At 37.2% G+C, this 72089-nt stretch overlaps 1 protein-coding gene and 2 long non-coding RNA genes across 15 annotated transcripts; 1 reads left to right on the top strand and 2 right to left on the bottom strand.

Annotated features, from left to right (window-relative positions):
* Window positions 1–9798: 9798 nt before the first annotated feature.
* Window positions 9799–14416, bottom strand: LOC110899006 (protein YELLOW LEAF 1, choloroplastic). 3 transcript variants are annotated; one of them, XM_022145868.2, is made up of 5 exons: window positions 14260–14416; window positions 12645–12707; window positions 12389–12540; window positions 10408–10483; window positions 9799–10150 (listed from the first exon to the last, which is right to left on the bottom strand). In XM_022145868.2, exons 2-5 carry the CDS (start codon window positions 12691–12693, stop codon window positions 9966–9968), a joined length of 462 nt encoding a protein of 153 aa, XP_022001560.1. In that variant the 5' UTR covers window positions 12694–12707; window positions 14260–14416; the 3' UTR covers window positions 9799–9965. The 3 variants fall into 3 exon arrangements, with proteins under 3 accessions (XP_022001560.1, XP_022001561.1, XP_022001562.1); XM_022145869.2 differs by having other exon boundaries at window positions 12645–12714; window positions 14260–14414; XM_022145870.2 differs by having other exon boundaries at window positions 12645–12717; window positions 14260–14412.
* Window positions 14417–20151: 5735 nt separating this feature from the next.
* Window positions 20152–45362, top strand: LOC110899007. Of its 10 annotated transcripts, none has more exons than XR_004875905.1 (14): window positions 20157–20629; window positions 21031–21059; window positions 21161–21333; window positions 21562–21622; window positions 21698–21930; window positions 22008–22090; window positions 22189–22240; window positions 22371–22688; window positions 43589–43795; window positions 43896–44198; window positions 44337–44411; window positions 44508–44593; window positions 44744–44831; window positions 44902–45362. It is a non-coding gene; the product is annotated as an uncharacterized LOC110899007 (long non-coding RNA). The 10 variants fall into 10 exon arrangements; XR_004875908.1 differs by having other exon boundaries at window positions 20158–20629; window positions 44137–44198; XR_004875907.1 differs by having other exon boundaries at window positions 20158–20629; window positions 44117–44198.
* A 4360-nt stretch (window positions 45363–49722) lies between these two features.
* On the bottom strand, window positions 49723–51447 carry LOC110903120. 2 transcript variants are annotated; one of them, XR_002571684.2, is made up of 4 exons: window positions 51146–51447; window positions 50370–50474; window positions 50140–50260; window positions 49723–50055 (listed from the first exon to the last, which is right to left on the bottom strand). It is a non-coding gene; the product is annotated as an uncharacterized LOC110903120 (long non-coding RNA). The 2 variants fall into 2 exon arrangements; XR_002571683.2 differs by having other exon boundaries at window positions 50140–50474.
* Window positions 51448–72089: the final 20642 nt, after the last annotated feature.

Genomic DNA, 72089 nt, shown 5'->3' with positions numbered 1-72089 from the left:
ATAAACTATGAACTTGAATGAATGAATGTTTTCTTGAAAAATAAAGATCAAAGTAGGTTATAATCTTGTAGATCTAAAGATCCATGAGTGGTTTTTCAAAAGAACCAAGTGAAAAGTATGAGTTTCGTAAAAACTTGGATCTTACATAAACTAACCTCATTTTTGGTGGATAAACAAGTGTAGAAACACTTGTGTAATAAGAAAATTTCACATTTCACAAAGAAATATTTTTAGAAAATATGATTGGAAGTTGTGAACATTCAAACTCTTTGAAAATGAAGTTTTTAAGGAACTAATCACATTTTTAAAGGTAACAAGACTTACTAAGTATGCTAGTAAGTTACTACATACTTTTATAAATTTTCAAGTTCATGAGTTTATAGTTTATGCTTGTTTTTGACAAGTTTGGTAAATAGAGATTGTATGTTGTTGATTGAGAATTGTTTGAATGAATTTTTGAAAAGAAAATGATATGCTAGTAAGCATGGACACCTCCATTTACAAAGGAAACTCTGGCGAAATTTTTCTAAAATTTCAACACTTAGAAAATATTTTTCTGGCAAGTGTTACAGTTATATTTTTAACCTTGTTTTCAAAATAAACTTCGCCATGATTTTTATTACAAAAATACTAAGTGCCGGAGGTTGATTTTCGTAAATAAAAGTTGATAAATATATATTTAGAATATATATTTTATACTAAAACTCTTGTGTGCTTATTTGTTTATTTTGTGAACTAGTCATATTATTTTTAGGGTAAAATAATATAACTTATGCATACCATGAAATTACGACTCCAAAATAATACCAAAACTCTCACGAAATGAATATTTAAGTTACGCATTTGTTATTGCAATACGAAACGCTAAAACGTAACTTATGTGATATTTCAGAAAATACACTTACACATACATTTTTGGTGAAATATTATTTTGGAAATTAATAAAGTAAAATATATTATTTTTGGGAAAAATACATATATTTTGGGAATATGTTATTTTTAGACAAATAATTTAAATATATTTTTCTAAGTGGGACTTAAAATATATTTTTCGGAATTACAAATGTACATGTATAAATACCCCCATCCTTGGGAAGGAAATACACATATAAAATACTTGAGAAGTGTGGATACGAAATAGTTGCCTAACTATTTTTCCTAAAAACAAAAGTTAAGTTAAAATAATTATTATTATTTTAACAAGAAGTCACAAACTTGATATAATATCAAGGTAACGCAACTCAAAACATTAAACCCTAAGCCAAGGCATGGCCCGTTCGTCTAATAGACATTAGTACGTTGTAGGTCGCCGGGTAGCTGATCAAGTTTGAGATTGACGTTACGATACAGGAGACGCACTTCAGTGAGTTCATGTCCCCCTTTTCTCTTTACTGTTTTCAGTTTTATACTTTGGGGGTGAAATACATGCCACAATTATTACAGACATTTATTTACATGGTATGGCTAGCTTAGGGAGGGTTTTTACTACTAGGTCATATGAAGGGTGGGTACAACACTTAAGGCCATCAATCCTCGTTGTTAGGACCGAGGGACATGAGTGATAGATCTATTTGGGTGTAGCGAGCCCACACCCATGAGGCCGGGGCGGCCCATAGAGGTGACTGTGTCTTACAGCCGAAGCCCGGTAACAAATTTGCTAGATTTGAGTCTTCCTGCACCTTTTCACACATACCAATGGCTTTGCAACCCATTGGTGATCTCTTTTTCCTTATTGCTACATACCAGGGACTTTTATTCATACTTTGAAGGTTTATACTCACTTTTACATGAACTCGCTCAACTTTTGTTGATTTTTCAAACTACATGTATTTCAGGAAATTAATGGATCTGGCGAAGTGTGCAATTGTGTCAAGCTGCGTAGTGAATAACGATGTCATCCAGGTTTAGGAGGTGTAACCCTTACCTGGACGGGTTACATGTCTTTAAACCACGTTTTTATTTAAGTCTTTTGTTGTGTCATGTGAACACGCTTTAATCTTGTCATGGTTGTAACTCGTTTTATGTGTCGACATTTTAGACAATGATGTTGTGGTAACTTTAAACTTAATGAATGGATGATCATCATGTGTTTTATTTTCATATAGCATTGTTATGATTGTTGCTATGGTATTAAGAAGTCACACCAAAATAATCCACGCTTCCGCAAAAGCCAGGGTGTGACATTCAAACTGTTGAAGCAAGTCCAAAGATCCAAACTGCCTTCAGTGCAGAAAATTCATCAGGATCAGTCATCCAGAGTTCACTCAAGTCCAGTGGATTTTCTTCATTTCCGACTGTTAATCCGAGTGTTCAAAGTTCAGGAAATGGTAACGACCAGGTGCTACATTGCAACATTGCGTTGCATCTTTAGAAAGGTCAAAATTTCTCTGAAGAAGTTGCAACGGGTCACATGGCATTACTTGTTACAGTGTTGGAATCTTATGAGAGTTTGGTTGCGGGGAGGATCGGAAATCCTATGCTGACAAAAGAGGATTACGATCAAATCGATGGTGAAGAAATGGAATTGATGGATATTAAATGGTGTTTGGCTAGTGTCCTGAGGAGAGCTGAGAAATTTAAGCAGATCACTGGAAGAGATGATTTCCGTGATGCTAATGTTTCTACTTTGGGTTTTGATAAATCTAAAGTTAATTGTTTTCGATGCAGGGAAAAAGGACATTTCAAGAGGGAATGTACCAATCGAGAGGCAGGTGGAGCTCTGAATCCATTTGGCAACAATGATTACTATCGAAAGTCAATTTATCACCAAGTTGCTCAACAGCTGCATCAACAACAACCGCAAACTGCTCATGCTAAACAGATTGTAGAGGCAAACAAGAAAGCCTATATAGTAAATCAAGATGATGAAAGAATGGCAGAAGGCTTTAGTTGGGATAAGTATGTGGATGAGAATATGGAGTTTAAGGCTTTTATCGCACAAATTATTCAAAAGCCAGAATTGATGAAAGAATGGATAGCTGTGTTGGCAGAAGAAGAGAAAAGTCAAGATGAAGAATCTGTTTCTTCAGAAAACAGTTCAACAGATACTAGTGATGATGATGAAGAAATTGAACAGATAAACATTGTAAAAACTCATTTATCTTCTGATAGTTTCGAATTCTATTTTGCAGATAAATTGAAGAAACTTAAAGAGAGAAAAGCTGCAAAAGAAATGAAAGAAGTTAAGGTTGTTGAGAAGATAGTTGAAGTTGAGAAGATAGTTGAAGTGGAGAAGGTAGTTGAAGTCGAGAAGATTGTGGAGATTGAAAAGATTGTTGAAGTCACAAAACCTTGTCTTACATGTTTGGAACCTTGCAAACAATGTGAAGATAAAGATGAAAGGTTTAGTGAGCTTGAAAAGTTAAAAGAGAAGTTACTGTTTGATGTCAAGAATATAAAAGAATCATACGATGTGTTGAACAGAACTGTGAATAGTTTGCAGAAGACAAACTCGGAAAGAGAAGATGCTTTGACAATGATGAATGCAACAATGATGTCTAAGCAAAAAGAGATAAATTTTTACATTGAAGAATGTGCGAAATTGAAGCAAGAGTTGGAAATTGAAAAAGTTGAAAACGAAAGAATCAGACAATTATTGAAAAGTTATTCAAGTTCTGATTACTTAATTGACAAAATTTATCCAACTGTTGCAGGTTTTGAAGCGTTTCAGGAGAAGAAGACTGAGAAGAAGGATAATGGTAAGAAACAGAGTGTCAGTTATAATAAGTGTCCGCCTCCGATTTGGGAAGGGTATTCGCCTAGAAAACCAAATGAGGAACAAGTAAAAAAGGCAATCAATATAAAGTTAGAGTCCGAGATAACTGACATGTTACCAGACAGTATTGACATCACGTTCACAGCGTCTGACACAGATCATGAGTCTGAGTTAATAAAAAAGATGGTCGATCAGGTGTTGGATAAGGATGAGGAGTCTGAGTCAATGTCCGAGTCTGGAAGTTCGAGTTCGTCTGTCAAGATTTCAAAGTCGTCGGGAAAACGGGTTTATAGTAAAGAATTTTTGTTGTCAAAATCCAATTTGAATGACAAAACATTTGAAGTTGCATATACTTTGAATGATTCTGACAAATTATATTTTGATGAAAAGTTTCCAATAAGAGGTGTTAAAACAGAAATGATTAAAAAGGTTTTCAAATTAACAGAAATTAATATTTCTGAAATAAAAGATGAAAATCTTTCTGTAAAACCTAGACCTTACACCTCAAGAATTAAACAAAGATTAAATAAGAAAATGAGTTACAATTTTGGTTCTGGTTTTCAAAAGAAGCCAAACCATAATGGTAATTTCAAAAAGAAAGGATTGGGTTTTACTCCACCAGAAAATCATAAAACTGAGAAAATTTTTAAAACAAATACAAAATTTGTTTCAGGTACTTCAGCTGAGGATGAAAAGAAGAGCTCTTTCTGGGGACAAACAAATAAAGAGTTCTTAGCTGAAAAATAGAAGATTGCAAAGTATGAAGCTCATCAGAGAAAAGAGACAAGAATCTGTTACAGGTGTCAAGAAGTTGGTCATATCGCCTGGAACTGTCCAAAGGCAACCAACACAAAACAGGGAGTCTCAGAAAAACTCAAAGAAATAGTTGTTGATAAAACCGAACCACCAACTGAGAAATTTAAAGTGTTTAAAAATTCAACATATGAAGTTGGTGAGTGTTCAAAAAGGTTTTACAAACGAAGGGGAAATCTTGACAATCAAGCTTGGGTTGTTAAGAAATCAGATGTAAAACTTGGCGATAAATCTGATTCCACAAAATCAGAGGAGCCACAATTTGAGGTAAGTGAAGAGAAATCAGTTCCTCCAATGGATGATGAGAACTTTCCACCATTGAGGACTGAGAATTTTAAACAAAAGATTGGTAAAGTGGAAATCTCAAATCAATTTTATTCTGAAAAGAATGAATTTACCAACCCTAAATCTTTACCTCGTTCTAGATCTTATGATCACAGGATAGTCCTTAAAGATGAAAACATGATCATTAACCAAAAGCCTTGTAGGTACCCTGCGGCACAGAAATATATTATTGAGAAGATGACCAAAGAACTGCTAGATACAAGGGTAATTCAAGGGAGTTCTAGTCCTTTTGCAGCTCATGTGGTTTTAGTTAAAAAAAAAGGATGGTTCATGGAGAATGTGTATTGACTATAGGAAACTTAATGATGCTATAGTCAAGAATGGGTACCCTATTCCTTTCATAGAGGAGTTATTAGATGAGTTGGGGAAAGCTGTTATATTTTCTAAACTAAATCTAAGGTTAGGATATCATCAAATCAAGATGTTCTCTCAAGATGTCCACAAAACTCATGAGGGCCGTTTCGAGTTTATGCCATCAGCCACTTTCCACTTTCTAGTCTTTAATGAATCATACTTTTAAATAGTTTTTGAGGAAATCAGTATTGGTGTTCTTTGATGATATATTGGTTTATAGCAATCCCCTTGAACAACACCTAGTCCATTTAATAGAAGTTTTAAGTGTGTTAAGAGCTAACCAATTGTTTGCTAGAATATCTAAATGTGTATTTGGTGGATCTAGTGTGGAATACTTGGGGCATATCATTTCCAAAGAGGGAGTAGCTACTGATCCTAGGAAGATAGAAGCAATTAAAAAACTGGCCTTTACATTCTAATGTGAAACAGTTAAGGGGTTTCTTAGGCCTTTCTGGTTATTATAGAAGATTTATTAAATCATATGGAATTCTAACTAAGCTCCTTACTTCTCTTCTCAAGAAAGATAATTTCAGCTGGACTGAAGAATCCATAACAACTTTTGAAAGTTTGAAGGTGTTGAGGACTCAGTTGGATTTGCAACGGAATTAAGTGGGGCATTTGGTTTCATGTTCATGATTCACGATAACAAGTATGTGCAGGAAACAAGAGAAGAAAAAATGGACAAATTGAATGATATTCAGAATGTCTTGGTACCGGCAAACGTTGTCGGCAAGAGTGAATATATACATGAGTTATGACGGTTACATGGTGGTTTATTTTGGAGGGAACAACCGCCACTTTGAAACGGTGTCACTAACCAACATAACCATCCGCTAATTATTGACATATACACACACATAAACATAAGTTTAATCATCCTGATTATACATAATACATATATAATTAAGTTTATATACTAATACACACCCCTAAACTTGATTATATTTGTGAGAGTGCATCAGGATGCTTTGGTTTGCTTCATCCACTGCCTTTTCTACTTATTTGAAATCAGATCTCCAGCCTTTTCTGTAGTCTTTTCAGTCCATGACAATCATTACCTGCAAAGAATGCATAGTGTTCACCTTCTTTTCCAGCAATGCAATTTCCACTTGAGTTCCCTTCCATCCGACCAGCAACATTTCCTTGTTGACATCTTGACTCCGGCTTTATCTCACATCCACTACGTTCTTCACCGTCTCTTTCTCAACACATTCTGCTGTGTCGATTTAAACTTGTAGTAATAAACTAGAACGTCAAGGTACATTGCATACATTAACCTCATAAACTCACCATCTTGATACTCGAACCCCATATCCTTTGCAACCACAGCCCATAAGTTGTTTTCTGTAAAATTTATGTGTCCTCATTCTCTTTTCACTACTAAGTATAATTCAAGTAGATTGATTTTTCGATTATCAGAAGTATAAGCCGGAATTGGTCTGGTTGATATTTCAAACTTCTTCGTTAAGAACCAGTCTACCATTTCATCGAATTTAGTTTCCAGATTGAACTTGTATTTTCGAACATAATCAACATCTTCTAACATTTCAAGCAAATCTTTACAATCTTGAAATTCTTTAAACTTCATTGCTTGAAGGATCATGATGTTCCAATCGGGTTCATTAGAAGACAAATTCAGATTTTTGAAATAATTATTCAAATAATTTGTTTTGTACTCATCATGTTCCGATTCCCTATTGATTATTGACTGTTTTTCTTTCATACTGATCTCATCTTCTTTCGTTAAACCGGAAATTTCATTCCTTTTGTTTATGATAGGAACACTAAAGGTGGGGAAAATTCTGCATTTTTCTCCAATGATCTTAACCGTATAACCTTTAATTACTAATTGATCCAGACTTAGAATGTTCCGATCTAATTCAGGAGTGTAGAACACACTCTGAATTTGAAACTTATCGTTTCCTGACATTACATCTACAGCCCCAATCCCTTTTATAAAGAAAAAACTGTTGTCACCGGTTTAGTGTCTACACCGAACGTGTTTTTAATTCTCTTAAAAACGTCTAAATTACCCGAGTAATGATGTTTGAAATTGGTACTAACATACCAGATTTCAGACCACAAACCCCCTTCTGTTCCGGTGACTATGAATTCCATACCATGATCTTCGTCGACTTCTTGTTGTTGAATGCCGGTATTGATGGCTTGACGGATCAATTGGATTGCTTCATCATTCTCCTTTGTCTTACATGAAATGATTTGATGACCGGGCTCATTACAATAATAACATCTTTTGTGAAGGGGATTCGTCTTCCGCCGTTCCTTCTTTTCATTAGAACAATGCTTGCAGGGCATCACAGATGATGTCGGATAGAGAACATCATCATGTTCAACCGTGGCTCTGATACCACATGTTGAGGACTTAGTTGGATTTGCAGCGGAATTAAGTGGGGCATTTGGTTTCATGTTCATGATTCACGATAACAAGTATGTGCAGGAAACAAGAGAAGAAAAAATGGACAAATTGAATGATATTCAGAATGTCTTGGTACCGGCCAACGTTGCCGGCAAGAGTGAATATATACATGAGTTATGACGGTTACATGGTGGTTTATTATGGAGGGAAAACCGCCACTTTGAAACGGTGTCACTAACCAACATAACCATCCGCTAATTATTGACATATACAAACATAAACATAAGTTTAATCATCCTGATTATACATAATACATATATAATTAAGTTTATATACTAATAGAAGGAAGTTGTGTGCTCTCCTCCTGTTCTAGCTTTACCTAGCTTTGATAAACCATTTGTTTTAGAGACAGATGACTTAGCCTTGGGTATTGGGTTATTCTAATGCAAGACAATCATCCATCAGCTTTTATCAGTAAAGCTTTGTCTCCTAGGCAACAGGCTTATTCAGTTTATGAGAAAAAGTTGTTGGCAATCATCTATGTTGTTAAATAATGACATCATTACTAGTCAATAAATCACTTTATTATTAAAACATATTATTGGAACAGAAACTAACTACTCCTTTGCAACATGTCTGGCTTTCCAAGTTATTGGGGCATGACTATGAGATCTTATATAAAAACGGGGTAGAGATTCAAGTGGCATACGCTCTGTCTAGAGTTCAGGGTCCTTCATTGTTTGCTATGTCCTTATCTACTTTGTGTGATACTTTGTGGAAAAGAATCAAGAAGTCTTGGCAACAGATCCTTTGTTAATTGAGAAGATGGAAAGGCTATCAAGGGGTGAGGTGATTTCTGATTTCAAATGACAAGGTAACTTATTGATGAAAAAGGACATGGTAGTAATAGGGAAAGATGAGGAGTTACAGTTGGACATTATTGGGTTGTGTCATAAGCATGAGAATGTAGCATATCCAGGGCTTTTGCAACCTCTCCCTATTCTCAGAATAATCCATTTCATAGGGGGTTTTCCTAAAGCTGGTGGTAAAGACTCTTATCATGGTGACTGTTGACATATTGACAAAGTATAGTCATTTATACCTTTGAGGCACCCTTATTCTGTAACTACAGCGGCTCAGTTGTTTCTAGATCATGTGTTGAAGTTACATGGATGGCCACAGACTATTGTGAGTGATAGAGACCCTTTGTTTTTAAGCGATTTTTGGAAGAAGTTTACAAAAATGCAGGGTATACAGCTGGCCATGTCAACAACCTATCATCCTTAGTCTGATGGCCAGACTGAGGTAGTAAACAGGTGTATTGAAGCCTATCACAGAAGTATGACTTTGACTAATAACACACCTTGGCTCGGGTGACTTTGACTAACTTCCATTCAACCATTAAAACAACACCTTTTCAAGCTCTATATGGATATCCCTATCCCCCTCCATTGTTTGTTCCATATATTCCTAAGGATTGTTTAGTAGAGGCAGTTGATCAAATATGCAGAGAAAGGGAACAACCAATCAAACAGTCAAGACAAGCACTTTCAGTAGCACAAAATCAAATGAAACAAACAACAGATGGTAAACGCAGTGAAAGGGCATTTATAGTGGGTCAGTGGGTGTATTACAACAAATTGAGCCCTAAAAGTGGCTTACAAGCTAGATTTACCTGAGTAAGCTCAGCTACATCCAACATTTCATGTCTCGTTGAAATTAGCTCATGGGGACCATTCGGTTGTGTTGCCGCTTCCTGTTCAACTTAGGTTCAAGTATACGCCAGCTGCGGTAATCGATCGAAGGATGTGTAAGAAGGGTAGCGTGGATGTTTTGGTTCACTTGAATGATCTACTAGTATCAGAAGCTTCGTGGGAGAACATTGAAGAGATGAAAGCGCGGTTTCAAAATTTAAAGGAAGGGGCATTGTTATGTAGTACAAGTCGAAGGGTCAACTGTGTAATTGTTGTTTGGTTCAGGGACTGTTTGTGCTTAGTATTAGAATATGGTTAGTTGTTAGTTTGTACTTAACGAAGTCGGTAATGTCGGTTAGCATTTGTTAAGCTAATTCTGTTATTCTCTCTACCCTCTCACTAGAATTCTCGTAACATAAAATCAGTCTGAATTTGTAATCATTCATTAGTTTTCAAACTATTATAACTATAATTATTTGTACTGCATTCTCTTAATATTATTTAAACCAATGCCAATGTAAAAATATTATTTAAATTTTAATGTAATGTCATATATCTCAAAATTCACAGCAGAATTACTAGGTTTCAATCTATAATCATCTGTTTTTAATCATCATGGGAGCTACCTTATAGATTATTCTGATTTCTGAAAGAATCTAGTTCCCCTCTAATCCCTGTAAGTCCCCTCCTTCTCTTGATCTTTCAGAAACCCTAGAAATGCAAGAAACCCAAAAAAGAAGAATCCGCCAGACGACCACCCACCTCCTCCACCGCCTCCGCCACCACCGCCATCATCGTCACGTGGTGGTAGTCCAGTCCCTCCATCGTCAAGGTCCGGAGACTTCTCCTTCCCTGTTTTCCAGTTGGTCGTCACAAAAGGTTAGGTTGTTAACCGACAAGAATTCAAAAAATAACAGACAAGAATAAACAACAAATGTTCTAATTTATTATTAAAAAAGACGCAATTTCGTGTAGTTTTTGTATGAAGGTAGGTGAATATCTTTTGCCTATGAATATCCAAGATAACGGTTGGACTAACAAGGTTATGATGAACGTATCCTTTTTTATAATTTCTCAAGTCAAAGAAGCAAAAAAACTTTTATATTTACCTTGAATAGGAGCAATGGTGATTGTTGATGACTGGCGTGTGACAGTTTGAGTCTGCTCGGCAGCCATCGTAGCATTCTGCATAGAAGAAAATGCAAGAATCAATAAGTTTCTCAGATTCAGCTCTATATGCTACTATGCTATATTATTATTATTATACATATTAATATATATAGAGGCATTTATTTCATCATCATCTTTAGTCCAGAAGAAGGGGCATCATCTTTTGAGTATTGTTCAGTCCCGAAAAAAACCTGACGAGGGCTCATGTTGTTGCTTTAGTCCTTGATGGTCAAGAGGTTGGTCAAACATGTTTTCTTTTTTATAGATAATTATGAATGAACGCCCCGCTTGCAGTATGCACATATAATGTATATATTGTGGGCGCTCAGAGGGCAAAAGTGAAAGTGCGCTAATTTTTAACGTTATTTTACTAATTTCCATAATTATCAAATGCGCTAGGCGCACTCAAGGCGCATAGGCCTCGCCTTGGGTCTAGGCGCAAAGTGCAAAAAAAGCAAGGGCGTGAGAAAAGAGTGCACTTAAATGAAAAAATAAAAATAAATTATGTATTAGAAAAATAATAGTATTTTCAAATAAAATAAATAAAAGCTATTATATAACATTTATAAGGGTTTAGACATGATTTAGGTTGTATAAACAATAGTTTCTAACCAATAATTCTTATCTACAACAAAACAAGATTAATGTATAACTAATCATCATCATCATCATACTCAGTATATCCCACCAATAGCAAAGCTAAGGTAGGGTCTGAGGAGGGTGAGATGTAGACAGCCTTACCTCTACCCCGTAGGAATAGAGGCTGCTTCCAATGAGACCCCTGGCTCGAATTAATGTATAACTAAAGAAAAGTTAAAAACATGAGAGTAGTAAACAACCTGTAAAAAAGAACATTATACATTAATGTATAACCCGTAGGAATAGAGGCTGCTTCCAATGAGACCCCGTAGGATTTTTACCGAAATTTGGCCAAAAACTTGCCTTGGTGCGCCTCGACTGCCAAGAGGCGTTTTGTTTGCGTCTCGCCTCGCCTCGCCTGAGCGCCTAGGTGCACGCCTAGGTCGCTTTTGATAACCATGCTAATTTCGTGAAAATAACGTTAAAGGAGGGGGTGGTTAATCATGCATCATGTGCGTTGATAGCCGAAGACAAGGGGTACATGCACTAATCGGCCTTTGCCTCAATTGCCGAGTGTTATGTGCCTTATGTCCAAGGCTTGATGCAAAACTACTATCGAGTCGGGGGTCTCAGCGGAAGCAGCCTCTCAGACCCTAGTCCCTACCTTAGCTTTGCTATTGGTGAGATTTACTGAGTATGATGATGATGAGAGGCTTTTATTTCAAAACCAATAATATGTTGAGATTTACAAAGAAGGCATGTACTCTTATACTATTTATTACATAAATTGACTAGAATGCATGTGGATTTCAATATCATTTAAAACTTATTTTTAAAAAGTAAAATACTATAGAATTTTGCCTTAAATGCAAGATGCATATACACTATATGCACATTGTTATACTTCAAGAAAAAATTAGTAGAGATTCGATAAAATCAAAAAATAGTATGGGGAGAGCAATAAACCATTTTTATTTTACAATTTTTATTAAAGTGCTTGCAATTCATGTAAATCGTAATTTTCAACATTATATTAGTTCTGAATAAACGCATCCCTATACATATATAATATATATTTGCTTGCACTTCCTGATAGCATTGATCTTGATATACCACAGATATTGGTACTAGTGTAATGAGAGGTGTTTTAGAACAACATTATGATAATATTCATGCCAGTAAAGTAAGAGGATAAAGAAGACAGTTCTTTCAAATTTTCTGCACCTATTCTTCAACAGCCATAAGACTGAACTTAGATACACAGTCCATGGTAACGTAATGAACAGCACAAAAAAAATTTAGAAATGAATAGTATGCGACGAGTAACGAAACTGAACTCACCAAAGCTGCAGCGCAAATAAAAGCAGCAGACTTCCTCGATAAAATTTGATTATTTCCTCCAAATGTTGCATGCTGTGTGGTAAGCGGTCTGAGTGGCAAAGAGCAAAAGCTACTAGACTTTATTTGCCCAACTTTTGGTAGTTCGGACCTTGCTGTAAAAAAAATACCAACATCGTCCACCCAAAAGTCAGTCATTTATATGCAACAAAACAAGTTCCAACAATTATGGAATGTTAATACAGTAAAGTAATTGTACCTAGTTGGGAGGTGGAGCTAGGAACCACGCTTGCACTCAACGAAAACATCTTGAGATCGCAACCTGAAATCTTCTTCATATCAAGCCATAAACTTTTTATAAACTAGAATCATATGGGATCCATATAGAATTTTGTGAAATGAGAGACAAAAAAGATGAAAATAAAAACAAAAAGGTAACGAATGATACTGAATTTATATAACTATGCTCTTAATTATATGGTAATATCAAAAGCTACAAGGTGGGTTTTTCCTTTAGTAGGTCTTGGCATGAAGCAATCTGTTCGCGGAAACTTTCCCTTTCAGTTCAATTACTATACAAAGACAGATAATGAGGTTTTTAATCCAGATAGAGGCACTGCTGAGATACAAATAAACATTACAGCCTAATCGTAAAAAGTTTTCACCATTTTACTGCTCTGAATGTGTTTGACGAAAACCTAAAAAAATGTCACCCTGGAAGTGGTAGCCATCAAATAAACTTCTAGCTTGTCTAATTTCAACCTATCTAACATAATTTCATCAAAAAACACTAATAGTACCAGAACAGGTTTACTACACTAAACGAACTTCCACATTTTAGTAATATGCTTTGAACCTTTAGATATAACGGAACAGTTTTTTTAGGTTTACAGCATAGTTGTTACTTGTCAATAGCGATCGTTATAGCGTGCTACGTAGCGTATAGGTCTAGTGTCGCTATTAGGGTTGTAAAATAGCATATATACCAGGGTATTTTGATATAATATACATACAAAATTTATAAAAAAAATCTGATGTATCGCTATTTATATAATAGCCGCCCATTATTTGTCATGTGGCATATAGGTACTTTGTTGCTATTCGCCATTAACAACTATGGTTTACAGCAAGTCAAAAAAAAGGTGCCACGTCACCTTTTGCTGGTTAAAAGTTTCTTACATCAAATGCTGAGAAAAAAAGTTTCTTGAGACTTAAGAGCAGAGCCGTCTACTCGTCTCAACCTATTCCGGGGCCTAAATGAATTTTATAAAATCCTGACCTTTTTGTAACTAAAGTAACAATTTTGCATACAATCCTAAATCCTAATACTAACTTCCCATTGACCATTGTTATTAGAATTTACAAGAGCAGAAACCGCAAACAACATACTAGTCACATCGGAATCCTAACTAAACATGTATCAAAATATGCAATCTTGAAACCCTGAATCAAGACTACCCCATTCAGTTGTAATTAGGGCTGGCAAAATTGGTCTTATCGTGTTTAACAGGTCAGCGACGCGATTAACACAAGTATCAAGCGTGAATACGACTCGTTTAGCTACATAGTATACTTTTTTCTATAAACAGAGTCCTTATCGTGTCGTAAACAGGTTAGTAATAGATATCAACCTTCTTTCTCTTTCCACAACCAACATAACTAATTCCATTTCTTCAAACCCTAAAAACCACATAAAGCCTCTATCTAACTTCACCTAACCTGATTTCATTTCTTCAATTCAACAACAAATCAACACACAAATCATTACATTTCAACAAAACCAGCAACAATCAGATAACAATCACAACAAGTGTCTCCATATTACAGTCATACGATAACAATATTATGAAACCCTAAATCAATACCAATCGTACCTTTTATTGAACCGAATATATTCCGGTCAAGCAACGAACTTTCCGGCGGTATTATTAACAACGGAAACACTCCGGCCACCGGCTAACAGTCAGGTTTCCGGTCGATGTGAAATTGATTGAAGAAACTTGTAGAAGATATTGGTGGCTGTTATATGTAATTGTAGTTTTTATTTTGCAGTTTGGTCCCTGTAGTAGTTGGTATCTTTTAATGAGTCCTCATTTAACCGCCTAAGGCCCAATACACTTGAGGCCCGGCCCGTATTAACCCGTCCGGTTCAATGTGAGGTTAGTTTGTGTCTTTGTGACCTTGGGTTGGCCATTTCTATAGGATTTTTGTATATATAAATAGTGAGGATTGGGCTACAAAAAACCGGTCTGGAACCGATTGAAGATGTATGTTGAGAACAGTTTGGAATCGAATCGTTGAAACTAGTTTGGAATCGGTTTAAACCAAACCGAACATAACTGGCCAAAAATTGGAAGTGGTTTGGTACTGAAGTGATCGACTTTTGTTGATGGAAATCAGTTTGGGAAAAAACTGGTTTTGACTTTTGTTGATGGAATCTGGAACCGGTTATAAGGATCCGTGAACCTTTAGTGGGGTACGTTCATTTCAGAACCGGTAATTGTATTGAGAAGCATGAGAAGCTCATGATAAATTTGCATATTTTGCTTTAAGTGTGATAGACAAGGCGGTTACATAACTGTCTGCCACACTTTCTCTCTCTCTCCATTTAGTTATCAATGTGACTACGCACAAATAATTTATGCAGTTCTTGCGGTTCTCAATATAATACTAGTTTTGGAAAGAATGTGCCACTATAAATAATATACTATGTATTATGTTTTAAACGGTTTTTAAAGTTGTTATTGCTACTACTATTATTAATGTTGTTGTCGTCGTCGTCATCATCATCACTGGTATCTAGGAAACTCATTTTTGAATCTTATGTGGTTTAACATAATTCATTTATAATTTCATTCTCATAACTTGCTTTTAAACTAAGATGAGAGGATATTTCAAACTTGACAAAAAAAGCCAACTCTCAAAACTCAAAACATTATGCATAGGTAATGTGACGGGTATTTAAGTATGTAATTAGTTATAAAAAATTCACAGGTTTAAAATGAATACGGTATTAAGTGATACATGTATCGTTATTTGAAGTCAATCTCATACTCTTTTACCAACATCTATAATGAATATAGTGATACATTAATATAATTTCAAATGTTTTTCAAGTTGATTTTTGGACCGACCTTTTTTCATTATCATTATTAAAAAGTTTAATAAAAACATATGATATTTTGAAGTTTCTAGAATTTAGAAGCTACAAAATATTTTTTAAAAAATATAAGATTGTTAGAAATGTTATTAAATATTCGATACTTCGAGTTGGTTTTCGGACCAAGCTTAAAATCAGGTTTCGTGTTACGAGTATCTTAAAGGATAATTTTTTAACCATATAAGACCACAAACTGGTATATCAATACACGCAAGGAAGCCCACGAACCAAGCAGGTATGGATCCATAATTACTAAAAATCTCCTATTATCAACCATATTTTAAACTAACCCTAAAAATTGGTTCAAATATCATATATTCATCTATATTTCTAACGATCTTTTTAATAGCTTTAATTTCTAACTCGAAAATACTATTCATTACATTTGTTTTCAATACAGCTACACGGATATTGTATCGTTTACAATAATTAAACAAGTATTACATAATTTCATACTCATCCCAAACCTATAATCTTATAACTAAATATATTATATCCCAGGGGCGCAGCTATTAAGGGATTGGGAGCGTCCGACCCCGAACTTTTCGCTCAGTAGTGTAATATATGTGGTTTTCGTATAGAAATTTTTGGGTATATACGTTTTCGACACACCCCTCCCCCCATCGAAAATCTCAAGCTTCACTACTGTTATATCCGGTTATACCCCAGACCGCAGTGAGTATTTCACCTTAAATCCTGGACGATTTTGGTTTTGTTGAATTGCTGTCGTTCCTATATTAATAACGATAATATTTTTTTTTTTTTTTGAAAAAGGGCGGAATTATATAAAAACCTTAAGCAAGGCGCTCAAGCATAGTACAAACAAGGAAAAAGATAAACGAAAAAAGAAGGAAAGAGATACAATTACATTAGATACTAAAATTCCTCCATTTCTCCCATGTTATATCCGAAAGTCCTGCCCGATTTCTTACCCAGGTGTATGAGATAGCTTTAATATCACTGAGCAATTTTTCGATTTCAAAAGATTTACTTCTGAAGATGACTGCATTCCGCATCAGCCAGATGTTCCAGCATGTTCCTGCCGCCACCGTATACATCGCACGTTTAAATTTCTTTGCACATTTGTAAGAACCGATAACCTCCAGCATTTGTACCACACTCAGAATATAACGCGGTAGGGGAACTTTCATCCATTGAAAGATTAAACTCCAAATTAGTTGAGCGGTGTCGCAGGTAATGAAAAGATGGTTTACCGATTCCAGCGCTTCATTGCATACAACACAGGTCGAGGAGTTGATCTGCAGACGCCGAATCTGAAGTGCTTCTTTTGTTGCTATCCGATCCAATACCACCCTCCAAAGGAAACAGTTGACTTCTTTAGGGATCCAATGCAACCAATTTAGCACCTTTGTTTCATTTATTGTGCTGATTTCATCCAGTTCTGTCCGAACCATACTAACATGGAACTCCACATTTTTTTCACCCATTCTCCAAAGCCACACATCTGATTTGGCTCTAATCGGAACACTATTCACGACAGCTAAACAAGCAGCCCATTCGTTTTTCAGTGCATCATTTGACAGGTCATTCCTACTACCCCAGAGCCATTCGATCCTCCCTTGCGTTATTTTATAGCGGTCCGAGACACTGCAGGATTTATTACTCTCAATGTCGAACAGATTTGGAAATACCTCCCGAAGCGGTCTACTTCCCACCCACGAATCTAGCCAAAAAAGAGTTTTTTCCCCACTACCAAGGTCAACAACTAGTTTTTCACCTACAATAATCGGTTGATTTTCATTGCTTCGACCCATTTTTACTATCGACTTCCAGACACCTCCTAAAGAATGTTTTATCGGAATGGAGGATTTGCATCTTGGACCACCGTGTATGGCCGTAATCACCCTTGCCCACAACGAAGATAATTCATTTTTATATCTTACGCACCATTTGATCATGAGAGCTTTGTTTGTTGAAGCAAGACTACCAATACCCAACCCACCATTATTTTTTGGAGCTACAACTTTAAACCAAGGGACCCAACTCACTTTGTTTTTATCCATGCACCCACCCCACAAGAATTTACGTCGAATTTTTTCCAATTGCTTTAAAACTTGAATCGGAGCACAAAAGAGTGAAAGAAAATATGTTGGTAGGTTACTTAAAACCGCTTCAATTAATGTCACCCTCCCACCAAAAGATAAGGTCCGAGCCTTCCATAACGTAAGCTTCTCCTCGAATCTTTCAATAATAGGTCTCCAATTTTTTACCAAACTCATATTTGCACCTACCGGTAGCCCTAAGTAATTGAAGGGAAACGTACCAGTTTTGCATTGTAAGATTTCCGCCTTTTGCATGATGACATCGTTTGTTACACCCACCCCGAACAATTGACTTTTTGAGAAATTCACCTTTAAACCTGAGGACAAATGAAAACATCTTAATAGTCTCGAAAGGTTTTGAATATTTGAGTTTGACCACTCCACAACAAATAATACATCATCCGCGTATAGAAGGTGTGAAATGATTGGACCGTCATTCGGTGTTTTATAACATTTGAATAAACCAATTGTGTTAGCCGAGACTGTAGCAACATGAAGTGCTTCCATAGCGAGAATGAACAATAGAGGTGATAAAGGATCACCCTGACGAACCCCACGCTCAATATTAAATTCTTTTGAAGGAGAACCATTCACCAAAATTGAGGATCTTGAGGAAGACAGAATACCCGATACCCATTTACGCCATAGAGCGGGAAATCCCATTTGTGAAAGCGTAGAGTCCAGAAATTCCCAACTAATAGAGTCAAAAGCTTTTTCGAAATCAACTTTGAACAACAACATTTTGTTTTTTGACTTCTTGCACCACGAGATTAATTCATTTATTATGAGAGGCCCTTCCAAAATGCTTCTCCCTTCAATATAAGCAGTCTGAGTATCGCTAACCAAATAATCCATCACTTTTTTCAATCTTTTAGCTAGTAACTTAGATACCAGTTTCGAGATGCACCCGATGAGGTTTATCGGCCGAAATTCGTTAATGAGCTAGGGGTTGGACGTCTTAGGCACAAGAGTGATAAAACTTGAATTGCAACCTCCACTTAATTTACCGTGAACGTAAAAATGATCCAGTAGCTTGACAAAATCCGCCTCCATGATGTCCCAGAAGTGCCTGATAAAGCTGAAAGTAAAGCCATCTGGACCCGGAGTCTTGTCACCCCCACAATCCCATACTGCCTCCTTTATTTCTTCTCTAGAAAATCTTTTTACTAACATTGCAGATTGATCTAGGGATAGTACCTTGAAACCGTTGTTTATGAAACTTGGCCGCCCGTGATTTTCTTCCTTAAACAATTGTTCAAAATGATTCTTAATTTCTTTTTTTAGTGAATCTGGCTGCGAGATCCATACGTTGTTAAAATTGAGGCCATTGATCCTATTATTCTTCTGGTGACTTTTGATCATGCCGTGAAAAAATGAGGAATTCTCATCACCTTCGATTAACCATTTTACTTTGGCTCTTTGCTTCAGATCTTCCAAATTGTTCTCCTCCAATTCCGCCACCGTTTTCGACCATAATTCTCTATTTTGAATTTCTTCCTCCGAAAGAGTCGAAGATTCCGCTTTCATATCAAGTGCTTCAATTTTCTTTGATAAATCACATACCTTTTCCCGATCCCGGATTTTTAGCTTCCTACACCATGGTTTGATTGCCAGTTTAACAGCTTTCAACCGCAGACTTAGCATTTTGTCCGGCGGATTAGGTTGTTGAAACCCACTGTACGAGTCTATCACAATGTTCTTTAAACTCTCTTCATTCAGCCAAGAGTTAAAGAAACGAAAAGGTGGAGTACCAGATCGTTCTTCGGCACATTTTAGGAGTAGAGGACGGTGATCTGACCTGTATCTGGGCAAACCGGTTAATTTTGCTGACGGCCAGTTGGATAGAAATGATTGACAGACTAACATTCTATCAATTTTGCTAAGGCGTGAGCCATCATCAGATCTATGAGTATACGAACATCCGAGCATGGTATACTCGGACAAGCCAGCTAAACGATAATATATGTTTTCACATTATTTAAAGTCATATGGTAAAGTAAAATGTTTTTACATTATTTAAAGTCTATGTTTTCACAATTTCAGTTCTGATTATATATATCGTCAAGTAAAATGTTTTTATATTATTTAAAGTCTAAGTCTATGTTTTCACAATTTCAGTTCTGATTTAAACCGACACATTTCTCTTTTGTGGTATAATTTTTCTTTAATTCCCACGCAAAAGACAAAGAGCCCAATAAAGCAAAAGACCTTAAATGGTTCTTTTAGCATGATTGGTAATGATTTGGTTAGGGCCTTAATTTCTAATTAAAAAATAATCAACTTTTTTTTTATTCGTAATAAAACCATCGAGAAGATTTTTATATATTAATTATAACTAGTATTTAGCCCCTGTGTTGCGGGGCGAGGGGCGTAAATCCGCGCTACAATTATATATATATATGGAAACCATTAAGTCTCCCCAACTTTTAGAACAATCTCAGTCGTATAAACTCATCTACTTTTAATCCTGTCCGTCTAAACTAGGAAAAAAACTGCCTTTTTAGCAGTTGAGAGAGGTTACACACACTCTCTCCAAAAATAAGATAGTTGAAACACGCTACCTACTTTTTCTCCTAAAATCATGGTAAAAACCACCCACTATCTACAATCTACAAAAATTGCTTCTAGGTTTTCCTTATAACCCACTCTGTAATCCCCTTTGGAACGCAACGTTGATCTCTCGCAACATTGATCTCTCTCCACCGATAACCACCCTCTACCCCTAAATTCTAGCAATGGTGCTTTGTATTTAAACCCACATCCAACGAAAACCTTCAAAATCAATCCTCACTGGAGTACTAATGTCGGTTCTCTAGGTCTACAAGAAACCCCAGAACCCTTATGTTGTTTCACATCCGTTTCTCCCTCTCTCTTCTCTTCCTCTCACGTCAATGCATACGATCTGCTGTCCCCGGCCACCTTCAGATGGTTTTGAAGAATCAGTTGATTTAAAAAGGTTCGCCAATTCGATTGCTGAATTGTCCAATCTCCTTTGTTCCGCTTTTACATCTCATCTATCAGGTAACATCTCAATTTTACTTCAATTGTTGTTTCTGATTTCAATTTAGTTGCTCATATTGAAGAACAAAGTAGTATATATATTTGATTTTGAATGTCATATATGTCATTTTTTGAATTTTGTTGTTAATCGATTTGGTTGATCTGAATTAGTCTTTACTGATTCCAGTCTTCTTTAAGTACGGTGATCTTTGAGCCCTTTTGCAGAAACATGTTGTTGTTATTTGTTCTTTGATTTCTTCTTAATGAATCAGATTCAGTTTTGGTTTTAAGTTTTTGTTTTGTTTCAAATTTCTTGTAAAAATTTTAGTAATTTATCGAAAGATTTATCTAATTGGTGATTTCTTATGTTTTTTTTTTCATATATACATTATATCGACAAATAATTTTGGACGAATGGGAAGCCTCTTTGAGCAACAGTGTCAACATCCAGGTTTATGATCTACATTGCTCTTGGGTTAAAGTAGGTTCAATTCTTGTGATCGATCAATAAAACACCCCTAACGACCTAAATGGTTCGACCTCAAAACCCAGGTTGAATCTAAATTCTGAGGTTTATAATGTCGGACGATGCCGAAAGAGAATGAACTTGGGAAAAAAGGCTTCTTGAAGATCAATTGGAGCTCCAATTACAGGAACAAAGTGAATCAATCACCGCCCTTGATGAAGTGCTAGCGTCTGACCCCAAAAATTCCGAAATCCTCGAGGTACATAATAGCCCTGTTTTTAACTTTTTTTTATATTTCTTTTCTGAAGTTGATTTAGGGTGAGTTTCTGATAATTTTTTGAATTCGAGTTGTATTTGATTTTTTTAGCCCATAGAGAGATAATTGATTGATTGTTTTGATTTAGAGAATTGTCGTTTGCTATTAATGTTTAGTTACAGAAATTACATCGGTTGGTTTTTTTTAACAATTAGCTACACCTGAATGCAGATTTGCAAGTTCTTATTACAACAACGGTGTCGATTTGGTACGAAGTGTCATTCATTACAATGTAAAACTTTTTCTCATATGTTATTCTAATGTTATATAGCAAATATTTCAATGTGGTTGGTTTATTTTGAATCAGGCATTGTCACATTGATCTTCCATTATCATCACTGAGAAAATATAATCCCACAGTGATGACTCATTGGTTCGTCGGGTCCAATGCGAGGGCTTTCTTTGGTAGGAAAACCGGAGTTTGGCGGGAAGCTGAGCTCGAGTTGTGGGATGAGGAACTCAGATCAGGCCGAGTTGTTTTATGAGATGATGGTATCTTCTTAAATGTTGGACATGAGCCTATTTCTTTCTGCCTTAAAGGTGGAAAAAAATAATATAATATTTTTTCATTCCTATGGTTGAGATGGCATATGTTTGACACTCCATTGTCTGAACAGATTAGCAAGCGCACCTTGTATCATACAAGCTAAGTTCTATGATATATGGGGTGAAAAGAAGCGAGATAAACTCTATTATTCAGGTCCACATTTATTCAAAATTGTTCTTTTTTAAAGTTTCTCATAATTAATTGGAATATTGTATATGATATCATGTTTCCATATGTTTTCTTACATGCAGGGAATGCTCCTTGGCCTTCTTCTTTCATCAATGTTATCCATCTCTTTTTAGGGTATTGCTCGGCTCTAAGTCTTAAAATTTCAATTTGAACAACTATTATCTAATATTATATGGCTATATTAAGGAAAAATGAGCTATTTGGTTAATCTGACTATCTAATGATAACTATTTTCTCTTAGCAGGGTGTAAAAGTTTTTTTTCTTTAAACCACACAAAACGCTATCCCTATGTGCATACTTGGTGGCTATTATATATGTAGCTTTGTTGTGGTTTTACAACATTTCCAAGAACCGTAAGGTTGAGCGAATTCTTCTCGGAATACATAACTATCTTGTGGCAGTTTTAGTGTTTGTACCTTCACTTATCTTCCAAGTGATATGGAATCCCAAGCTAAGCTCAATTACCCTACTTTTTCTAGAGGTGGCAATGTGGGTGGGTTAGGTAATGGGTCAAAACGAAAAGTCTTCCGTTCAAAAGAAAAATAGCTCTTGCATCAGTTTGTAAGTTTGTTAATTTAAGTCAGTTCATAAGGTTTTTTGGGTAACCATTTTGGTTAAGTTTGAATTTCATTATAACATGTCAATGTGAACTCATTTGATGAGTTTATATTAAAAATGTGTGTATATATATATATATATATAATGTGACAACCCTCAAAATCCCATGTATTCCGTACAAATTATTAATGATAATTAAAGTGTCTGACGACTGTGTGAAATTACTTAACTGCTTTCTGATATCTATGTTATGCTTACACGTATTTGTTAATATGCTAAGGAATATGCTAAGGAATATGCTAAGGAATATGCTAAGGAATATGCTAGGAATATGCTAGGAATATGCTAGGAATATGCTAGGAATATGCTTGGAATATGCTAGGAATATGCTAGGAATATGCTATATGGAAGATCTTATAAATACCACCATTCCACCAAAACTCTCTTTCTCTCCTCTCCTCCCTAGCTCACGGCCGAGACCCCCCTTGAACACACCACCATTTTCGGCTCTTGATCTCCTCATTCCAAAGTTATACAAGTGTTACGGGTCACGCATAAGGAGTCTTGGAGCTAACGGAAGGCGAAGGACCTCTCTATCTTGCTTTTATCCACCTCTTTTTCGCATAGTTTCTTCCCTAGCCTTGTGCTAGTTGTAAGTGCTTCTAATCAACTTCTTGTTCATGTTTGATGTGGTTAATAAGAGATTAGTCGGTTAAAAATTGTGAACATACAAGATCAAAATCTAAAAGTCTACTAAGATGATGAACAAGGTGGTTAATGGATGAATATTAGTGTAAAGCATGTAGATCTTGTGTAATTATGATTATTGGTTGATTATCTGATGTGTTGCTGGATAATATTAATGTTTGATGTTGTTGTGAATACTAAACTTGTTAACGGTAACGATCGAACACGATTTAGAAGGTTAAACACTAAAAATCAGAATCTGTCCAAGTTTTACAGCCAACTTCAGTTGGCTGTAAACGGGTCATAAATCTAACGAAAAACTGATATTCTGACTCTAAAATGTGATATTAGGAAATACGGTTCTAATGGCACCGGAATCGTAATTTTTGGACTCCGTTTACTATTTTTAAAGTATTTATTTGTAACAGCAACTTAACCTGGATTTTGACAGCAATAAATGGGTGTCGTACTTTCAGTCATAACCTGAGTTTTGTGATGAATCGGACCATGAAATTTGTACAGTAGATGACAACCGATGCATGTGTAATTACCCCACTGGAATTTCGTAAATCGGACACTCGATGAATTTTTAATAAATTGTTCCGTGGACTGTGGTCAGAAATTCATAAATCTGAGTTCAGTCCGGAATATGATTTTTTATAAAATATTGGTAGTGAACCGGACCCCGATATTTTTACACAATAAAATATGGAACGTTTAAGACATCTTGTAAAAATTTGGGAATTTTTGGAATAATCTAACTATTTTATTAAAACGACCGAAAACTGCCGGTTTTGAATATTAATGCTGAATTGATATAAGTTGTGACCTTACGTGTCTAAATGTCGAGTATGCTATCCGTGAATGATCTAACATGGTATATATGTTATGTGCATTATCGTATGTTTGATTTTGAGTGGGGAATGGATGGGAAACTTAGAGGGGCATAAACCGTTAAAACGATGCATGTTGTGTGATAGATACGTGTAGGAACTTTGTGTTCTATTTGAAAGCCACTAAATGACTAACTGGTAAATTATATTAGGACGTGATTGACCGACCTTGACTGTTAGCTATATTGAGAATCTAACCGAGCAAACCGAGGTGAGTTCACACTCTTCCTAAGGCATGGGATTCCCAGGGGTTTGGGAATGGGATTGATTAACTACTTGTACTATCATTACTGTTAAACTACTTTTTACTGTCCTCGGATTGAAGGGCACGTACGTAAAACCTACGTACACGATCATAAGACCATCAACTCTATCACTTTAAGTCCCTCATTTATCGACTTAATCGCCGAGGCCTATGGCGAGCGGGTCATTAGTTAATAGCGCTATTAGGTTTAACAAACCTCACACCGTGCCAGTCGGACGGGCGTGTACTAATGGACTATGGGCAAAGGGTCAATGCTGATAGACATTGACTTAGGGCACCTCTTATATTTTCGTAGCAGTCGATACGCGTGGTCTAGTAACACATGGGAAACCCCCACTAATCTTCGCAAACATGTCAGAAAGACCGCGATGCAAACTTATACGATACATGGTTTTCAAAACGAACAAATGATTTACGAAACGAATGCTATAACTAAACAACCAACTGTGAATTCACTCAACTTTGTTGTTGACTCGTTGTTACATGCCTTACAGGTCGCTAAATGCATGGAGCTTGCACGAGGAAGGAGTCGTTGTGGTGTGCGGACTGTTATATTCCGTGCGTAATATTTAAATCCTTATGAACTTATTAAACTTGCGTTTTGAACTCTAACTTATAAACTATGGACTTATATTTTGGACTTTACGTTTATGCTTTCGCTGTTTAAATTAAAACTTGGTTAACTAGCTTTTGGTCACCAATCGTATTGTGGTTGGCTTTAATTTCTTAAATACGCAGTTTAGTATGATTGGTGGCTCGATCCTGGTCACGTCACGCCTCCAAGCGGTGGTACTCCGCATGGTGGATTTTGGGGGTGTGACAGATTGGTATCAGAGCCATTGGTTATAGTGAACTTGGTTTTAAAAGGGGAAAAGATTTTTGATAAAACCAGACTATAACCTGTACAGTGCTCAACGATCCACAACGATGCTTCGCTCCACGTGCAAGACTCGACACTATAGGTGGTATGATTTATGTTATATTGTCGGTTAGATAGTTCACACTGTGCATTAGTTAACGTGATAATTGCTATTTGAACCTTGTGTGCTTACTCTCTTCTGTCGCCCCACACTTACGCACGTTGCGATACCTTTCTTACTTGTGTTCCCCTCGATGTGAAGATCATGAGTGGGCGTCTCAACATGACCCAGGGTCAGCTGACGACCTTGATTAACGAACGGATTGCTGAAGCCTTAGCAACCCAATCAGGGAGTCAACCCATGCACACCCAATCCCGCATGGGCACCTTCAGGGCGTTCTTGGAGTGTAAACCTCCCACTTTCAATGGCACTGGAGGGACAATCGACCTTCTACACTGGATCCGAAGAATCGAATATACGTTCGAAGAAAGTGAAAGTCCTGCTGGCAAACGAGTAGAGTACGCTACTGTCATGTTGCAAGGGAAAGCGTATTCTTGGTGGAACGCACAAGTTCAGATGCTCGGGTTGGCAGACGCGAATGCCACCCTCTGGAGCGACTTCAAGGATTTGATTAAGGAAGAGTTCTGCCACCTGGACGACATTCTGAAACTTGAAATAGAGTATTATGGTTTGAAGATGGAAGGATCAGAGATTGAGGCGTACACAAAGAGGTCCAACGACTTGGCTGCCTTATGTCCTAACATGTCACAACCCATATCCAGGCGAATCAAGCTATACCTCAGAGGCTTAGTCCCGGAAATCCAAGGGTCTGTGAGTGCGGCCAACCTTCCCACAATCCAGCAAGTCGTTCGTTTGGCGCACCAACTCACCGATCAGGCGGTGGAAGAGGGCAAGTTGCCCAAGCGTAGCTCTTCCAATGCAAATGCTCTTGTTAGTAACACGTATATTTGGGGTGAGCACCAAGGTGAGGGTCCTAGCTCTATACAACGGGAACCGCACAGGAAACTCGGGCTGAACTACCAAAATCAGGGGGGATACCTAGGGAATAAACCGAGATGCCGCAAGTGCCAACGGCACCACAGCGGGTCATGTGCGGAATCGTGTTGTCATCGGTGCAAGAAGTTGGGACATATGGCTAGAGACTGTAGGAGCCCATATCTTGCAAACCGGAACCAACGGCAACACCAGCAGGGTAATGAGAGATGTTACCAGTGCGGTGCTGAGAGTCACTTCAAGAGGAACTGTCCGCAGATGAGACAGAATCGTGACAACAGCGGCAACCAGGGCAACGGGAACAATAACGGAGACAATAAGGATAACCGCAGGACTGGTAAGCATGAACTTCTGGATGGACAAGAGGAAGAAGGAAACAACCTCAACATTGTGGCGGGTAAGTTCCTACCAGACAATTTCTTTGTTTCTGTTTTAGTTAATTCGGGTACAGATATGTGTTCCTAAGAGTTAGTCAGGTGCTTAAGCGTACCCCATTACCCTTAAAACACCAAACATGTTGTAGAACTAGCTAATGGTGAAAGTCTTAAGGGCACACACGCATTTTCAGGGTTGTAACCCCGTCTTAGCTGGTCAGACCCTCTCTATCGACCTCATTCCTATGGTTCTGGGTAGTTTTGACGTTGTCATTGGGATGGATTGGTTATCTCGACACCAAGCGGAGATTATTTGCAAGGAGAAAATCGTCCGTATTCCTCGTTCTAGTAAGGAACCCCTCGTGATTCGTGGCGACAAGAGTGGTGCTGTTGTAGGCATCATCTCTTTCCTTAAAGCCCAGAAGTGTTTACGAAAGGGCCACACTGCTATCCTAGCCCTCGTTACTGAGGCATCCGCGGAAGAAAGGAAGATAGAAGACATTCCTATTGTACGCGACTTTCCCGAGGTATTTCCTGAGGAATTACCTGGCCTTCCGCCTCATCGACAAGTCGAGTTTCAAATCGAGCTAGCCCCTGGAGCAGCACCAATAGCTCGTGCGCCTTATCGACTTGCTCCATCAGAACTCGAAGAACTGTCTACGCAACTACAAGAGCTCTTGGAAAAGGGTTTTATACGTCCTAGCTCTTCGCCCTGGGGAGCTCCCGTCTTGTTCGTAAAGAAGAAAGACAGTACCTTCAGGATGTGTATTGACTACCGCGAACTCAACAAGGTGACCGTGAAGAATCGTTATCCTCTTCCACGCATTGATGACTTGTTCGACCAGTTGCAAGGGTCGAGCTTCTATTCTAAGATTGACCTAAGGTCAGGCTACCATCAGCTGAGAGTCCGAGAGGAGGACGTCTCCAAAACAGCATTCAGGACTCGTTACGGCCATTACGAGTTTCTGGTTATGCCATTCGGGCTGACGAATGCACCAGCGGTCTTCATGGACCTCATGAATCGAGTGTGCAAGCCTTACTTGGATAAATTTGTCATAGTCTTCATCGACGACATCCTGATCTATTCTAAGAGTCAGGAGGAACACGAGCAACACCTGAGGCTTATTCTGGAACTACTTCGTAAAGAGCAGCTGTATGCCAAGTTTTCGAAATGTGACTTCTGGCTTCGCGAAGTCCATTTTCTGGGCCATGTGGTAAACAAGGATGGGATTCATGTGGATCCATCTAAGGTTGAATCGATCAAGAATTGGCCTGCACCCCGCACACCAACAGAGATCCGCCAATTCTTAGGTCTGGCAGGATATTACAGAAGGTTTATCAAAGACTTCTCCAAGATTGCGCAACCTCTCACTTCACTGACTCAGAAGGGTGTCACCTATCGTTGGGGTGATGCACAGGAGTCCGCATTTCAGCACTTGAAGGATAGACTTTGTAGCGCGCCTATCCTCTCATTGCCTGAAGGCACAGACGATTTTGTGGTTTACTGCGATGCTTCCATCCAAGGACTTGGTTGTGTGTTGATGCAACGTGACAAGGTCATTGCCTACGCATCGCGCCAACTTAAGGTTCACGAAAGGAACTACACTACACACGATCTGGAATTGGGAGCAGTTGTTTTCGCGCTTAAGATATGGAGACATTACCTGTACGGTACCAAGTGCACCATTTACACCGATCACAGGAGTCTCGAGCATATCTTCAAGCAAAAGGAGTTGAACATGCGTCAACGTCGATGGGTCGAACTCCTGAATGACTACGAATGCGCGATCAAGTATCATCCGGGCAAGGCCAATGTTGTGGCTGACGCCCTCAGTCGAAAGGATACTATACCTAGGCGTGTACGTGCGTTATAGCTTACCATCCAATCTAACCTTCCCGCTCAGATTCGCGATGCTCAAGTTGAAGCATTGAAGGCAGAGAACATCAGGGCTGAGTCCTTACGAGGATCGAGGCAACGACTAGAACAAAAAGAAAACGACGCCTACTATGTTAACGGACGCATATGGGTTCCGCTGTATGGAGACTTGCGCGAGCTTGTGATGGATGAAGCGCATAAGTCTCGTTACTCAGTACATCCTGGTTCGGACAAGATGTACCATGATCTCAAGACTACATACTGGTGGCCTGGTATGAAAGCCAGCATAGCAACCTACGTCGGTAAATGCTTGACTTGTGCCAGGGTCAAGGTCGAATACCAGAAACCATCAGGCCCACTCCATCAACCAGAGATACCTAAATGGAAATGGGAGCAAATTTCCATGGATTTCGTTACTGGCCTGCCCAGATCTCAACGCGGAAACGATACCATCTGGGTGATCGTAGATCGACTGACCAAGTCTGCACATTTTCTGCCTATCAAAGAAACGGATAAGTTTTCTACTCTAGCAGACATCTACCTAAAAGAAGTGGTATCAAGGCACGGAGTGCCAACCTCCATCATTTCTGATCGTGACGCGCGTTTCACCTCTGAACTGTGGCAAGCCATGCACAAGTCTTTTGGCTCACGTTTAGATATGAGCACCGCCTATCACCCACAGACGGATGGGCAATCTGAACGCACCATCCAAACCCTTGAAGACATGCTTAGGGCATGTGTAATCGATTTTGGTAACGGCTGGGAAAAGCATCTCCCGTTAGTGGAGTTTTCATATAACAACAGCTACCACACCAGCATCCAGGCCGCTCCGTTCGAGGCATTGTATGGACGCAAGTGCCGATCACCTCTCTGTTGGGCAGAAGTTGGTGACAGTCAAATCACTGGTCCAGAACTCGTAGTAGATACAACCGAGAAGATTGCTCAGATACGACAATGCATGGCGGCAGCCCGTGACCGTCAGAAGTGTGACAACCGGTAATTAACGGCTCCTAATTACGCAATTAACAAACGTTTACGGCGGTAATAAATAATGTTTAAGGCACGAATTAACTCGATTAGGCTATTGGAATGCCTAGGAACGCTTATCTGACGTTACAGTGCACGTATGGTAATTTTTGGGAAATCTGCTGAGCTTTAAACGGTAACGAACTGACACCGTACAAAATACTGACAACGCCGACAAATACGAACGGTATTCATATAATTTAAACATAAGGATTTCGTTTTGCGAAATATCCATGCTTTCGAACGACACCAAGCGCAAACGTGAACGAAAAACGCGACTGCAGGAACGCATCGACAACGAAACGGAAACAACGGAGACGCGTATTGCCTTCAATACGAAAATTTTACGTTATATTTTGCTTCGTAATTAAATTTCTATATCCGTAGTTGAAACCGGATTAATAACAGCAACAACGCGATCTTACGCGATTATTATCGTAAACGACAAACAAACACGCCAAATGCGACTACCGATCATGTTTCACGTGTTTAAAACAAAAATTAAAATTTATGACGTTACGGAGAGTTCGGGTTTTTATAACGGGTTTCGTAGGAACTGACGGGCCACTAAAAACACGAGGTTGGGCTTATGGGCCTTGGGCCCAAGCCCAAAGCCCATTAAAACAACCCTAAGTATATAAGAGTAGATTAACCCTAAATCTACACATGTCATCAGCCGTTTACATCATTTGCCTCCTATCTCATTTTATGTCATCTATATCTAACCTTATCCACACCCCACCATCTCAAAATACAAAACACAGACAAATCAAAATCATAAAACCCTTGCCTGCCTTCCCCTCCTCTCTCGATCTATGTATATCAACACACAGATCCCCTCAACTCACTGAAGAACCGGTGATTACCGGCCGACTGTTCATGACAACGGAACCAGAACCGCCGCTCGCGGCGGGGCACGACGACGGAATGAGAGAGACAGATCGAAGAGAGAGAGAGAGAAGCACGGAGAGGGAGAGAGGGGAGACGGAGAGGAACGACGGAGCAGGAGCGGCTCCGCCGCTAACGGCGAAGACGGTGGCATACGACAGTGGTGAACGTTGACGACGGTATTTCCCGGTGAATCCTTCACTCCCAGCTCTCTTTCTTTTAAAAATCTCTAAAGTTCTCAGTTGTTAATCAACATGAAATTTGATTTTTTTTTCCTTTCTTTTTTTTTATGCTGATGTTGACATTGTTGATGATGATGGTGGTGCCTGGTCGTTGACGACGACCGTCGGAAGAGGACACGCCGCCGCCACGCGGTGGCGGCATACATGGTGATGTTCTAGTTCAGGTTTCGGTCGCAGGTTCGGGTTCACTTCGAGTTCTGGTACGGGTTAACCTCGGGTCAGATTTAGTGCGGGTTAAAGTCTCGGTTCGGTTAACAGAAGTCAAACAGTGTCAGACTCAGTTTCGGGTCCGCGGGTTCGAGTCTCGGGTCAGTTTCGGATGTTGGTCAGCCGCGGTCAGTCGGTCAGATTTGAGGTTCGGTACAGTTTGGATCGACTCGGTCAAACCGAGTTAACTCGGTCAACCCGAGTCAACTCAGTCAACACGAGACGCGGTAAAGTTTTACGACGCGAAAGTTAGATTAGATTGATATAAATTTCATAATTTTATTTAGTATACGCGAACCGAGCTCGACCCGACTAACTAACGGTATACATTTAGTGATTTTGTTTCGTATTTGACGTTTTGATATATTTAACGTAAAATTTATAAAATGATTGTTGAGTGATTGTTGAATTTTGACAAAATACGACAACTTTTATTGTCGGGATCGTCCAAAAACAGAGGAGACTCTGTCCGTTTTTCCTAAAAACCCGTAACACAAACGTAATTACATTCTAGAAAAGACACTTATCAACAATTCGAGTTTATTTATTTTTCTTAAATAAATATAATATATATTTATTTGACGACGATCTACGATTTACCAAAACGAGGTATAAGTTAACGAAACCCGACGCTTGTTTAACATAAACATAAGGTTTATTATAATTATTTCAAACATCGATATTCCGCGCCCTTTGTACGGTAAATATAACGCGTATACCTATTTTAAACATCGTGGATTCGAATATTAATTCACACATCGACTTCGTACATTTTTTTTATGAATTAAATATAACGGTTTATACTTATTTCAAACTTCGACCTTAAACTCTCTTATGCACTAAATGTAGTTTTCATATTTATTTCAAACGCTTAGTATTCGGAAACCATATAATATAAATATAATTATTTATATTTCTTTCAGTCGTCTAGAATCCGAATTCTTCTAAAATAAATATATTTGTTATATATGTTTCAACGTCAAGTTTTCGAATGTATATATGTATATATATATTTATTTATTTACTCCCATCCTACGAAAACTACAACGGTATATTACCGAATCATATACGACGTTTCGAATTTCGTACCATTATCGATTTACGTATTTCTATTTATGACGACTTCGTAAAATATATTTATATTTATAAATATAAATAAATATATATATATATATATATATATATATATCCTAAATCATTCGGAATACTAAGTCGTTTTCGAGACTTAGTATTTATCCCGATTAAACGGGATCAAATAACCATCGATTGGTTATTCTAAGTCAAAATAACACCTTTGATAGAATCGTTTAGTTAGCGATTCGGTAGAGCTCGGACACGTAGTTTAACTACGTTGTCATATTAGAAACTCATAAGTATTTTCCTTGTTAGGAATACTATAGATGCACGCTAGCTACATCACATTCGTGGAATGACACTACGGAATCACACTAGGCTAGCTTTGCACAGGAATGTCAAGGTGAGTTCATAACCCCCACTTTTTACTGTTTGACATTTTTATAAATGTTTTCGGGGGTGGAAAGACATGCAAGTTTTGCAAAAATAAACAACTTTTCGATGAACGAAAACTCATATTTCAAAACCGTGTTGCGAATGAATTTCAAGGAACTTAAATGGTTTACGAATAATTTCGATCAAACATACCGGTTTTACAAAACACGCGCATATTTACGAAACGTGCATGATTTTCTAATGGGTACGGGCGACACAGTCGAGGTGATTCGACACAATCGAGGTGATTCGATACAGTCGAGGGGATTCGACACAGTCGAGGTTATTCGACACAGTCGAGGTGATTCACACAGTCGAGGTTATTTGACACAGTCCAGGTTATTTGACACAGTTGAAGTGATTCACACAGTCGAGGTGATTCGACACAGTCGAGGTGATTCGACACTAAAAACCGTCTACACAGGTTGAGTACTTCCTATGTCGCCGCATACGTTAATGTCCTCGCGAAACATTAACGATCAACCTGTTCATAGACGCTTTACATACCCATTTACAACACTTAAACTTTCATGTATTCATAAGATTCATTTGATGGAAACTCACAAATACATGAATTACAAACTTTGGTAACGTTTTTCAAGTTATACCTAAGTAAGAGGAAGCGCTGATCCTGCTTACAAAGGTTCGTTCGGGCTCGGCCCATTCTCTCTCGTGCAATGCACAAACACCCTCATGGGCTAGACTCACAGTCCTCATATATCATGCCAAGAAAATGATTTTTCTATATTTTCTCAACAACTTTTAAATCGGTTATCAAAAAGATTTATTTTAAATCTTTTCAAAACAAACTATGAACTCGCTCAACATTATGTTGACTTTTTCGCATGTTCTTTCTCAGGTTGCATTATCAAAACTATGGAACGGTTGGAATAGGAGAACCCATGGGAATTCGAGTACTTAGTGGGCGTTCGTTTTCTAGAAGCCTCACCTTATTTGCTTCCGCTGTGCAATGAAGATACCGGTCCAGTCACGCCAGCTCTGATAATTTCGGGGTGTGACAGATTGGTATCAGAGCTATAGGTTTCAGCGAATTAGGTTTCTGTAGAGATACCTAGGCTTTAACCTCACTTTTCTCTGGGGACTTAGATTATTAAGACTTGAACACATACAGAACGCCTAAGACTCGAATATGGGTTCCAACCGTTGCCGAAAACAATGAGTCAACTGTTTTGATTTTAAACATATACAAATGTTGTGTCGATACAGAGTACACAAAACAATTACACACATAAAGCAAGACTTTGAGAGTTTTCATAACACGCATTTAGGACCTTTGGAAAAACTAATGGCGAAACTCATTAAGGGTCCTCACTTAGAAACCGTGACTAACAACTCGGGCATACGCCATTATCTATATTGTCTGTGCTATTTTAATTATCCGAGCAGATAATCTACGTGGAACGAAACGCTAGTGCGCGAATACACGTGAAACTTAAACTATACGTTAGCGGACGTTGAAATACATCACACACGACTTTCGAGGCAAGGCCTTTGGAAAACATGATTGAGCATGACAACGATGCTAACCCCGTCAGTGGGAGAACTACTGATCGAAAGCGGCAAATTGGCAAGTGATCCTGCAAACGACACGAATCACACTAAGGTACGCTTAAACAAGATTTCATAACGATCGATGCTTAGTCTAAAGAGACTCACAATTGTTGGCGCTGCAAAAGAAGTCACACATCTTCGCATTTCCCCTACTTCGTTATGGCGATTACGCTATGTTCGACATTCCATGGTAATGTCATGTAACAACCGGTCATCACACGAAATTCCAGGTAAGTTCCTTAAATTTCTTTTATTGAAATTCCGACTTTTGCATCTAGTGAGTAGATTTTTGCATTTCTACTCCCCCTAATGGCCATTGCATCACGAAGACTTTATTTCATGATAATGAACACTTAATTGCTTCATTCTTGGCAAATTCTTACGCTACACATGCATTGTTTGCTACGCATGTGGTTTCACTTCGAATGGTTGTTTTGTCAACATCTCATATATTATTTCGCTATACTAAATCTTCGCATTGTATTCTAGACGACCCGTATTATTGCAAAATGTTGACTCTTTGGTATCGAGTCAACGGATTTCTTGGAAAACTCATTTTCTTTCGAGTGTATACATGGTTTTTGTTGTAACCATGTCGAAACTTTTCTTATCGAGATACGAATTCATTGTTTGATTTTATTTCAGCCAAGTTCAATTGATTGAACTTGCTCGTAATATATATTCGATTCAAAATTCCATATGATGGATTGAGGCCATCATATTCGAAATAATCCCAACAAGCGCTTCATTTGCTTTGAACCATAACATGCTTGTTTGGTCTTCGACTTCATTGAATCGTTTTCTTTGATCACGATCACCTTGTGGTGGCGTTTTCACAAGTTTGAAGCTTACGCTAATCTCTTTGCTTAACTCATGTACGGATTTAATTATTTATTTAGTTGTTTATTGATATTAAATCCGCTTTGTTAATTATCATGTTAAAACAGTCTTAATACAATCGTGTGTTAAGATAATGGTACACAAGTTCATGTCATATTTCGGTGTGCCTCTTAACGGATCTTTCATCATCGAACGAACATTTTGGTGATATTCATTGCTTTTCATCTTTACTCGAAAACATTATTTATTTGTTTCATTATCAATTGAAAATCTCATGATGTTTGTTTGGAACAAACATTCACATTTATTTCGTTGAGCCCTTCATCTGATTTCATACACGGTGATACTTGTTCGGTCATCGCTATTATTGAATTGTTTCATTCAATACGACACCTTGTGGTGTCGGTATAAACTTGTAGTTTGGGCTAATCATGATCGAGCGTTTCATGCAAAACACGGTGATACTTGTTCGGTCACCGCTATTATCGAATTATTTCATTCACTACGACACCTTGTGGTGTCGGTATAAACTTGTAGCTTGTGCTAATCACGATCAGCCGTTTCATTGGAAATTATTTATGTTTTTCGTTTGACGCATCGTTTAAATGGTCTTAATGCAACTATGTATTAAGATGATGATACACCAGTTTCGGTTGTATTTCATTTCAGTTGTATTTCATTTCGGTGTATCTTTGCAACACGTTGATTTTATTCATTTAACGGTTCGATTGTTGATAAATCATTTTCATGAGTCTATTTATTTAAACTTGTTAAACTCGAGTTTCAATCATACAACATCCAACACTAGTTTCCGTTGGTAGTAAATTTTATTGTTTCAAAATTGATTTGTTTATTGTGAACGTTCATTTGGAATTCTATTGGTTGAAATTCCTCTTTTGTTGAACCCCGTAAACTTGGTCACATTGGTGATAGTATCGCTACGATTCGTTCACTTGACATCGATTTCTGGAACAAACTCAGTTGAACCGTTGGGTTCTTATTGATGCATTATGTCTTTACACTCACGTAATCCGAATAAGTCTTGATTCGATTACGCGGTCATTTACTTTGGTATTATTCGGACTTACCTGCGAACAACACAACTCTGAGGAGATAACATAGACTAAATTTCGAGGACGAAATTTCTGCAACAGGGGGAGAATGTGACAACCGGTAATTAACGACTCCTAATTACGCAATTAACAAACGTTTACGGCGGTAATAAATAATGTTTAAGGCACGAATTAACTCGATTAGGCTATTGGAATGCCTAGGAACGCTTATCTGACGTTACAGTGCACGTATGGTAATTTTTGGGAAATCTGCTGAGCTTTAAACGGTAACGAACTGACACCGTACAAAATACTGACAACGCCGACAAATACGAACGGTATTCATATAATTTAAACATAAGGATTTCGTTTTGCGAAATATCCATGCTTTCGAACGACACCAAGCGCAAACGTGAACGAAAAACGCGACTGCAGGAACGCATCGACAACGAAACGGAAACAACGGAGACGCGTATTGCCTTCAATACGAAAATTTTACGTTATATTTTGCTTCGTAATTAAATTTCTATATCCGTAGTTGAAACCGGATTAATAACAGCAACAACGCGATCTTACGCGATTATTATCGTAAACGACAAACAAACACGCCAAATGCGACTACCGATCATGTTTCACGTGTTTAAAACAAAAATTAAAATTTATGACGTTACGGAGAGTTCGGGTTTTTATAACGGGTTTCGTAGGAACTGACGGGCCACTAAAAACACGAGGTTGGGCTTATGGGCCTTGGGCCCAAGCCCAAAGCCCATTAAAACAACCCTAAGTATATAAGAGTAGATTAACCCTAAATCTACACATGTCATCAGCCGTTTACATCATTTGCCTCCTATCTCATTTTATGTCATCTATATCTAACCTTATCCACACCCCACCATCTCAAAATACAAAACACAGACAAATCAAAATCATAAAACCCTTGCCTGCCTTCCCCTCCTCTCTCGATCTATGTATATCAACACACAGATCCCCTCAACTCACTGAAGAACCGGTGATTACCGGCCAACTGTTCATGACAACGGAACCAGAACCGCCGCTCGCGGCGGCGCACGACGACGGAATGAGAGAGACAGATCGAAGAGAGAGAGAGAGAAGCACGGAGAGGGAGAGAGGGGAGACGGAGAGGAACGACGGAGCAGGAGCGGCTCCGCCGCTAACGGCGAAGACGGTGGCATACGACAGTGGTGAACGTTGACGACGGTATTTCCCGGTGAATCCTTCACTCCCAGCTCTCTTTCTTTTAAAAATCTCTAAAGTTCTCAGTTGTTAATCAACATGAAATTTGATTTTTTTTTCCTTTCTTTTTTTTATGCTGATGTTGACATTGTTGATGATGATGGTGGTGCCTGGTCGTTGACGACGACCGTCGGAAGAGGACACGCCGCCGCCACGCGGTGGCGGCATACATGGTGATGTTCTAGTTCAGGTTTCGGTCGCAGGTTCGGGTTCACTTCGAGTTCTGGTACGGGTTAACCTCGGGTCAGATTTAGTGCGGGTTAAAGTCTCGGTTCGGTTAACAGAAGTCAAACAGTGTCAGACTCAGTTTCGGGTCCGCGGGTTCGAGTCTCGGGTCAGTTTCGGATGTTGGTCAGCCGCGGTCAGTCGGTCAGATTTGAGGTTCGGTACAGTTTGGATCGACTCGGTCAAACCGAGTTAACTCGGTCAACCCGAGTCAACTCAGTCAACACGAGACGCGGTAAAGTTTTACGACGCGAAAGTTAGATTAGATTGATATAAATTTCATAATTTTATTTAGTATACGCGAACCGAGCTCGACCCGACTAACTAACGGTATACATTTAGTGATTTTGTTTCGTATTTGACGTTTTGATATATTTAACGTAAAATTTATAAAATGATTGTTGAGTGATTGTTGAATTTTGACAAAATACGACAACTTTTATTGTCGGGATCGTCCAAAAACAGAGGAGACTCTGTCCGTTTTTCCTAAAAACCCGTAACACAAACGTAATTACATTCTAGAAAAGACACTTATCAACAATTCGAGTTTATTTATTTTTCTTAAATAAATATAATATATATTTATTTGACGACGATCTACGATTTACCAAAACGAGGTATAAGTTAACGAAACCCGACGCTTGTTTAACATAAACATAAGGTTTATTATAATTATTTCAAACATCGATATTCCGCGCCCTTTGTACGGTAAATATAACGCGTATACCTATTTTAAACATCGTGGATTCGAATATTAATTCACACATCGACTTCGTACATTTTTTTTATGAATTAAATATAACGGTTTATACTTATTTCAAACTTCGACCTTAAACTCTCTTATGCACTAAATGTAGTTTTCATATTTATTTCAAACGCTTAGTATTCGGAAACCATATAATATAAATATAATTATTTATATTTCTTTCAGTCGTCTAGAATCCGAATTCTTCTAAAATAAATATATTTGTTATATATGTTTCAACGTCAAGTTTTCGAATGTATATATGTATATATATATATTTATTTATTTACTCCCATCCTACGAAAACTACAACGGTATATTACCGAATCATATACGACGTTTCGAATTTCGTACCATTATCGATTTACGTATTTCTATTTATGACGACTTCGTAAAATATATTTATATTTATAAATATAAATATATATATATATATATATATATATATATATATATATATATATATCCTAAATCATTCGGAATACTAAGTCGTTTTCGAGACTTAGTATTTATCCCGATTAAACGGGATCAAATAACCATCGATTGGTTATTCTAAGTCAAAATAACACCTTTGATAGAATCGTTTAGTTAGCGATTCGGTAGAGCTCGGACACGTAGTTTAACTACGTTGTCATATTAGAAACTCATAAGTATTTTCCTTGTTAGGAATACTATAGATGCACGCTAGCTACATCACATTCGTGGAATGACACTACGGAATCACACTAGGCTAGCTTTGCACAGGAATGTCAAGGTGAGTTCATAACCCCCACTTTTTACTGTTTGACATTTTTATAAATGTTTTCGGGGGTGGAAAGACATGCAAGTTTTGCAAAAATAAACAACTTTTCGATGAACGAAAACTCATATTTCAAAACCGTGTTGCGAATGAATTTCAAGGAACTTAAATGGTTTACGAATAATTTCGATCAAACATACCGGTTTTACAAAACACGCGCATATTTACGAAACGTGCATGATTTTCTAATGGGTACGGGCGACACAGTCGAGGTGATTCGACACAATCGAGGTGATTCGATACAGTCGAGGGGATTCGACACAGTCGAGGTTATTCGACACAGTCGAGGTGATTCACACAGTCGAGGTTATTTGACACAGTCCAGGTTATTTGACACAGTTGAAGTGATTCACACAGTCGAGGTGATTCGACACAGTCGAGGTGATTCGACACTAAAAACCGTCTACACAGGTTGAGTACTTCCTATGTCGCCGCATACGTTAATGTCCTCGCGAAACATTAACGATCAACCTGTTCATAGACGCTTTACATACCCATTTACAACACTTAAACTTTCATGTATTCATAAGATTCATTTGATGGAAACTCACAAATACATGAATTACAAACTTTGGTAACGTTTTTCAAGTTATACCTAAGTAAGAGGAAGCGCTGATCCTGCTTACAAAGGTTCGTTCGGGCTCGGCCCATTCTCTCTCGTGCAATGCACAAACACCCTCATGGGCTAGACTCACAGTCCTCATATATCATGCCAAGAAAATGATTTTTCTATATTTTCTCAACAACTTTTAAATCGGTTATCAAAAAGATTTATTTTAAATCTTTTCAAAACAAACTATGAACTCGCTCAACATTATGTTGACTTTTTCGCATGTTCTTTCTCAGGTTGCATTATCAAAACTATGGAACGGTTGGAATAGGAGAACCCATGGGAATTCGAGTACTTAGTGGGCGTTCGTTTTCTAGAAGTCTCACCTTATTTGCTTCCGCTGTGCAATGAAGATACCGGTCCAGTCACGCCAGCTCTGATAATTTCGGGGTGTGACAAGAAGAGCTACGCCGATAAGCGAAGAAAGCCACTTGAGTTCCAGGTTAGGGATCGAGTGCTGCTCAAAGTCTCACCTTGGAAAGGTGTAGTTCGCTTTGGCAAACGAGGCAAACTCAACCCGCGTTATGTCGGACCGTTCGAGATCATTGAGAGAATTGGCAAAGTCGCTTACAGGTTGAATCTACCTGAAGAACTCAGCGGAGTTCACAATGTTTTCCATGTGTCAAATCTGAAGAAGTGTCTGTCAGATGAGACCCTCATAGTTCCTCTCAAGGAGCTCACTATCGACGACCAGCTGCGATTCGTCGAGGAACCAGTAGAAATTACGGATCAAGACGTTAAGATTCTTAAGCACACTAGAATACCTCTCGTCCGAGTTCGTTGGAATTCCCGTCGTGGCCTAGAGTATACCTGGGAACGAGAAGACCAAATGAAACTCAAGTATCCCCAGCTGTTTAAGAAAAATGCAACCACTACTGAGACTGAAGCTACCGCAGAATTTCGGGACGAAATTCCAAATCAATGGGGGGATGATGTGACACCCCAGGAAAATCAGGAAAACAACGCAACTTAACTAGCTTCCTCAGTAATCACGCACTAAATTTCGGGACGAAATTCTCTTAACAGGGGGAGAATGTGACAACCCTCAAAATCCCATGTATTCCGTACAAATTATTTATGATAATTAAAGTGTCTGACGACTGTGTGGAATTACTTAACTGCTTTCTGATATCTATGTTATGCTTACACGTATTTGTTAATATGCTAAGGAATATGCTAAGGAATATGCTAAGGAATATGCTAAGGAATATGCTAAGGAATATCCTAAGGAATATGCTAGGAATATGCTAGAAATATGCTAGGAATATGCTAGGAATATGCTTGGAATATGCTAGGAATATGCTATATGGAAGATCTTATAAATACCACCATTCCACCAAAACTCTCTTTCTCTCCTCTCCTCCCTAGCTCACGGCCGAGACCCCCCTTGAACACACCACCATTTTCGGCTCTTGATCTCCTCATTCCAAAGTTATACAAGTGTTACGGGTCACTCATAAGGAGTCTTGGAGCTAACGGAAGGCGAAGGACCTCTCTATCTTGCTTTTATCCACCTCTTTTTCGCATAGTTTCTTCCCTAGCCTTGTGCTAGTTGTAAGTGCTTCTAATCAACTTCTTGTTCATGTTTGATGTGGTTAATAAGAGATTAGTCGGTTAAAAATTGTGAACATACAAGATCAAAATCTAAAAGTCTACTAAGATGATGAACAAGGTGGTTAATGGATGAATATTAGTGTAAAGCATGTAGATCTTGTGTGATTATGATTATTGGTTGAGTATCTGATGTGTTGCTGGATAATATTAATGTTTGATGTTGTTGTGAATACTAAACTTGTTAACGGTAACGGTCGAACACGATTTAGAAGGTTAAACACTAAAAATCAGAATCTGTCCAAGTTTTACAGCCAACTTCAGTTGGCTGTAAACGGGTCATAAATCTAACGAAAAACTGATATTCTGACTCTAAAATGTGATATTAGGAAATACGGTTCTAATGGCACCGGAATCGTAATTTTTGGACTCCGTTTACTATTTTTAACGTATTTATTTGTAACAGCAACTTAACCTGGATTTTGACAGCAATAAATGGGTGTCGTACTTTCAGTCATAACCTGAGTTTTGTGATGAATCGGACCATGAAATTTGTACAGTAGATGACAACCGATGCATGTGTAATTACCCCACTGGAATTTCGTAAATCGGACACTCGATGAATTTTTAATAAATTGTTCCGTGGACTGTGGTCAGAAATTCATAAATCTGAGTTCAGTCCGGAATATGATTTTTTATAAAATATTGGTAGTGAACCGGACCCCGATATTTTTACACAATAAAATATGGAACGTTTAAGACATCTTGTAAAAATTTGGGAATTTTTGGAATAATCTAACTATTTTATTAAAACGACCGAAAACTGCCGGTTTTGAATATTAATGCTGAATTGATATAAGTTGTGACCTTACGTGTCTAAATGTCGAGTATGCTATCCGTGAATGATCTAACATGGTATATATGTTATGTGCATTATCGTATGTTTGATTTTGAGTGGGGAATGGATGGGAAACTTAGAGGGGCATAAACCGTTAAAACGATGCATGTTGTGTGATAGATACGTGTAGGAACTTTGTGTTCTATTTGAAAGCCACTAAATGACTAACTGGTAAATTATATTAGGACGTGATTGACCGACCTTGACTGTTAGCTATATTGAGAATCTAACCGAGCAAACCGAGGTGAGTTCACACTCTTCCTAAGGCATGGGATTCCCAGGGGTTTGGGAATGGGATTGATTAACTACTTGTACTATCATTACTGTTAAACTACTTTTTACTGTCCTCGGATTGAAGGGCACGTACGTAAAACCTACGTACACGATCATAAGACCATCAACTCTATCACTTTAAGTCCCTCATTTATCGACTTAATCGCCGAGGCCTATGGCGAGCGGGTCATTAGTTAATAGCGCTATTAGGTTTAACAAACCTCACACCGTGCCAGTCGGACGGGCGTGTACTAATGGACTATGGGCAAAGGGTCAATGCTGATAGACATTGACTTAGGGCACCTCTTATATTTTCGTAGCAGTCGATACGCGTGGTCTAGTAACACATGGGAAACCCCCACTAATCTTCGCAAACATGTCAGAAAGACCGCGATGCAAACTTATACGATACATGGTTTTCAAAACGAACAAATGATTTACGAAACGAATGCTATAACTAAACAACCAACTGTGAATTCACTCAACTTTGTTGTTGACTCGTTGTTACATGCCTTACAGGTCGCTAAATGCATGGAGCTTGCACGAGGAAGGAGTCGTTGTGGTGTGCGGACTGTTATGTTCCGTGCGTAATATTTAAATCCTTATGAACTTATTAAACTTGCGTTTTGAACTCTAACTTATAAACTATGGACTTATATTTTGGACTTTACGTTTATGCTTTCGCTGTTTAAATTAAAACTTGGTTAACTAGCTTTTGGTCACAATCGTATTGTGGTTGGCTTTAATTACTTAAATACGTAGTTCAGTATGATTGGTGGCTCGATCCTGGTCACGTCACGCCTCCAAGCGGTGGTACTCCGCATGGTGGATTTTGGGGGTGTGACATATAAACTTTTGTCATTACCACACAATAAAGTTTCGGTTATTTAAAAAATTCCGAATGATTAGGTTACAGGTCAAATGGGTCGGGTCAGTTGTGCCTGACTTGTATTTTCGTGGTTATTTTTATTATGTTAGTTAACAATGGTATTAAATAATTTTGTATAATGTAATTATTAGCATGATAATCCAATTCTTATAAAGCGATTTAGAAGGTTAGGTTTGAAGCATTTAAAAACGCTTAGGGTGACTTCCAACCGGTTTGACTTTATGTATTAATTTATTGTTTGACTCTTTGGAGATGCTCCATGGAACCCTTTTTAAGTATATGGATTGAGTTATTAACTCTACTATTATTGTTTTAGCCTTTTTATGCATAACTGTTGAGTAATATATTTCTAAGGGTGACACCAAGAAATCTACAAAAGACCAGGAAAGGATTGGCTAGGAGAGATGAGGTGCAACCTGGTCAGCTTAGGGCTTTTGCCAGCTACAATGTCTCTGGTAACTACGGGTTGTGGGATAATAAAAGTTGGGACTTCCTGTGGAAGAAGCTGGATAAAAAACCTGGGACTTCCTGTGGAAGAAGCTGGAGAAATGGATAATGGGAGTAAGACTCTTCTTTCGCTTATTTCCTAATTCTTAAAATAATTAATCATCATTGATTGTATGCCTCGCGACCTTCAAGGCTTTACTATTTGTTTCTACAGAATTTAGAGGTGGCAATACAGATCCGTTTTGGTTATGGGTTTGGGTTTCGGTTCTTCAACCAACAAAACCTGTTTACAACTTTACATAACCAAACAAGGCATGTATTAAAGGGTTCTTTTGTGATTCTTGGGTCGTGTCCCTCATGTTCGTCCATAACTGTTTGTTTGTTTATTGTCTTAAAGCTAATGATTATTAAATCATTTGTTGCATGGTGTTGAAGAAAACCATATTCTTATATAGGCGGTGATACCTCGACCTACAAAAAACTTTGTTAATGGTAGCTGGGTAGGATCGAGCTCTTGGTGAGGACCCGTGTCGCCCCCTTTCTATCATACATGTGTTTTAATTTACGTTTTCATTTTAAGCATTACAACACGCTCTCACAATTCAGCTTTCAAAAGTTACTATTTTTCATTGTTTCGGTGGTTCTTTTTGTATAGTCAGTCATTTTTGGTCAAACAGTACTGGATTTTGATGGGTATGCACCCAATCCCGTTGTAATATTCACGACAGAGGTATTTCTCCTTAATGTGCTAATTTATTTTTTTAACACTTCTTTTTAAACATATATGGCTTATTATCAGTTTTTTTTTAATTTTATTTACACTCAGGGTCTAAGCACACACATGGGGAATACAATGAGGCTTGGCTTTGGAATAACTTTACTTCAAACTACTGGTCGTATCACACCACAACGGTATGAAATTCACAATTACCTATCTAAGTACTTGAGTCATATCATACCTTGAAACCACTCCCATGTCAGCTTTGTTTCTTTGTGTTTTAACATTTTAAATATTAGGAGATCTTCTTCTATTTGGTTATCATGTTCGTTTTTTTTTTCCAGGTATTTTCTTTTTTGCTCGACCAAGGCCGCAACAAATTGAGGCATGTGAAGTTATAGTGGAAGATTGGGAAATTCATGTACAAATTGAGTAAGACTGTGATTGATACAACTGGTGGACCTAAATAAAATACTTATATCATTATACCATTTAATTTCAGATGAAAATAAGGTTCAAGCGTAGATGTTGGAACCCTACTTTCAAACGAAAAACATCGCTTGGGTTTTGGTTGATGAGCAGATAAAGCTACGCGCTTTCGAATGGGCGGTGGTTATGTCGCCGACATCGATTTGGGGCACAGCGGTGGTGGTCGATGTTGGTAGGTGACACAGGTTTGTGGAAGAGCGACGGTGATTTGTGGTGGTAAGCGGTGTGGATGCCCTAAAAATGGATACTGGTGGAGTGGATGACACATGTGGGGCATTGTTACACTGTTAGCGTAACCCGTCCACCGGACGGGTATTAAACTAGTTGTTGGTGGTAGGAGTCATAAAATCGTGTTATGTAGCTAAGCAACAGCGACCAAAACAGAGAAAAATGGTAAAACAAAAAACACGAATTTATGCACCAAATTATTTACGTAACGTAAAAAGTATACGAACTCAAATGTATACTTACACCTATTAGAAAGTTGATGGAGATCAAAGTATGTATTAAGTTTTTAGAAAGCTTAAAACAAAAGTAACAACTTCAAAACTTCAAGAGAAAGAAAAACAAACTTATATTAAAAGAGGTTATTGGATTTTATCACCTTTAACCATTGGTCATTGGCCGCTGCCACTCCCAACTATCACTTTAATGCCCGTCATTTTCAACTTAACACTTAGTGTGTTCTGTCACCAGATCACTAACTTTTGATCATGTTACTATACTTTTAGGGGTGTCCTAAGATCCCTAAAATCTTCTCAAGATTCCTATGACACCTCAAAAAGTGTAGTAACACCACCAAAAGTTAGTGATCAGTTAACGACGTGGAGACAGAACACGCTAAGTGTTAAGTTGAGGGTGACGAACGTCAAAGTGATAGTTGGGGGTGACAGTGGCCAATAGCTGGAGGTGATAAAATCGAAAAAAAAAGTTTGGGGACCATTTTTTACCACCAACCAAGTTTTGATGGCAAAACTATAAAACCAGAAAAGTCTGACTGTTGCAAAGCCATGTTTTGATATTTAATAATTTAAGATAGAATTTGACTTATTCAACTTATTGAAATATATTTTTGCGAAGGGAAATACAATAGATATTCACCATTGCCACCACATGTGAAATAATATAACCTGAAAGATCAACCGGATTGTATTCCAAAAGGTCCGATAAAAATAATATAAACCCAGTGGCGCATTTAGGCCATTTTTATGGGTTTCTAGGAACCTATTCGGTTTGAAAAAAATGGAGAAAATTAGTGAGAAGCTCTTATAATTTGGAAAAAAAAATACTAAGAATTCGTGAGAATCTACCAAAAGGAGTCTAGTAAAAAAAGTTCTTAGATCCGTCACTGTATAAACTGGTTATGTAACCGGGCGTTCGTAATTAATATGTCTCGATTATTAAAATGCTAAGAAAAATGTTTAAGAGGTTGAAATTGTTGAGCCAAATGATGAGCTAAATAATGCAAATGTGGGTCAAGTGAAAAGCAAATGATGAATGAGATGGATATAACTACATCATAATTGATGCGACAGATTTATATTATGCTTTTCACAATGGCATAAAAGAACAAGTGATTTTTATTGATTTCATAATACATGATTACAATTATTGTTCCTCTATATATACTTGTTGAAATTAACGACAAAACTTAAATTCATGACTACACTACATTTGGTTACAAAACTTGGTTAATTGCTATGTTGACTAGTCTTCTAGTTAATGTCCTATCTCCTATAAAGTACTTTGATGTCTAGTTGAAGTGACGTTCAACAACCCCCCCCCCCCCCCCCTTCAAAAATTTGTTTTGTTCAATTAGGGTGAAAGGGGTGGGTGCGGAGAGTGATGCGGCAAATTTGTTTGCCTTGCGGGAACACCGTCTCCATCAACCAAGTTACCCCATAGAGGAAGTGAATTTGGGGAGTGTTCACCGCACAAGGGGAGAGGAGGGAAGAGGAGAGAGGGGGTGTATAGCATGCCCCCACTCTCTTCCAACCAATCATACATTTTTCATTTCTAAAAAAATGGTTAGAGTGAACCACCCCTTGTGATTAAGGGCAAAAAGGGAGTTGGAGAGACGAGAGAGAAGTTGATATAACAAAAAATCATTGGTGGGAAGTTACCCTCAAAAGATGATCACCCTTCTCACCCTTGTACTCTGTATAATTTGTTAACACGTCTATAGCATGTTGACTTGTGTTGCATTATTGTAACTCACCTATCCCTTTTGCAATAACGTGTTATGTTCTTTAATGAACCGTTGGATTTTTTATAGAAAAACAACTGAGTTGTGTCTTCTTGACCTTGGTCAAAGTATTATAGTAGCTTCTAAGCAGGGATGACAATAGGTCGGTTTAGGACGAGTTTAGGTAATCCTAACCCCAAACTCGGTTAGATAAGCTTGTTTCAAACCCATCTCAAAATCATCGGGTATCGGGTATACCTGCGCCCTGCGGGTTTCGGATAAACCCATTAATTTAAAAAAATACATGTCGGGATATGCGACCCAAAACCCATCGGGTATAGTTACTAATCAGTTACATCAAGTATTATCACTATAAAAATATATCAAATAATTACAATGTATACCGAAAAAATACCTATATGTATAAAAATGGATGTATCATATATATATATATATATATATATATATATATATATATATATATATATATATATATATATATATATATATATATATATATATATATATATAGGGGAGGGTTATCTTGAGAACGCTAAATATTGCGAGAACCGTGAGAACGAATGAAAAAACCAATCAAAACCAATTTTTTCTTATACAAACCTCATTGTAATTAAGATACAACATCAAAACAAGAATTTATAACATCAAATAATTCATTTCTCATTTCAAAATCATTCTTTTTAGATTTTTTACACATGTGTAAATATAGCAGATTTACACATGTGTAAATGGCAAATTTACACATGTGTAAATTTTCTTTATTTACGAATTCACGTAAATTTAAACGTGTAAATTGAATTTCTAACATTGTATTCGAATAATAATGATAAGTGTAGAAAAAATTTTTGAATTTGAATTGTTTTTGACCAAGTTCTCATGGTTTTTTCATTTGTTCTCACGGTTCTCACAAATATTTAGCGTTCTCATTTAAACCCTCCCATATATATATATATATATATATATATATATATATATATATACTAGTAAAAAACCCGCGCGATGCGACGGGGGCGGCAATTTACAACGAGGTACTCATAAATCGTTAGTTTATCAATCCACTCGTGATACAATATGATATAATGTATTGTATGTGTGTGTTAGTTTTCTTATTCATAGCATCGGTGTAGTTTGTCTATGTCATAATCCTAAATTCCTAATAGATCTCAATTAAATAATAACGAACACTAAATAAGAAAATAGCAAACATTGGTTACCATGACATTAATAATAATAGCGAAAACTAATAAATAAAAGATATATAAGAAGCATCACATCTACATTTAACAAATGGTTGGAACGAGATTATGAAGATATTAGTTACTTAAATGGTTGACTTTGTCACGTAAACGACACATAAGCTAGGGGCTTTATTTTTAACTTTCATTTGCACGGTATAGAATAAATCTCGATTAACTATATAAAAAAAGAAATTAAAAAAAGGAAATCCAATTAGTGATATACAAGTGGGCGCCCTTCTTTGGCGGCTAAGGGGTGGTGTGTTGGGTGTAATATGCTATAAATAAATGTTTATATAATGCCAATTGATATAAAAAAGAACCGAAATGTTTATACGAAGTAGTCTTTTTTACCCTTCTGCTGCATATTGGTCTTAGATAAGGTTATTTTAATGATCATTTATATTTGATGATTTATACGCGACCAGTGAGACAAAAAATGTGAAGTTCTTTCGATGAACAAGCATTTTTATGACTATTTATTATGCATCGACAAAATATAATTCTAATATATGTTTACAAATTTGAAGTCCATGTGCCCTTGACAACAAACAAGTCGCATTTGTATTAATAGCATGTAAATTATTTATAAGTCCCATTTGTATTAATACCATACAAATCGTATACAATCTATTTGACATTTATGGGTACTAAATTTGTATGCTACTTGTACCTTTACATTTAGTGTTTCTTGCATAAAAAGAAGATACAGGTCTCACAAAAAAAGAGATGATGCACACTATACAGACTCCAATTTTTGTATATCGAAGGGGAATAACTCAAATGTGTTGTCAACATCAAGACATAGAAAGTATGGTTTATTACTTCCAATTGAATCTTTGTAGAGAGGGGTTAATAAAAATAATATTAGTAGATATGAAGAAGGTACAAATGCTAGAAGTTGTTTGTACAGCTATTCAAAGTATAATATTTGAGAAGTCAAATGTAAGAAAGTGTTTGTACAAGCTGTTGTCTACAAACTTTTTTAGAGTGAAATGTCTGACAGAAATTGGAACATAAAGTTTCTGTATATGTGCCTTAACCTGAAAAAGCATGGTCACTTGGATATATGCATTTCAATTAATTTAGCTCAGTTTTTTTAAATTACTCATAAATTTGTAGGACTCCTACTTTATTACAATTGAATTTACACATGCATATATGCATCTAAGACTCGCCATTTAATTTATCATTCCGTTGCACAACCATTTACCATCCAATGTGAAGTCAAACTATCAAAATGCGACAATTGTCAATTCTTTCTGTTTCTTAACCTGTTGCTATTCAAAACAACAAACATATAGAAATAAAAATTTATGTTGGTCTTTCCTATTTACAAGCAAGTTAGCTTAAGTGTCATGAAGTCAAGTTTTCTTATACTAATCAGTTCGCATGTCCAACCACAACCACTTTAAAATTAGTCTCAACAATATTGAACATTGAAATCTTATATCCTTCGATTAGAAGACACGTGTGTAACTAAAACTACCCAAAATAAGATACTTCAATCAATGAATCAGCCAAATTGCAATTCGAGAACAAACAACAGTAAGCATAGAATACAATAAAACATATGAGCAACAGTAAGCCAAGTGTATAAAATTAGTATATAGAATTCTGGCAGGCTGGCGGTCGTTCAATAAATCATCTTGCGTCTGGATCAATCTATTCCCACAATAATATTAGCTTTATCCTTGGTATGAAGGGGTATATAGCTCAGCACATCCTGCAAACAAACACCAAATAACATATTATTAAATAAGAAAAATTCTGGCAGGCTGGCACTTAATCACCCGACCCATTAATTTACCTTCGACCTAGTGCTTCAAGTTCAGCTCATCTAAGCTCAGACTTTGGCGATGGACCAATGTTGGTATTTTTCAACTTCTTAGCATTAATACCCAGCAAAACCAACTTCCCAAAGTAGACTTCTACAAATTTTGTGATATTTTGTGCTTTGATTTGGTCTTTCATGACCAAGAGCAGAATAAAATTTTACCAATACCACTACTGTTAAATAAGAACTTTGAAAAAGGATACCTGAGTAGCAGCTTCCCCAATTCTTTTTTATTTTGATAATGATCTGATACCCTTATTTTGCTAGAATTCTTGTGTGCTAGAGAATGGTTCCCCAAAACTTTGGACCTGCTCCATAAAACAATACACATGTAGATATCAACTTATTGGTATTATTACAATAACAAAATGTGTAAAAATGTGGATTTCTTAATGATAAACCCATCAAATTAAAAAAAAAAGTTACCACATAAATAGCTACATACTAATCTTTAACTCAAAACACATGGAGCTACACAATTTCAAAGGAGTGGCTGGTATTGTCTATTTGATGCTAACTGTGGAGCTTCTCATTTACTTCAACATCCTTGAAAAAGCCTAGCTTCTCATAGATTTGAAATTGTTAAAAAAGGTAAAATATTACCAGGTGATTCATGGAAGCTATAGCTCTATTGTTAACCTTCTAGCAGAATGTAACCATCATATTAGCTTGTGAAAAATATTAATATCACACAATTACCTTATCTGCAACTAAGAGGTGTCTGGAACAAAGGATCTAAACCACTAAGAGAAACACGTCTGATTACAATCATCGAATTTTCTCTTCTTTTTTTTATCAACTTATAAATTACTTCTCTACATCCTATGACCTCAAACAGGTACATATATAATACTTCTCAACCCTACCATCACCTGGATTTACCTCATCAGTCCTCAATAACCCAATTAAAAAAAACGTATCTCAGTTCCCCAAGACACAAAATCAACGGAAATACGAACTCAAATTGACCAAATCTTACCTTGATTGTCTGAAGAACATACGTGCAGAAATAGATCGGGAGTCGAAATCCTAGTTTGGCCGGCCTGCGTCACTGGTATGATAACCTAGATCGAGCTTACCAGAACTGTCCAGGTGGTGATGTTTACTGAGAAAGAGGTAAAAGAAGAAATTGTGGTTCTTATATTGAAGCTTGAATCGGCATCAGCAACAGATTGTTCTTCTTCTTCTTCTTTGATGCGCAGATCTGATTTCATTCACAGGGAATTTGAGAGAGAGAGAGAGAGAGAGAGTGTGTGTGTGTGTGGTGGGTTTGAAATTTGAAATGTGATTAGGGTTTTTTGTCCCGCCTTTGTATGTCCGGGCCTTTAAAGAGTTTTTAACTGCTTGAATATATAGATATAACATATCCACTAAAGGTTAAAAACTCTTAATTTTCAACATCTCAACACTCTCTCTCTTATATCTATTATATAATAGTATAGATATAGATATATATATATATACATATTTAAAAATATAAAGAAATTATATAGGGTATACAATCAGGTAAACGGGTACACTTTATCGGGTAATTGGGTACATCACCAAATCCCAAACCCGTTCCAAACCCACGAAAAAAGAAAAACTAGTTCCAAACCCGTCCCGAACCCGATTAACCAACCCCAAACCCATCCCAAATGTGTCGGGTTTCGGGTTTACATAGGGGTGCAAACGAGCCGAGCTACTCGCTAGCTACTCGAGCTCGACTCGAAAAAAAGCTCGAACGAGCCGAGCTTAAACGAGCTCGAGCCCGAGCCTAAAAACAAGCTCATTTAGTAAATGAGCCTGAGCTTCGCTTATCGAGCTCGAGCCGGCTCGCGAGCCTAAACAAGCTTTCTGTTTATATATTTTTTATTAATATATTAAACATATATTTATATAATAATAACTACCATTTATATAAATATAAAAAATAAGGGAATTATATGTATAATAATAATAATTATAATTAATATAAATTAATTAATAAATACTAAATGAGTCGAGCCCGATCCGAGCTCGAGCTTGAAAAATTACCTTCGAGCTGAGCTCGAGCTTTAAAAATAAAGCTCGAATCAAGCCGAGCTCGAGCCTGATAAAGCTCGGACTCGGCTCGTCTCGTTTGCACCCCTAGGTTTACCCAAGATCGGTTTCAATTGCCATCCCTACTTCTTAGCAATACAACTTGACAACTTTGCTACATATAATGCTTTAGAAAATGTAAAAGGAACAATCACTTCCTTCTTTGAGCTCATTGAGATTGCTCTCAATCTAATCATCCACCAATCAGTCAATCACTATCTATAGACTCAATACTCATGCCTCGATGTCTAATCATCCACTAATCATTAAGTAAGTGCATGGCTTAAATTCTCCACACATCAATACCAAATTATGAACATACATGCTGAAACTGTGTATGGATAGCCTCGCATGAGAACACAATTTAGACCTTCAATTATGTTTCAAAGTTACTTATTTTTGCCCATTGTTGTGCTATTATCTCATCATTTTACCATGCACCCTTCTAGTTGAGTTACATACACCTCCTCCATGTGTTATCCATTTAACTGGGCTATGCGACAGTTTAGGGCCTCCAAAATAAAAAATAAATAAATAAATCTATATTTATAAAAGAAAAGAATATTATATTTACGGTGATTTTTTGTTAACATTAATACATGTGTAGTCTGTTGGTAGGAACGAGATTTGTTTTTTTGTAGAGGGCTGGGTTCGAATCCCATCTGCTATACATTTTCAGAATTATTAATTATCTCACTCACTCTTTTTAATAAAGGGTTACAAATGCATTTTTAATCACCTCTCTTAATTTAATAAGCTAAAATATTTTGTCCACACAATTTTTAACATGATACGTCCATGTAAAATTTTATTTAAAAAAAAATCGTTTCTAACTAATAACAATAGTATACTTAAAATAAGTAGCATGTTTTAATTCCTTTCACACATAATGTAAATTGTTATTTGTTAGGTTAAACTCTTTTGAACAACTTAGATTTGATTTATGTATTAGATCCCATCATTATTTGACTAGGGAAATCATCTAGTTTATATAATGGTTAAGTGCTTTATAAGTTTCTTCCTAATATATTTCATGTCAGATACAAACCGAAATTACGACCCTTGAAAAATTAAAAAGGGCCTTGAATGTTTAATTCGCTTTGGGCCCCCAAAATTCTAGAACCGCCCTGGCATTCAAGAATGTTGAATTAATATCAAGATGGAACACAAATCATCGGAGTTTCGTTTTCAAATAAAGAGCTATGACATTTTCAGATCCTCTAACTTAAAAATACGCTTCTATGCTCTTTTGTCACTTGTATGTAGTGTGAATAGTCGTTTTAGGCAAACACATTCTTATTACTTGAAAGATAAGTTAAATTCATACGTTGTTTCTTTTCATAGCTAATACTTCTCCATCAATAACACATTATAGCTATTTCTTTTAACAACTTCATCACACTCCGCTTGTCCAGTATATGATCATATGTTGAACTATACGCATAACACATTTAATAAGTGACATGTAGTCAAAAAGCCCTTGCTAAACTACCATATAATCGTGACACAAATCAAAATCGAATCTAAGCTTTAAACACGAACATAAAAATCCTTCATCGAAACAAAGAAGGACATGATGCAACACCACACTAAAAAACAAATACGAGTCCTAAATTTGAATATCCAAATCCTTAAAATAGGCATAAATATTAAAACGATATTAAGTCTTACATCATAAAAATGCATACTCGAGTAACCTAAAATTAATTAAAAAAAAGGCTAAACTGAAGTAAAAAAGAAGAAATAAGATGAAAATTTATCATCTTTTATTATCCTTTGGTAATTGAATAAAGGTTAAATTATTACAAGATTAAAAGTTTTTTTTTCTTTATAAAACTTAGGACAAGTATGAGTATGTTTGGCATGGAGTTTTAGCAGCTTTTAGGAGCTTCTAGCTTTAAGATTTTATAAAAAAGGTCATACTTAATAAAAAAGACTTGTTTGTTTGAAGGAGATTGAAGCTTTTAGATTAGAAGTTTGAATCTTTTGGTTGAACGCTCCTACTAGTAGCGTTTATAAGGAGCTTCCAGCCACCAACTACTCTTGCTAAAGAAACCCTATATGTTTTTTTTTGAACGACAAGGTGTCTGTAACACCCCAAAACACGAATTATTAAATTCGTAGATATGTCACCATGTTTATGTAAATGAAAAAAAAAATAACTAGGTTATTAAACTTAGTTAAATACCTAACAAGATAAGTAAAGGTATGAAATTAGTGGCAATTATGATGGTGTCATAAAATTAAGGGACTAAGGTTGTCAAAGTGAAAACTTGAATTAATTAAAAGAATAAAAAGAAAATTTAAAACACTTGTCTGGAACAAAGCAGAAGAAAAAGGGGTGAAACCCTAATTCACAAGAACCTTCAAATTGACTAGGAAATTGGGGTCAAATCTGATGCATGAACTAGGATTTATGATCATTCAAGTATTCTTCACAACAAGTAAGTTAAATTTTATGTTTATGTATGCTCGTTATCAAGTACAATGATGTATGCTAACAAGAATGTGTTGATGATAACCTGAAAGCGTAGGAGCCATGTCAACATGGACACGAGCATGGAAGGGCAATGGGTCAAAGGTAAATACGGAAGCTATGCACGAATTCGGACGCACGAGGTAAGTGATTCCGATTCACTTCTTAGTACGTATGTAGAATTTAATATTTATGAGTGTGGAAAAATTATGCAAGGATTATGTATTGAGTGGGAGTATTAAGGTAAGTGTTATTTTTAGTATAACGAAAGAGTTATTTATAATGAAGGTAAACTAGTAGGATTAAACGGGTCGAATAATGGTATAAAGGGATTTATAAGCCGTTTGCTTATAAATCAACTATTGATGCGACCCGATGTGATAAATAGATCCGTAATTAAATTACAGTCGCATAGAAACAAGAATCATGTGATTTGGATATGTAGGTCGAAAGTTATGGAATTTAGAAGTTAGTGTTTTGGTTAAAATCATAGTTGGGCATAAGTGCAACATCAAAAAGGAAGTATTCTATCGAAATAGGGCTGTCGCGCTACGCGACAGCATTTCAGTTTCACTGTCGCGCAACGCGAGAGCCGGGAGCCGTAGGCGTCGCGCGCCGCGAGGAAGCCACAAGCTGGTGATCTTTGTTTTCTTGTTCGTTTTTGCATCCGGATTCGATGTTTGAATGATTTTCAATGTCTCATAACTAATTTTAAAGCCGGTTTTGTATATAAGAGATGTTATGAGCCTCCGGATAGTAAAAGTATGGATTTTTCTTGTTAGTAAAGGAAATCTAGAAGTGATCGAGTCTAGGAACGAATAAGTATGCAAGACAATAAGTATAAAACATATATCTTGGAAAGTTGTGATTATGACAAGAAGCATAGGTACATATTTGAATAATAGTGGTAAGCGAGAGCTCGTATGTATGTGTGCGTATATATGTAGGTGTATATGTTTGTATGCATGTATGAATTAGGAATGTATGCATGTATGAATTAGGAATGTATGCATATACAAATGTAATTTGCTATGAATGCACGTATGAGTTAGTATACATGTATGAATGCTAGATGTTATAAATGTAGGATCGTTTTACTGACCAAACGAGTCGGTCAGAAGAGTTATAGCTCAATATGAGAGGTGGAAACAAACATATCAAATTCAGTTCAGCTTGTTTATCACTTTAACTGTCTTTTGATTGATTTGACAATGATTTACAGCGAGACGACACTTCGGCAGCAGTTCGGTACTCAAGCCGGAAGGTTACAAATGAAACGAAATCAGGGGTATATATAGGCTGGATGATTTCGTACGAACCTACTCATGCGAAATCACATTTCATACGAAATTAGAATTTCGTGCGAAATTACCAAGTAATTTCGTGCGAAATTACTTGTTCTAATTTCATGCGAAATTAGCCTTTTGACATGTTTTCTCGTTTTGCGTGCCCTGATCTATCTAATACAAGCAAGACTCGATACAAGACGAAGTCGACAGACGGATGCACCAGCAGACACCCCCTCGGATGTTGACGAAGTCTTCGGTGTGTCGAGTCTTCAATCTTCAGTCTTTATCAGTCTTCTCGAACTCTTTCGAAATATCTGACACTGTAAAGCATCCTCAATCTCTATCTCTACTCTTCTTATCAGCATCAACAGATAACCTCTCCTCGGATGTTGATCTAATCATCAATCTTCTCTTTTTTTCTTGATCAGATCTCTTGATTCCTTAAGTTCATCAGTATCAGCAGCTTGCGTGAACACATCTTCCAGGATCAGAATCTGGCTCTTTTCATCTACAGACTCCCCCTATCAATATGCTGGGATCAGGATCATGACCTGGCACACACTCTGCTTTAGGAATCGAAACGTGGCTTACCTGCACATCCTCTACCTCACAATAAATTTCACAAATTTTAAAAATTTGACAATTTGATGTTCTCTGCTTACCACTTATAGAAACAGAATGTAGGTATTAACCAAATTAATGATTTTACAATGTTAATCCCTGATGAACCACTTGTAATTATAGAATGATTTAACATTTAAAAAAATTACTGATGACCACTTGTAGGTCAAACGTTTAAAATCTTTTCTTATAATTCACAAACTTCCCCTCACGAAATGTTCATCATGTTTATCACTTGGAATTTTGAAAATCAGCTCTTCAACACCAGTTGTCGAAAATCTTTTTCAAATTTTTAAAATTTTATGCTAAAACACAACTAAAATCTTTTTGGGTTTTTGGTTATCAAGAACTACAATGTAATAAGAAAATATTTACAAACGATATTTTTGTGAATTTGTGTAAGAGGATCATATCAGTTTTTGAGACATATCACTAACACCGTTAAGCTTTAAACATTTTAAGTTCTAAACAATTCACTTAGATTGTCAGTATACTGGTTCTCTTAAATTTTCACACAAAGTTCAATTGTTTCGAGATACGATATTAATGTTTTAAGCATTTAAACTTATTCGCGTGTCCCACCTCAGAATATACTCCCGTATCCAGACTTCTATATTTAGTCTTACAGGTGAATGTACACTAATGATATCTATAAATGGGTAATGCGAAACCGTGAGAGCTCAGGTCAGAACTTCCGTTCGTGCAGAGAGATGACGGCTCGACTTTAGGTGTGTCCCGTTTGGGGATCTTTTCTTCAACGACACATGATTATCATTTTTCAATGTTCCATCATTTTTTGTACTGAGGGCTGGCTTTAAGATTAAAGCTTATGTAAAGCATTATACGAGGACTAGGCTATTGCTCCCGCAAAATCAGAAGTCCTCGTATAATACCCCAGATATCACCACGCACTAAGACCTAGTATGTCAGAAATAGAAAATCTTTCAAACAAGATTTTGGGGGTTACCCATATATCCGAGAGATGTTCCCCATGATATAAGTAAGTTTGATATTATGATTATATCCCGAAAACAATCTACTGAATGTGTAAAAACCTACTGGCATATCCTCAGTAAAATCGTTTATCACATTTTTGACTTTCCAATTCTTTAGCGTGTTGTGATAGTCCACTGATGTACTATCATTTCCTCTTTTTACAACAAAACTCATTTTTGAATTTTATCATGTTTTTGGATTTTTTCAATTTTTCTAATGTTTTTGGATTTTCAGAAATTTCTTACTCCCCCTAAAATTTAAAAACATTTAAAGAAACTTGAAAACAAATTGTACAAGTAAAGTGACAACTGTTGTGAATTGCTTCAATTCGCCATCCACTTTGCTAAAACAATCAGAACTCCCCCTTACAACAAACTATTTTCCCATTATGATTTCAAAACACTTAAGTTTGTTTTAATCAAAATGGTTTTTTTGGAAAATAAGTTTTGTTGATTTTACCACTTGTAAAGTTGAGGTTAATTCATCACATTGCTCTTACAACCACTTGGAACAATTTTAACAACTTTAGGTTTCAATCAACAAATACCACTTGTAGAAAATCAAGTACAACTTAATGTCCCTGATTAACCACTTGGAAGTCGAAATATCACAGTTACCAACCTGTGAATTTCTCAAGAAAGATGCCAATTCCTACTCCCCAATTACCAACCTGGGAGTTCCGGCAAGTCAGGTTTTTTTTTCAGTTAAAGAGATCCTCCCAAGCCTGACAGACCTTGGGAGTTTTCGAGTTACCAACACTCGGTTTCTTTCCTTTCATCTTCTTCTCATAATATTCCTTTACCCCTTTTACCTTCCCATCAACCATTTTTCCAAAAATATGCTTCACTTTGGGGTTAAAGGCCTTTTCAACATCGAATTCTCCCTCTTCAAAAAAGAATTGATTTGAAATCTCAACTTTTCCCACTTTTTGTTTAAAATTTTCAGTCCTCAATGGTGGAAAATTTGCATCATCCATTGGAGGTACTGATTTTTCACCTTTTGATTCAACGTGTGGCTCCTCTGACTTTGTGGAATCAGATTCATCGCCAGAAGATAGCTCCTCTGATTTTGACGAATCAGCATCATTGCTAGAACTATCATCAGATCTCTTGACAACCCATTTTTGGTTGTCAAGATTTGCTTTTTCTTTTATAAAACTTTTTTGAACATTCACCAACTTCAAACTTTGAGTTTTTGAAAACTATAAACGGTTTAGTTGGTAGTTCATTTTCAACAATATTTTCTTTTAGTTTACGAGACACTTCCTGTTTTGAATGAATTGCCCTAAAACAATTCTTGGCAATATGACCGATTGTGTTGCATTGAAAACAGATTCTCGTTTCTTTCTTCTGAACATTTTCATTTTTCATTTCTTCTTGCTTCTTCGCAAGGAATTCTCTGTTTGTCTGCCTCCAAAATGAACTCTTCTCCTCTTCTTCCGAGCTTGCTCCTGAAATAAAAACAGTTTTTGGTTTATAAATTTTCTCATTTTTATGATTTTCTGGTGGAATAAAAGCAAGACCTTTCTTTTTGAAATTACCGTTATGGTCTGGTTTCTTTTGAAAACTAGAACCAGAACCGTAACCCTTTTTCTTGTTTAAGCGTTGTTGAACTCTTGAAATGTACTTTTTAGGTTTTTCATTAAGATTTAAATCTTTTATTTCAGAAATATTAATTTCTGTTAATTTGAAAACCTTTTTGATCTTTTCAAATTGAACACTTCTTATTGGAAATTGCTCATCAGAATATAATTTGTCTGAATCATTCAAAGTATAAGCCACTTTGAACGTTTCATCAATCAAATTAGATTTTGATAACAAGAATTCTTTATTGTAAACTCTTTTGCCTTGTTTGACTTTTGAACTTGACATGTCGGATTCAGACTTTGACTCCGATTTTGATTCCGACTTTGACTCCTCGGTTTCATCTTTATCCGACACCCGATCGACCACTTTCTTTATTAACTCGGAATCATGATCAGTGTCAGATGATGTAAACGTGACATCAATGTTTTCTGGCAAGTTAACTGAAGGCTCAGACTCCAACTGTAAGTTGGTTGCTTTTTCGACTCTTTCTGAATTTGGATTTCGTGGCGAATATCCATTTTCAAGTGGGGGTGGACACTTATTGTAACTGACACCTTGTTTCTTACCAGACATCTTCTCTTCAGTATCCTTCTTTGTTTTGGAAGTCTTCACTTCAGTTTCCTTTTTCTTTTCAGAATTCTTTTCTTCAGGTGTTCCTTCCTCAAATACCTTCATGCCTTTAACTGTTGGATAAATCCTGTCAATGACATAAGATGTACATGAGTAACTTTTTAACAATCTATTAACTCTTTCTGTTTCAATTCTTTGTGTTTCCAGTTTTTGTTCTAGAATAGCACACTTCTCAATGTAATTGTTGACGACTTTCTGCTTTGTCATGAAAGCTCCTTGAAGTGTCTTCATGGCTGTTATTTGTTCACTGCTGGATTGATTGTACTGATTCATTGACTTATTCAGAACATCATAAGACTCTTTTAATCTGTTCAAGTTGTGAATCAAAGTACTGTTTTGCTTTTTCATTGCTTCACAATTTTCACAAATCACTGGAATCTTTTTTGCGTCAGTTTCTGCATCAACTTTGAACGCTGGAACTTCTTTAACTTTTCTCTTGATCACTGGAACTTCTTCATTATCACTGCTGACTAGTGTTCTAATTTTCTTCTTTTTCTATTTGGCTTTTTCATCATCACTGTCACTCTCCTCCATCTTTCTCAAGTGCTCTTCCATTCTTCTTGCATAATAATCATCATCATTATCACTGTCATCAACAACTCGAGCAACAAAAGCTTTGTGACATGGAGTTTTGTTAGGATCATAATCATCCCAACTGAAATTTTCCCAGCTAAGTCCTTCTGGTAATTTTTCATCATCTTGATTTATGAGACACGCCTTACTATCAGCTGAAATATATTTGTCCCAACTGAATCCGTTTGACGATTTTTTATCTTCTTGATTCACCAGACAGGCTCTTTTTGACGATTCTTCAATTTCCTTTCTTGCATGAGCAGTTTGTGGTTGATGTTGATTTGGCTGTTGAGCAACTTGATGATAAATCGCTTTCCGATAGTAGTCATTGTTGTTGTTGAAAGGATTTTGAGCTCCACTTGCTTCGTGATTCTTGCACTCTCTCTTGAAGTGTCCTTTTTCCCTACAACGAAAACAAGTAACTTTAGACTTATCAAAACCTAAAGTTGAAACATTTGCATCACGGAAATCATCTCTTCCCGTAATTTGTTTAAACTTTTCTGCTCTCCTCAACACACTTGCTAAACACCATTTTATATCCATTAATTCCATCTCCTCAGCATCTATCTGATCGTAATCCTCTTTTGTCAACATTGGATTCCCGATCCGACCTGCTACTAAGTTCCCATATGATCCAACACAGTCCCCAACAAAGACATGTGGCTTTTTGCAACTTCTTCTGAATAATCTTGATCATTATCAAGATTTAGTACAATGTTGCATTGTAATCTCTTTCCATTCTTGGTTGCAGAAATGTTTGGATCAAATGACGGATATGATGAAAAACTTGTTTTGCTGTTTGATCCTTTAGATGAACCTCCAGAAAAACTTTTAGCATTGAATGCAGTCTCAACCTTCGGTGACATGTTGGTCTTTCCACTGATACCTCCTTTGTAATAAAGACTGATATCTTGTTCACCATCAAAATCTTTCATTCTTGAGATCTTCCGTTGTTCTACCTCTTGAGCTTCCAGTTTTTCAATGAACTTGCTCAATGTTAACGTGTTTATTTCTTAACATCATCAGGTACGTGCCCCAAGTTTCATGCGGTAACGCATCAGCCAGCTTTTCAATCAGCTCCTCATTGTCTTTTGTGATGCTCACTCTTTTCATGTTCATTACCAAATTGCAATATCTTTCGATAATCTGCTTGGTACTTTCAGACTTTAACCCACGAAAAAGATCAAATTCCTTTTTCAAAAGCGATTTCTTGTTCTTTATCATTTCTTGACTTCCAACAAATTTAGATTTTAACGCTTTCCAAATTGAATATGCACTTCCATTGTGCTGCAATAAAACCAAGATATCTTCTTTAACAGCTTGTTGCAATAAACTGATCATCATTTTCTCGTTTTTGTATTTCTTTTTCTCATCAGCACTTAAGTCTTTAATTGCAAACTCCTCTTCGTCATCATTCATCGGTCTAACATATTTCGTTTCCACGCATTCCCAAGCATCCAAATAGTTTGCTTGCACCCAATTCTCAAATCGTTCCTCCCATCCTTTATACTCCTCGATATTCATGAGCTTAGGCGGTTTTTGCATAGTACCCGTTTAATTTTCCAACATTGCTTGCTGAGTAATACTGATCGGAGTAGCAAAGGCGTTATAAAATTCCTCTTCCATGATTCGGTTTTTCAAAATTTTACAAAATCACAATGTTTACACGAAATTATCCTTTAAACGAAATCCCTAGTGCGAAATTCCCTTTTCGAACGAAATTACACATTTGGAGCGAAATTATCCTAATTTCGTATGAACTAGCACTTTTTCAAACGAAATACGCAATTCCGTGCGAAATTACCAAACGGAATTACACTTTGAAGCGAAATTACTGATTTCGTTTGGACCTTTCAAACGAAATTATGACTATGGAGCAGAATTACTAATTTCGCGTGAACCATTTCAAGCGAAATCACAATCTGAAGCGAAATTAGGTCTTAATTCCGTGCGAAATTATGCTGATGTCATCATCTCGAGCTGAATTTTGTCAAATTGATCAAGTTCTAGGTCGATTTTAAGTCTGAAACTTTCAAGGGTTTGTTAAAACATGATTGCGCACATTATGTGAGAAATTCAAAGCATTTTGTCCGTGAAAACTTGTTAATTCTGAAAAAGAAGGTGTAGAAATCAGAATTTGCAGCTGAATTGGTATGAACTCTTCCTCCTGAGCTCTGATACCACTTGTAGGATCGTTTTACCGACCAAACGAGTCGATCAGAAGAGTTATAGCTCAATATGAGAGGCGGAAACAAACATATCAAGTTCAATTTAGCTTGTTTATCACTTTAACTGTCTTTTGATTGATTTGACAATGATTTACAGCGAGACGACACTTCGGCAGCAGTTCAGTACTCAAGCCGGAAGGTTACAAATGAAACGAAATCAGGGGTATATATAGGCTGGATAATTTCGTACGAACATACTCATGCGAAATCACATTTCATACGAAATTAGAATTTCGTGCGAAATTACCAAGTAATTTCGTGCGAAATTAGCCTTTTGACATGTTTTCTCGTTTTGCGTGCCCTGATCTATCTAATACAAACAAGACTCGATACAAGACGAAGTCGACAGACGGATGCACCAATAATAAAGATATGAAGGAATGGTTTCATTGTGTTTGGGCATTGACGATTGCTAATGGTGTACCTTGAAGTTGTAATGTAATGCAGGTAAAAGAACATCGGGTTCATAAGGTATCGAAGTCGAACTCGGAACGAGAAAATACGAGAGGATAGTTGAATAAAACAAAGTTTATATTGTCAAATGTTCTTTGATATTAAATTATATAAGAATAATGTCGTATGATGTTGTTAACGTCTAATGGTTAAGTTGTATGTGATGTCCACAGGTACTACATGGATTTCTTCTACCACTAACGAAGAGAAGCGGACATAGATCGAGTCGAGAGCAAGTATTGAATGGAAAAGGACGGTCACATAGTTTGATTTATGTATTTCTTTTAAGGGTTAATAAAAGGGAATGTTGTAAATTCTTTCTAATAAATGTATGACACTTTGTAATTGAGCCTTCATGTAAGTAATGTGACTAATAAAGAAAGAATTTTAAGGCTCCTATTTTCCGCTGCATCATTTTTAAGTTATTACTTGTTAGGGCGTTACAAGTTAGTATCAAAGCCATGGTTTGAGTGAAATCAAGTACGAGGAGGTAAGTACTTGAACTCAAACCCATGTGCTCTGTGAATAGTGACCGTACAATCCGAGACTCCATAAGACCGAAAGGTAAAATTTAATATAAGTAAGAATATGTGTAATGATATTAATAATGATGGATGTTTTAAGGTGAGCCTGCATGGACAATGAGGATGTTACGCAGTCGCGGACTAGCAAGGAGGTGAAGGCAAGTGATAAGGCAAGCATTGAACCTCAGGTACACGAATTTTGAGAAAATTTGTATGTACCGATAGGTAGTATATTTTTAAGATAATGAAACCTTATAAGGATTTAAATGAATGAGTCATGAACTGAATATGGTTTCCCCGGATATAAGATGATGATCCCACGATGACTCGAGACTAGTATGTGGATTGTGCGCCTGGCCAGTGCGCAAGAAGCATAGGAAGCTCGAGAAAACATGAGAATTATCTCACTTATGTCTGGTCAAACCAGTAAAAAAAATTGGGGTCCAACGATTCTTAAAGGATCGGATCAAATGTAAGAAAGAAAGATAAGAGAAGAAAGTTTAAGCTTATGATGGAATGTGAATTAAACTTAAGAAAGAAAGGTGGGAACACCACTAGAAATAGAATGTAGAGTGTCGCATCGAGATGCGATACATGAAATAGAATATGGAATGAAGTGTTGGGACGCAACACTTGAAGTTGAATGTAGAAGATTGATACTGAAACGTATCATAAGAAATGAAATAGTAAATGATGCGATGAAAGAAAGCAAGTATGAATGATATGTTTGAATCTGCGGCACGGATTCGAAACATAGAATGAATGAAGAGTATGAATGATAGGTTTGAAATCTGCGAGACGGATTCAAAACATAGAAAAGAATGGAAAGTGGAATGAAAAGTCCAAATTCGTAAGTAAGTACGGACCGAAGAAGTAAATATTCTTAAAGCAAGTATTATCCAAGACATGTTTTAAACTTTTATCTATATAAATATAATTATGTGAATACGTTGTGCGTAAGATGTTTGAGAAAGACAAATAAGTCATACGGATCAAATGGCGATTGGCATTTGAAACTGGTATTTAATGCTTGAAACTGTCAAGTCTTACACTTGTAGGTGAGCATAAGGTATGATTATGCGATGCTGCCAATTTGGGAAGAATGACCAACACAAGGAATGGATAACGAGTCAATGGATTTGACTCACGTTAGGTATGTATAAAGGTTATGCATTTAATAGGAGCTTATAGCTCGACTAGAGAGGGATGTGTTAGAATTGGGTAATTGGTGAATGTAGATCAGAATGTAATTACAATTGGACTTTTGAAGAGTCAAAAAAGTAAGTTGATAAGTTATTAAGCAAGTAATAGTAAGATAACATTAAGTAGTTGATTTGTCAAGTAGATAAAACCAATAAAAACTATTGTAGTAGCAAGAAACTTTAGTCGAAAGAAATAAGCTTTGAAATAAGTTATGTGTTAGACATATTATTAATTGACTCTTGGGAGTCGGGATGAATGACGGCTACGACCTAGACCAATGATTTTAAGTAGGGATGGGAACGGGTAAAATCTTGCAAATAATATTAAAATGATAAAATAAAGTCTTTGCAAGTATGCAAGAATGGAAAGGAATTATGAACATGTACTTTGATACGTCTATGATAAGTAAGACGTACCGGTTTGACTTTGAAAAGTCAAACTGTAAAAGTTGACAAATAAGTTAAAAATCTATGAAACAATGGTTATGTAATTGATCCATTATGAACGGGTCAAACAACGAAAGAGATATGTTAGGGAATGGTCATGTATTGACCCGTTATGAACGGGTCAAACGCACTAATGTTTTAAAAGGGAATCAAGAAAAGATTAATAGGTAAATAAGATAATGTAACAAACATCACGTCTGAATGAAATATGGAAATTACTAATCCTATAATGAGAATGGCAGAAATCATGTTGTAATAAACCTATCAAGGACGGCGGAAGAATGCTCATGAGTGGAAGCTTATCACACGCATGAATCAGGTCAATCCTGAAATGGTATGAATGGTAACGAAGAGGGTCGATTCGCTTTTGCATGTCGAGGTACTGCGTCAAAACAGTAAGGTTAGTGAATTGTTTAATATCTGAAAGTAAATATTTAGCTATGGGTTGAAAAAGTACTTCCGTACGAAATAATGTAGTGTAGAATGTGTTATGAAAAAGAAGGCTTGGCTTTTAGAAGTGGATTAAGAATGAATTTTAGTTCAGGCTTATGTAGTAAGCAAACCGTGCATGAGTAAGAAGGTAGGAATGAAACTCTAGGCATAAATGAAACTAGTAGAACTAATACTGATGGTAAAATATATTAGTAAGTTCATATGAACTTCAGATTTGTTGTAATGTAAATCCTGGTATTAGACTCTTTAGGTTGTTACTAGTTTGCACACACTAGTTTAAATATGATAATGTGCTGAGAGGAGAATTTAAGAAGAAATTGTTAAAGAATGGAAATGTAAAGTATATGTAGTTGACCGTTTACGAACGGGTCAATATGATATAGAAAGCATAATAAAGAGATAGTATAAGTAGTGACTCGTTGTAATGGGTCGTAAGGGATGAAAATTATGATAATAATAAAAAGGTATGTATTGAACCGTTATGGACGGATCAATTAAGACGAGTATGATGCACTATATGTTTGATGTTTAAGGAATGTTACGTACAAATCTAGGTAGGTTGATTTGTTGAAAGAAATGGAGAAAGGATTTCTAGAAATGATGTTCTTAAAGTTATGAACTTACTAATGGATAAACCGATATTGATGAAGTAGGTTTCGGGGACGAAACCTTCTTTAAGGAGGGTAGATTTGTAACACCCCAAAACACGAATTATTAAATTCGTAGATATGTCACCATGTTTAAGTAAATGAAAAAAAACAACTAGGTTATTAAACTTAGTTAAATACCTAACAAGATAAGTAAAGGTATGAAATTAGTGGCAATTATGATGGTGTCATAAAATTAAGGGACTAAGGTTGTCAAAGTGGAAACTTGAATTAATTAAAAGAATAAAATGAAAATTTAAAACACTTGTCTGGGGATCCAACAAAGCAGAAGAAAAAGGGGTGAAACCCTAATTCACAAGAACCTTCAAATTGACTAGGAAATTGGGGTCAAATCTGATGCATGAACTAGGATTTATGATCATTAAAGTATTCTTCACACCAAGTAAGTTAAATTTTATGTTTATGTATGCTCGTTATCAAGTACAATGATGCATGCTAACAAGAATGTGTTGATGATAACCTGAAAGCGTAGGAGCCATGTAAACATGGACACGAGCATGGAAGGGCAATGTCTCAAAGGTAAATACGGAAGCTATGCACGAACTCGGACGCACGAGGTAAGTGATTCCGATTCACTTCTTAGTACGTATGTAGAATTTAATATTTATGAGTGTAGAAAAATTATGCAAGGATTATGTAATGAATGAGAGTATTAAGGTGAAGGGGTAAGGTCCGAAAAAACCTCGCTTCGAGCACTTAGGACCATACCACATCCTCATATTCTAACCCTCTTTAGACCTTGCGCGGCCGCGCACTGGTCTTACAAAGAACGCTTAGAAGAAAAACAACGAGCAACACCTGCGCGCCAAAAGGAAACCGATGAATCCTTGCGCCTCTCTCCATAACAGAGGGATGAAAATCCCAGTAAGCACTCCCGCTTAAATAATACCCAGACTTAGATATTATTTACTTCACTAATACCACATGATAAGGAGTCACACTGGATTACGACACTAATCTTCTAGAAGACTCAATCGTGCACCACCAGACGGTTATAACCGTCTGGCCACGTGTCATCATCCCGGGCTCCCTTGAAGTCACGGTGATGGCATGGAATTAAAGAGAAAACTCCACTTGCCCACTTTCCGCGTGGCAAAGCCCCAGCCGTTGATCTAGAACGCGATCCGTGTGATCTCACGCTCAATAAAGAGATTAACGGAGGGGAAAATAACCGCTTACGGTATTAGCCTTTTCCGTCAACATTTCAATAACAGGTTTTCCCGCCCAAACTTTGGCTATAAATAGAAGGATAATTCAGGTATAATGCTCAAGTTACATTAACTTCACCTATACTTCTTCTTCTTCATATACCGATACTTATTCTCACGCCGGAGGGTGGTCACGGAGAGAACCCCCATTCTCCCCGTGGCGAGTCTAACGATGTCTGTTTTGCAGTTGTCAAGAAGAAGAGAAGATCCATTTCCCCTGAACCGAATGAGTAGAAACCAACCCTTTTTATGCAGAACCTAACCCCCTGGTTTATCTGATTCCGGTCATTTAACTAGTGTTTCTTCATTGGCGCCCACCGTTTTCTCTGTTTCATCCATTTTTTCTCGTTTTGATTCACCTTGTCATTTCCATTTTCTAAATGGAGGAAACTTCGACTCACCGTCAAACCTGCCCTCGGCCAAATTTCGTTAACAATACCCAAGTTGAGGGTATTGTAGAAGAAGCTTTGGATGACAATGAAGTGCAGTACACTGATAATCATCCAAATGAACCTGTCACTCCAGGGATGCAGCCTGAAATCCCTGTAAGCTCAATTTCACCTCCAGGAGAGACCCCTATATCCTGGTATGTCAGATCTCAGGGAGCATTAAATGCTGTGTATGCACAACTCTGTGCACAAACTGCTCCCCCAACGCAATCACGAAGGCCTGTATCCCGTGCTAGGGCACCATCGGTACCCCATGTTTCTCAACATGATGGACCATCACAAGTTCAGATCGAAGATACCGAGGTTTACTCTAGATCTCCATCGAGATACGAGTATACCCAGTCAGAAAATCGCCGAAGAGAGTATCGGGATGAGTCTCATTCTCATCGCCGTCAGTCAGTTCACACCAGATTGGGCTCACAACGGAACACTCACAACAGTGAGTACGATCGAACTTACCATGAAGGGGATAGTGCAAGTGTGTTCAGTCGGTTACAACCAAACTACAACAAATGTAAACCTCGCGCGGTTTACAATCCTGAAGTTGAACACGACTATAATCTGATCTATCGCCCTGCAGAAGCTGCAGAAAATTCCAAGTTCATTAGCGAAATTGCTCTGGCTCCATTGGAGAAAGCGAAACTTTCGTCCAACGTAGGCAAGTTTAATGGTATGACGGACCAAGATGACCATCTTCAGGTCTTCACAAGCGCAGGACTGGTGGGAGGCTGGACTCTACCGATGTGGTGTCACCTCTTTATTCAAACCCTTACAGGCGCCGCGAGGCTTTAGTTTGACAACCTGCCTGTAGGGAAAATCATATCATGGGTAGACTTGCGCGAGAAGTTTTTGGTGCACTTCAGCCAGCAGAGGCGGTATATTCGTGATACGGCGGACGTCATGAACGTATGGCGACGCGATGACGAGAGTTTGGAAGGCTTCATAACCCGTTACAACAAGGAAGTGCTCGAAATAGGAGATGTCCATGAGCACCTAATTCGAGCTCAATTTAAATACGCCGTCCGATGTGACGACATGATAAAAGTGTTATCGGGAATGGAAGGACTCCCAAAAAGTTGGGGAAAATTAATGGCAGCAGCTAAGGTCTATGCCCAGACTGAGAAAAATCTCAGCACCAACAGACCGCCACCGCCGCACAGTCGCCCGGCAGACTTAAGCTCAAGCAGCGGGAAGAAGTACAAAAAGAACTGGCGTGACTCAGGAAACTACTCCTCTGAGGATGCAGGAGCTACCATCAATAAGCTCAACGCGCAAAGAGAAGCGAAGCAAGAAAACAGAGAGAGGCAGTGGACTCCTCTGACCAAAACTCCCGCGGAGGTCCTAAGCACAGAGGACTATCAGTTCAAGGCACCTCCACCCATGAAGAATAAGCGTGGAGAAGACCTAAGTCAGTACTGTAATTATCCCAAAGACAACGGTCATACTACCAATAACTGTATCTCCTTGCGCACTGAAATCGAGAAAGCGCTTAAAAGCGGTGAGCTCACTCACCTGTTACAAAATGTGCGCAAGGAGATAGAACAAATTACTCGTGGCGAGGAGGGCCCGAGTAAAAAAGGCAAATAATTAAGTGGCAGTTCTATAGCCTCTTTGCAAGATTGGACAAACTCTACAGTTTAGCAACTCTCAGCAAGGACTATAGTAAGTTAAGTCTCATGTAATTATTTTAATTGACTTTGTACGACCTCTGCACCTTATCCATGAATAAACAACAAAGTTTCTATTATTTCTGTGTTTTTTACAAAGTGCATGCAATTACTTTTGGTAAGCGCAAAAACATTATGGTAAATACAATACAAGTCTCATGAGCGGTCAGCGATCACACACATCGCGCAAGACCTTACGTTCACACATGAGCTTTATACCACCTTTATTCGCCTTACCTAATCAAAGTAATTGTACCCAAGCAAAATATTGTAAGTTAAAACACATATCATACTACTTCTGGCGCACCAACACGCCTTAAAAATTATCAAACTACATGGCAGTGTATTTGTAAATGTTACTTGCACGGCAGCGCATTAACAAAAAGGGAAACACATCTCAAAAAACTACAAGACAATTGTTCATAAAACCACAAGAGAAAACCTATGCTAGGTCTTCATCTTCATCTTCATCTTCTCCATCTGGTTCCTTTAGTTGCGCTACATGATCTTCAGTCTGTAATGCAACGTTTATCAGATCCATGACAGGGAGATGTAAGTTGTTGAATTCTGTTTTCATAGCTGCAAGGGCGGCATTAGTATTAACACCATAAGTAGCGGATCTACTAGTATCCCAATCAACCTTCAAAACATTAACTACATGGTGCGAGCATTCCGCATATCCTTGAGCATATCCATCATTTCGCGCGGCAACAACAAAGCGCGCAACCGTTTTGTCTAGCTCTTCAGAGTTCAGCACTGATTCAGCGACCTATAGGAACAAGAAAAGCAAATCAGGAAAAGCGCAAAACACTTCCATAAGAATTACAAATAGGAGGAAACTTACACATGCGATTCCACGCTCTTTCAGCCATAGCATGTTGCTTTTCCACGGTTCAAGCTCGCTCTCCGCCGTTGCCTACGCCGTTTCGGAATTTTCTAGTTTTTCTTCAGTTTCAGCTAAGCGGCGGGAGGTTTCAGCTTTCTTAGTATGCGCAAGCTCCAGATCTTTCTTAAGTTGTTCCTGATCAAATAGCAAAGCAATAAGTTCTTCTATCTCTTTATCTCTAAGGGCAAGGGTAGCGCAGGTATGTACCTCTCGTTGTTCACTTCTTTCCCTGTGAGAACGCGCTTCATCTCGGGGCAGCTTCAGCATCCGCTTTTTCCTTCTTCAATCTTTCGATCTCCGCATCTTGTTTCTTCAACTTCTCAACCTCAGCCTTGAGATTGTTGATACCAGTGCGGAGACCCATCTTCTCGGCATTATCTTTCTCGCATATCTTTTTCCAGTTCTTGCACTCCTCGAAAAGAAGGGCGGCTTCGACTTCCGCTTTTCTCTTCCAGCCCACAACGGACCACTCTTCTGTTTTCCGATCAGTCTCAAATTTGGCCTGATCAGCTTCTAGTTTAGCCCTTAACTGGGCAACACAGTTTCCTTCTTCAACAACTTTCTTCTTGGATGTGATAACCCTCACCAAATCAGGTATCCATACGACTTAATTAATATTTAATTACTGCTTAATTATTGTGCTTGCTTGAAATTGTGGATAAACTGCTACCTGAATACTGATACATGTACATACTTGCATCATACTTTATTTGCTGTCACTCTATTATTTATATACAGAACTTTAGTGACAACCTTGATGCACAAAAGCATAGTAGCACAATGAACGAATAACCCATTAAACATGCTGGTATAGCCAGCATCAGGCAGACACTGCCTCTAAGGCCTGTATAAGCCCGAGATAGTTTGCTACACTAGTACAGAGTGTAGGGAAATGAGGGTTGTAGAACTGCGCCACTAGGTATAGTTATAGTGACCGGATGTGCCTAAAACGTACTTTAAGTACAAAATTCAGCACTTTAAATAAAAATTCAACATTTAGCCAACTAATAAAGTGCCAAAACATGAGAAACATATTACTAGACACTTTCCAAAGTGTCGGGAATAAGTTGTGTCACTAAAAATAATAATAACGACACTCTAAAGCTTTGTTAAGTACTTTAACGGATCACTATCCAACTGAACAATCGGACTATACCCGGAACATAAAAATATTGCCATCAACATTATTTTTCCTTGTTTAAGCCGGTTAGGGTCCCCGAATACCCTAACACCCGTCACAACTTACTACATGCTAGTAACCGGGTTAACCTCCTAATTATCTAACTATATCCTAACTATAAAGTTGAAATGGAACCGAATACCCCCCCCCCCCCCCCCAGTGAAATCGTCCCCAAGGGGACACCCCTTGTCCTTTGTTGATTATTTTAATCCTACTTTGCCTAATATCTAGTTAACACAAAATTCGTTGGACAATGATGCAAGGTTTGTCTATAACAAACAACATAAACCCACCATAACATTCACCACACTTAGAAACTTCACACT

Source organism: Helianthus annuus, chromosome 13, assembly GCF_002127325.2.
Source record: "Helianthus annuus cultivar XRQ/B chromosome 13, HanXRQr2.0-SUNRISE, whole genome shotgun sequence".
Taxonomy (NCBI): Eukaryota; Viridiplantae; Streptophyta; class Magnoliopsida; order Asterales; family Asteraceae; genus Helianthus; species Helianthus annuus.
The sequence above is the reverse complement of the archived record's forward strand: the minus strand, read 5'-3'. Positions and strand labels throughout refer to the sequence as shown.

Bases quoted from the DNA above. Each gene is read 5' to 3' on its own strand.
- LOC110899006 (XM_022145868.2), bottom strand. From the start codon at position 12,693: ATGTTTTCGTTGAGTGCAAGCGTGGTTCCTAGCTCCACCTCCCAACTA. The intron at 12,541-12,644 runs GTACAATTACTT...TTTTTTTTACAG, and splicing joins TAGCTCCACCTCCCAACTAG to CAAGGTCCGAACTACCAAAA. The intron at 10,151-10,407 runs GTAAATATAAAA...ACTGGAAAACAG, and splicing joins CACCATTGCTCCTATTCAAG to GGAAGGAGAAGTCTCCGGAC.